Source organism: Oncorhynchus gorbuscha, linkage group LG02 (genome assembly GCF_021184085.1).
Source record: "Oncorhynchus gorbuscha isolate QuinsamMale2020 ecotype Even-year linkage group LG02, OgorEven_v1.0, whole genome shotgun sequence".
Taxonomy (NCBI): Eukaryota; Metazoa; Chordata; class Actinopteri; order Salmoniformes; family Salmonidae; genus Oncorhynchus; species Oncorhynchus gorbuscha.
The window spans coordinates 18,720,632-18,792,720 of NC_060174.1; the positions used below are offsets into that span (position 1 = coordinate 18,720,632).

A 72,089-nucleotide genomic window follows, 5' to 3' on the forward strand; every position below is an offset into this window, starting at 1 on the left:
GCAACTTCATACGATGCTGTGGGGATCAGTTTGTTGATGGGTACAAAGCCGAGAACAGGCAGAGTAGCTTTTACATCGAATCTGGCTCTCTTCACCTTGAATTCAGCGAGCGCTGTGTTCTTGTATTTTCCATCTCCATGCAGCTTAAGGAAGTGTTCTTAGTTTTGCCGGTGCTAGACTAGAATTACTCAACTTGGCATTGCAAATCATGCAGTTAGGACGCTGACTTCCATCACGTTCCATTATACATGTGAATCCATATTGTACATATTCGTCCGACCACTTTCATTTTTTGCTCGACATAGTAAGTATGAAAGGATTCAAATATTAAGAAAGAAATCACAAGACATACCATCACGACAGTCACAAGTAGACTACTGGGCACACCAAATTCCCTGCAGCACAGATAGGCTAAGCGTTGTAGCGTGATCACCTGCAGCCAATGATGGCCAAGCAGGGCGTGTCATCACGAATCATATGAGTCGGAAGTGTGTCTTGACCTCCGCCGAACCCCTGAGACTGACTCACCGAACCCCTGGGGTTCGATCGAACCCAGGTTAAGAACCACTGGTCTAGAAGGATGAGAGCAGAGGAGAGAGAGTTAGCTTTAGCAGTGCGGAGCGCCTCCGTGATACAGAGGAGAGCAGTCTCAGTTGAATGACTAGTCTTGAAACCTGACTGATTTGGATCAAGAAGGTCATTCAGAGAGAGATAGCGGGAGAGCTGGCCAAGGACGGCACGTTCAAGAGTTTTGGAGAGAAAAGAAAGAAGGGATACTGGTCTGTAGTTGTTGACATCGGAGGGATCGAGTGTAGGTTTTTTCAGAATGGGTGCAACTCTCGCTCTCTTGAAGACGGAAGGGACGTAGCCAGCGGTCAGGGATGAGTTGATGAGCGAGGTGAGGTAAGGGAGAAGGTCTCCGGAAATGGTCTGGAGAAGAGAGGAGGGGATAGGGTCAAGCGGGCAGGTTGTTGGGCGGCCAGCCGTCAGAAGACGCGAAAATTCATCTGGAGATAGAGGGGAGAAAGAGGTCAGAGCACAGGGTAGGGCAGTGTGAGCAGAACCAGCGGTGTCGTTTGACTTAGCAAACGAGGATCGGATGTCGTCGACCTTCTTTTCAAAATGGTTGACGAAGTCATCTGCAGAGAGGGAGGAGGGGGGATTCAGGAGGGAGGAGAAGGTGGCAAAGAGCTTCCTAGGGTTAGAGGCAGATGCTTGGAATTTAGAGTGGTAGAAAGTGGCTTTAGCAGCAGAGACAGAGGAGGAAAATGTAGAGAGGAGGGAGTGAAAGGATGCCAGGTCTGCAGGGAGGCGAGTTTTCCTCCATTTCCGCTCGGCTGCCCGGAGCCCTGTTCTGTGAGCTCGCAATGAGTCGTCGAGCCACGGAGCGGGAGGGGAGGACCGAGCCGGCCTGGAGGATAGGGGACATAGAGAGTCAAAGGATGCAGAGAGGGAGGAGAGGAGGGTTGAGGAGGCAGAATCAGGAGATAGGTTGGAGAAGGTTTGAGCAGAGGGAAGAGATGATAGGATGGAAGAGGAGAGATTAGCGGGGGAGAGAGAGCGAAGGTTGGGACGGCGCGATACCATCCGAGTAGGGGCAGTGTGGGAGGTGTTGGATGAGAGCGAGAGGGAAAAGGATACAAGGTAGTGGTCGGAGGCTTGGAGGGGAGTTGCAAGCGAGCGTATTGCCTGCCTTGTGAGTAGGGGGGGAAGGTGAGAGGGTGAGGTCAAAAGAGGAGAGGAGTGGAAAGAAGGAGGCAGAGAGGAATGAGTCAAAGGTAGACGTGGGGAGGTTAAAGTCGCCCAGAACTGTGAGAGGTGAGCCGTCCTCAGGAAAGGAGCTTATCAAGGCATCAAGCTCATTGATGAACTCTCCGAGGGAACTTGGAGGGCGATAAATGATAAGGATGTTAAGCTTGAAAGGGCTGGTAACTGTGACAGCATGGAATTCAAAGGAGGCGATAGACAGATGGGTAAGGGGAGAAAGAGAGAATGACCACTTGGGAGAGATGAGGATCCCGGTGCCACCACCCCGCTGACCAGAAGCTCTCGGGGTGTGCGAGAACACGTGGGCGGACGAAGAGAGCAGTAGGAGTAGCAGTGTTGTCTGTGGTGATCCATGTTTCCGTCAGTGCCAAGAAGTCGAGGGACTGGAGGGAGGCATAGGCTGAGATGAACTCTGCCTTGTTGGCCGCAGATCGGCAGTTCCAGAGGCTACCGGAGACCTGGAACTCCACGTGGGTCGTGCGCGCTGGGACCACCAGATTAGGTTGGCCGCGGCCACGCGGTGTGGAGCGTTTGTATGGTCTGTGCAGAGAGGAGAGAACAGGGATAGACAGACACATAGTTGACAGGCTACAGAAGAGGCTACGCTAATGCAAAGGAGATTGGAATGACAAGTGGACTACACGTCTCGAATGTTCACAAAGTTAAGCTTACGTAGCAAGAATCTTATTGACTAAAATGATACAGTACTGCTGAAGTAGGCTAGCTGGCAGTGGCTGCGTTGTTGACTTTGTAGGCTAGCTGGCAGTGGCTGCATTGTTGACACTACACTAATCAAGTCGTTCCGTTGAGTGTTTCTACAATGCTGCTATTCGGGGGCTAGCTGGCTAGCTAGCAGTGTTGTTTACGTTACGTTGCGTTAAAAGAACGACAATAGCTGGCTAGCTAACCTAGAAAATCGCTCTAGACTACACAATTATCTTTGATACAAAGACGGCTATGTAGCTAGCTATGTAGCTAGCTACGATCAAACAAATCAAACCGTTGTACTGTAATGAAATGAAATGAAAATGTGATACTACCTGTGAATGCGACCGGGTTGTTGAGTTCTATTCAGAAGACGTTGGCTAGCTGTTGGCTAGCTAGCAGAGTCTCCTACGTTAAGGACGACAAATAGCTGGCTAGCTAACCTCTGTAAATTAAGATAATCACTCTAAGACTACACACTCTAAACTACACAATTATCTTGGATACGAAGACAGCAAAGACAACTATGTAGCTAGCTAACACTACACTAATCAAGTCGTTCAGTTGAGTGTAATAGTTTCTACAGTGCAGCTAATCGGTGGGCGTTTGCTAGCTGGCTAGCTGCTGGGCAAATAGCAGTGAAGACTACGTTAGGATGACGAAATACGAGGTATATTTAAAACCAAATGCTTTTAGACTTTTACTCAAGTAGTCATTTCCTGGGTGACTCACTTTTACTTGAGTCATTTTCTAATAAGGTATCTTTACTTTTACTCAAGTATGACAGTTGGGTACTTTTTCCACCACTGTACTTATGTAGTTTTTGGGGGTATCTGTACTTTACGTGACTAATTATATTTTTGCCAGCTTTTACTTAACTACATTCCTGAAGACAATAATGTACTTATTGTGAGCGGACAAAGTAATTTGGTGTTACTCTAAAGCGGAAAGGTGGAATAAATGAGTCAGGAGTAGGTGTTCTTAATTGAACAAAGTTCTCTATTGAGGGATTTCTTTCAACTCAAACACTCCAACACAATCAATGATGATCTCCCACGGAAAACATAAATCTTCTTCTTTACACGAAAAAGAAACACAAGACGAGTGTCTTTAAACTAGGACATAAATCACGGATTTGTCACCGTCTTAATGGTTAGCTCGTGGATAGCTCCCCTCTCGTAGTGGCCATCCCCCAGGGGTAGCTTGTCTTATTTTCTCCTTCCGAAAGGTACGTCTTCCCCTTTAGAGGAGCAAACACTGTTTTCTTTCTTTTTCCTCCTTCACTGACGGTTCCCTCCTCTCTCTTGTAGGGGAAAGAGAATCGGTCATTAGTGCCGTCAGCTGTGCTTAATTGCTTCTGATCACCTTGACTCACATTTCTGGCTGGGCTACTATCCGTGAGCCCAGCCTGCCCTCTGGTGGTCCTTCCACATTATTTAATTCTTATATTTTCCCTGACACCCTAAAGTACTCGTTACATTTTGACAGGAAAATGGTCCAATTCACACAATTATCAAGAGAACATCCCTGGTCATCCCTACTGCCTCTGATCTGGCGGACTCACTAAACACAAATGCTTTGTTTGTAAATTATATCTGAGTTTTGGAATGTGCCCCCGTCTATCCATCAATAAAAATAGAAATAAATCAATTGTGCTGCCTGGTTTGCTTAATATAAGGAATTTGAAATTGTTTATACTTTTACTTTTGATACTTAAGTACATTTTAGCAATTCCATTTACTTTTGACAGTTAAGTATATTTAAAACCAAATACAAAGACTTTTACTCAAGTAATATTTTACTGGGTGACTTTCACTTTTACTTGAGTCATTTTCTATTAAGGTATCTTTACTTTTACTCAAGAATGACAATTGAGTGCTTTTTCCACCACTGCTTCTCTTACACTACTTTTGTAAATGTAATTTGCATTTTGAAACCACAAGTATGTAGGTGGTTCACTCAAGTCATGTTCCAGTCCAGACATCAATCAAAAAACATTTTACCATCTGTATGTGTTGTAGAGTTTGTTGGAAACAAACATGTCTTTTATGTTTTCTAAATGCCTTGATGGTCATAGTGCTCTCTAAGGCTTTCCAAGAACTCATTAAACAGGACATTTACTGTTGTTCATTAACCTTCATACTACCAACGGAGGTCATTCTGTCCCCAAAGGCATATATTGTTTTTAATCATAGGCCAAAGGTGGTGTCATGACGTTGGCCTGGGGGGGAGGGGTAGGTTTATGACAGTCATAAATACCTCTTCCCCCCTTTTTCCTCTCTCTACCCTACTGAGGTTACATTTGCAACACCCTTGGTTAACATAGAGAACACTGATGATTCTGGGAACATCAGTAGGTGGGGGGAAATTAACTATATTCTGGTAATCTGAACAATTGAACATATGCGGTGGTACTTAATGATGATGTCAGTTCGGTTGTCATCTGAGACATTCTCATCAATGTTGATGACATAAACTGTACAGTGGAAAGTCTACACATCAGAGTTATCGGATTCACATTGTGACGGCCCTGAATTTTTCTGAACCGTCTCAGTGCACCTCCTTCCAATAGGGCGCTTTCCCTTTAATTCCCAATTAAATAGCCAGCATCAGCTGCCCAAAAGTGGGGGTTGTGATGGAGTGTCATGCAGGTGAAAGAGGACCCAAAAGCGACTTGGCGAAAACAGAGTCTTTAATCCAGTAAAGTAAATACAATCAAAAAACACAACTTTCACTCGAAATGACGAGGACAAACTGGAGACTCGATCTTGAACAGCAGGTGAACAGCAGGTTGCCTCGGGAAGGCACTTGAACCAAACAGACTCAGACACCTGCTCACCACGCAGCATCTGAGGAAAACACGACACGACAGGGCGATACACAAGCACAGCACGGTGAATTCTAGACAAGGAACCGACAGGGCAGAAACGAATAACAAGGAGAGAAATAGGGACTCTAATCAGGGAAAAGGATCGGGAACAGGTGTGGGAAGACTAAATGATTGATTAGGGGAATAGGAACAGCTGGGAGCAGGAACGGAACGATAGAGAGAAGAGAGAGCGGGAGAGTGAGAGAGGGAGGGGGAGAGAGAGGGATAGAAAGAGGGAAAGAACCTAATAAGACCAGCAGAGGGAAACGAATAGAAGGAGAAGAACAGGGACAAGGCATGATAATCAAAGACAAAACATGACATGGAGACGTGACTGAGGATGTGTTCAACCCTCAGATCCCGAAGCTTCTCTATTCCGTTGTTTTGTTGCCGTTAAACGTGTGTTTTGTAGCCTAAGAAAGTTTTCCCAGGATCGGATCCACTCTTTGTGTCCGTGGACTACACCTCTCCGTTCTTCGTGGCCTTTCTCTGCTGGAGATCTATTGGCGGATTGGATTGTCTGACTGACCGACTGACTACCACCTTTTTGTATACGGTATTTCATTTGTTTTTATGTGAGGTATACTGTGATGATTTATGTAGTTAGTTGTAGTTGAGGACTTAGTAAGAGTTGATAAGCTTTAAAGTTCTGTGGTAAAATGAGTGTTATATTGATTGTATGTTTAATACTGGGTTTACGCTACACTGAATGAACGGACAAACATTGCGTGACAAAAGTCACTTGAGTTCACTGAACTCCTTTACCGGGCTGGACTCTTTTTAGGCCCGAGGTACAGGACATTTCTGGAGGAACCAGAACTCATTGTGATATTATTATATGTGTGTGTGTAATCATTGTTGTTGCTAATACAACCCACGCTGTTATGCAGGTGAGTGAGGACCCAAAAGCGGTTTAACAGAAACAGAGTCTTTTAATGTTCAAACACAGGGAAAACCTCGACAATGAACTGTCTAGTGACGTCAGGTGTAACAAGGATAGGTGCGGATGTAAAACGCTCTTTGAGGAGATCAAAAGCTCCCTGGGCGGAAACGGACCACTTAAAGCACGTCTTGACAGAAGTAAGGGCTGTGAGAGGAGCTGCCACCTGACCGAAATTACGGATGAAACGACGATAGAAATTTGCGAAGCCGAGAAAGCGCTGCAACTCGACACGTGACTTAGGGACGGGCCAATCGCTGACAGCTTGGACCTTAGCGGGATCCATCTTAATGCCTTCAGCGGAAATAACAGAACCGAGAAATGTGACGGAGGAGGCATGAAAAGCGCACTTCTCAGCCTTCACATAAAGACAATTCTCTAAAAGGCACTGGAGGACACGTCGAACGTGCTGAACATGAATCTGGAGTGACGGTGAAAAAATCAGGATATTGTCAAGGTAAACGAAAACAAAAGCGGGAAGCGGATAACGATTCTTAACCGTTATGTCATTCAGCCCTCGATAATCCACGCAGGGGCGCAGGGTCCCGTCCTTTTTCTTAACAAAAAAAACCCCCGCTCCGGCGGAAGAGGAGGAAGAGACTACGGTACCGGCGTCGAGAGCTACAGACAAATAATCCTCGAGAGCCTTACGTTCGGGAGCCGACAGAGAGTATAGTCTACCCCGGGGGGGGGAGTGGTTCCCGGAAGGAGATCAATACTACAATCATACGACTGGTGCGGAGGAAGGGAGATGGCCCTGGACCGACTGAACACCGTGCGCAGATCGTGATATTCCTCCGGCACCCCTGTCAAATCACCAGGCTCCTCCTGTGAAGAAGGGACAGAGGAAACAGGAGGGGTAGCAGACATTAAACACTTCACATGACAAGAGACGTTCCAGGAGAGGATAGAATTACTAGACCAATTAATAGAAGGATTATGACACACTAGCCAGGGATGGCCCAAAACAACAGGTGTAAAAGGTGAACGAAAAATTTAAAAAGAAATGGTTTCGCTATGATTACCAGAGACAGTGAGGGTTAAAGGTAGCGTTTCACACTGAATCCTGGGGAGAGGACTACCATCCAAGGTGAACAAGGCCGTGGGCTCCCCTAACTGTCTGAGAGGAATGTCATGTTCCCGAGCCCAGGCTTCGTCCATAAAACAGCCCTCCGCCCCAGAGTCTATCAAGGCACTGCAGGAAGCTGCCGAACTGGTCCAGCGTAGATGGACCGACAAGGTAGTACAGGATTTTGAAGGAGAGACCTGAGTAGTTGCGCTCGCCAGTAGCCCTCCGCTTACTGATGAGCACTGGCCTTTTACTGGACATGAAATGACAAAATGACCAGCGGAACCGCAATAGAGACAGAGGCGGTTGGTGATTCTCCGTTCCCTCTCCTTAGTCGAGATGCGAATACCCCCCAGCTGCATAGGCTCAGCACCTGAGCCAGTGGGGGAAGATGGTAGTGATGCGGAGAGAGGGGCAACGGATAATGCGAGCTCCCTTCCACGAGCTCGGTGACGAAGATCAACCCGTCGTTCTATGCGAATAGCGAGTTCAATCAAGGAATCCACGCTGGAAGGAACCTCCCGGGAGAGAATCTCATCCTTTACCTCCGCGCGGAGACCCTCCAGAAAACGAGCGAGCAAAGCCGGCTCGTTCCAGTCACTGGAGGCAGCAAGAGTGCGAAACTCTATAGAGTAATCAGTTATGGATCGATTACCTTGACATAGGGAAGACAGGGCCCTGGAAGCTTCTTCCCCAAAAACAGAACGATCAAAAACCCGTATCATCTCCTCCTTAAAGTTCTGATACTGGTTAGTACACTCAGCCCTCGCCTCCCAGATTGCCGTGCCCCACTCACGAGCCCGTCCAGTAAGGAGAGATATGACGTAGGCGATACGAGTTGTGCCCCTTGAGTACGTGTTGGGCTGGAGAGAAAACACAATATCACACTGGGTGAGAAACGAGCGACATTCAGTGGGCTCCCCAGAGTAACACGGCGGGTTATTAATTCTGGGCTCCGGAGACTCGGAAGCCCTGGAAGTAGCCGGTGGATCGAGGCGGAGATGGTGAATATGTTTCGAGAGGTCGGAGACTTGGGCAGCCAGGGTCTCAACGGCATGTCGAGCAACAGACAATTCCTGCTCATGTCTGCCTAGCATCGCTCCCTGGATCTCGACGGCTGAGTGGAGAGGATCCGAAGTCGCTGGGTCCATTCTTGGTCGGATTCTTCTGTTATGCAGGTGAGTGAGGACCCAAAAGCGGTTTAACAGAAACAGAGTCTTTTAATGTTCAAACACAGGGAAAACATAAATCCTCTTCAGATGTATCGGTTGACTAGTCCCCTTCTAGCAGCAGAGGAGAATAGCAGGGCTAGCGGCAACAGACTGCAGGTCCCTCCGGGTAGGCGCGGGCCGTAGAGGACAGAGGCACCTGATCAAACGCAGCATCTAATGAAGAGGCAGATAACGACAGGACAGAACAAGGGCGAAGCAAACGAGAATCCGACAAAGACAGAAGCAGAAACAGAGAGAGATAGAGACCTAATCAGAGGGAAAAGAGGGAACAGGTGTGAGAGAGTAAACGAGGTCGTTAGAGGAGAATGAGGGACAGCTGGAAGAAGGAAAGGGACCATAGAGAGAGAGAGAGATAGAGGGAGAGAAGGTAACCTAAAACGACCAGCAGGGGGAAACGAAGAGAAGAGAAAGAACAGGAACAAGACATAACATGACAATACATGACACACGCAAAATAATATAGTTGTTTTTGAAGTTCTTTCCAATGTTTTAAGGGTTTATGAAAAGTTTATTTCCATCCTGACTTTTACATAAGTCCTTTGTATTGGTGTAGACTTGACGGACCAGATGGGACTCATTCCCACCCAAACTAAAAGGAGAAACCAATGTTTTCTCTGGTAGGCACAAACTACCTGGCACCCCTATAAATAAAAACCTCAAGTCAAAACCGTTACATAAAAAATGGCACCCCAGATGGGATAGCTCAACATTGAGAACTTGTCATGCAGGTGAAAGAGGACCCAAAAGCGACTTGGCGAAAACAGAGTCTTTAATCCAGTAAAGTAAATACAAACAAAAAACACAACTTTCACTCGAAATGACGAGGACAAACTGGAGACTCGATCTTGAACAGCAGGTGAACAGCAGGTTGCCTCGGGAAGGCACTTGAACCAGACAGACTCAGACACCTGCTCACCACGCAGCATCTGAGGAAAACACGACACGACAGGGCGATACACAAACACAGCACGGTGAATTCTAGACAAGGAACCGACAGGACAGGAACGGAACACAAAGGAAGAAATAGGGACTCTAATCAGGGGAAAGGATCGGGAACAGGTGTGGGAAGACTAAATGATTGATTAGGGGAATAGGAACAGCTGGGAGCAGGAACGGAACGATAGAGAGAAGAGAGAGCGAGAGAGTGAGAGAGGGAGGGGGAGAGAGAGGGATAGAAAGAGGGAAAGAACCTAATAAGACCAGCAGAGGGAAACGAATAGAATGGGAAGCACAGGGACAAGACAAGATAATAAATGACAAAACATGACAGAACTAACCAAAGCAAATATTTTGTGTGGAATTAAAACAATGGATTCACCCCAAGATAATGTGCTCATCCATGTCATACCTGTCAATGGGAATATACAGGGCCATTCTGACCATCAAGCTGACAATACAAATCATAATGTGAATGGAGATAATGCAGTTGATTTGGGCCAGAGCCCTGGGAATCTGAATGCTCGGCCTGAGCCACAGGCCACAGGAGGTCTAACCAGTTACTCACTTATTGACATGGATCTGTGTGGAAGTACTGAGCTAGCCCTCCCTCTGACACCCAACCTTCCTCCATTGTCTGGTTTATCTCCAGAGGTTGTAGTCTTACAACTTCAAGGTGACATCCTTGATATTCATCGGACTCAACAACATCTCCAAACTCTTATCCACCATAAATTAAAATGTCTGAGGGAAGAGCAACAACAGAGTGCCATGGAATTCAGAAACTCACTGAGCACTCTAACCCACATGCTGACAGAGCTCAGTGAGAGTGGAAGACGGGAAATTACTGGTGCCATGGACAGGCAATTTGACTACCAACGAAACCAACTCACTGCCACTCTCCAATGGCGCCTGCAACATCACCACACTGAGGTCCTCAAGGACGTTAATTCTGTTTTTTCTCCCATGGTTAACACTGTAGACCAATTGCAGACATAACTCTCTAATTGTGTTAAAATGTTGGATGACGTGTCTGTGGACATGGCCTCCATTAGGCACAACTCCTTACACAGAGTTTCTCTGGTGTCCACTTCTGTTCAGACCACTGAGGGCCAAGCTGGCACCTCTGAACAGCCAAGACCAGGCCATGCTACAGCCACCCCTTGCAGGATGCAATCCACCATGCATCCTGGTGTTCATTTTAATGGTCCGATAACTCCTCCCCCTCTACTTCCTCAATCCCTCCTAGCTCGTTTGTTCATGGTGATATGAGTAGACGTCATGTGGGGGCGATGCTCATTAAATTGCAATTTCCCACCTTTGGGAAAAAAGATGACAGTCCTGATCCGCTAATGTATCTAGAAAGATGTCATGACTTTCTTGCCCTCAATCCCCTGGCTGACGAAGAACTCCTTGCCACATTGAGGAATGTGTTGCATGGAACAGCTCGAGACTGGTGGGATGTGGCACGTCTCACCACTACCTCCTGGGCTGACTTTGAGGCCAAGTTTTCCTCTGCATTTCTGTCTGAGGACTACACAGATGAATTGGCAGACAGAGTCAGAAATCGAGTACAAAGAGAGAAAGAGAGTATCCGTGACTTTGCATACGGTTACCACTCCCTGTGCAGAAGGTGGAAACCTGGCATTGAGGAGGAAGAGGTCATTAAATTGATCTTGAAGAACATCACCCCTAGCCAGTCAACTCCGAGAATGAGTCACCACTGTCGATGGACTGGTTCGCTTGGGACAGCAGTTTAAGAAGGTCAGAGAATGCCAACAGCAATATGACCAGAGAAAGAAACAGACACCCAAACAGTTACCCAAGACAGACCATCAACAACAGCCAGAGTCTCCAGCCAAGACCCCTCTCATGTTCTGTTAGAGATGTATCCAAAAGGGACATTCTTCAGCTACATGTCCAAGACCGTATCAAGTAAACCCTTCCAGAAACCACAAATCACAACAGGCCAACACACCTAACTCTCTTCGCAGGAATGACCATCCTACTCTGGGTGCTTTAACCAGAGCTGAAACCCCAAGAGTCACTGCCTACGCCCCCCCCCCCATCGACATCCCCTTCCTTTCAGTTAATACCGCACCAATCAGAAGCTACAAAGTTACATGATTGGGGTTCAAATGTGGCACTCTTCTCTGCCGTTGCTCCGGTACCACTAACCCTTGCTAATCCTTCTGAAGATCTCCTTTTACAGGCTGTGAGAAGAGCTCAGCTGGAACAGCCAGAGGAGTTAAGGCTGTTGGAACAGCTGCAGAATAATGCTGATGTATGTACTTCAAAGCTGGGACGCACCGGGCTCCTGAAGCACAAAATATTCCTTACACAGGAAATGCCGATCAAGCAAAAGCCATATCGTTTGTCCCCAGCAAAGCTAATCATCCAAAAGGGACTCATTAATGATATGTTAAAACAAGATATAATAGAACGTTCCTCCTCTCCCTGGGCTGCTCCTGTTGTCCTCATCCCAAAAAAGACTGGTGGTCTTAGATTTTGTGTGGACTATAGGAAGACCAACAATGTTTCCCAGACTGATGCCTATCCTCTTCCCACCATCCATGAGATCCTGGAGTCATTGTCAGGCACTGTTGTGTTCACTACCCTTGATCTCAATAGTGGTTATTGGCAGGTTGAGATGGACCAGGAAAGCAAGGACAAGACTGCTTTTGTCTGTGCTGAGGGCTTGTTTACCTTTAAGGTGATGCCCTTTGGATTAAAGAATGCACCTGCCACTTTCCAAAGACTCATGGAGATTGCGTTAGGTGAGCTCAAAGGGAAGATCTGTTTCGTCTACCTGGACAATATAATTATCTACTCTCAGAACAGAGAAAGACACTTTCAAGATCTTCAAGCAGTGTTGGACAAGCTAAGAGAAGCTGGTCTGACCTTGAATATGAAGAAGAGCAACTTCTGCCAAACCTCTCTGAAGTTCCTTGGCCATATTGTGTCTTTTGACGGCATTCATGTGGATCCTGAAAAGACAAAGGCTGTACAAGACTTCCCTGTGCCAACCACACTCAAGGTCCTTCAACGGTTCCTTGGTATGGCTGGATGGTACCATCGGTTTGTGTCGAACTTCTCCCAGGTGGCAGAACCCCTCAACGCGTTGAAGCGAAAAGTAGCAAAATTCCAATGGACGGCAGAGTGCCAGACCTCCTTTGAAACCCTGAAACGACACCTCGTCACACCTCCCATTTTAGGTCATCCCAACTTTGATTGCCCTTTTGTTGTTTACACTGATGCAAGTTATGTTGGACTTGGTGCTGTCCTAGTCTAACAGACTGGACTTGGCACTGAAGAAGTGCTAGCGTTCGCTAGACGGACATTGAATGGAGCAGAACGGAACTACCCCACAACCGAGCAAGAGTGCCTTGCAGTTGTCTGGGCTTTATAAAAGTGGAGGTACTACCTGGAGGGAAGACACTTCACTGTGGTCACTGACCATTCCTCCCTTGTGTGGGTGTTCAAGACCAACAAACCAAATACCAGACTCAAGATGGGCTCTACGGTTGCAAGAGTTCACCTTTGCAGTAGAATACAGGAAAGGAAAATACAACACTGTTCCAGATGCCTTGTCCAGAGCTCCTGCTTGTGATAACGGTGGCCCTCATCTTACATGTGCTACTGTCCTGTCAAGCAGTCGAGACTCTCCCAAAACGGACTTTCCCATTTCTGATGAGGCCATATGGAAAGCCCAACAGGATGATCCAGAAGTACAGGCTTTGTACCAGACTATCCTGGAAGATGGAGAAAAGATGGTCAATCCTACCACAAAGCTGACCATCATTGAAGACAAAGTCTACCGAGTTGTACAACTACCTCACAGAACACTCTACCAAATGTACATACCTGAAACTCTACGCCTTCAACTGCTTCAACATTTCCATGAAGACCCATTAGCTGGTCATTTGGGCAGGTTCAAAACCTACAAGCAGTTGCAAGTGTTACTGTACTGGCCACATCTGAGCATGGATGTGAAGTCACACATCCAAAACTGTCAGGTTTGTCAAATGTACAAACCAGAAGGTAGAAAGCCTGCTGGCAAGTTGCAGCAAACGGTGGTTACCCGACCTTGGGAAATGTTAGGAGTGGATTTGATGGGTCCATTTCCTAGAAGCTCCAATCAGAATGTGTACATGCTTGTTTTTGTTAATTATTATTCAAAGTGGGTGGAACTCTTTTCCCTGCGTCAGGCCACAGCAAGGACCGCCTCTAACATCCTTACGAAAGAGATCCTGACTCGCTGGGGAGTGCCTGATTACATCCTGTCTGATCGAGGTTTCCAATTTGTCTCTGATCTCTTTGAGGAGACCTGCCAAAGATGGAACCTGAGACAGAAGTTGACCACGGCCTATCACCCACAGACCAATCTCACTGAGAGAGTAAATCGAACCTTGAAGACAATGATTGCTTCTTTATGTAGGGACCCAGCACAAACACTGGGGCAAGCACCTTCACGAGTTTCGATTTGCCCTGAATTCTGCTGTGCAAGAGTCCACTGGAGTCACACATGCAGAGCTGAACCTAAGTCATCCTCTCTGAGGACCCTTGGATATGGTGCTACAGCCCCAGCAGCTTACTCCAGACGCTGCTTGCTATGACCAGGTAGTCCATCTCCATGACTTGAGAGCTCTTGTCTCAAAGAACATGATCCAGGCTCGACTCAAGCAGAAGAGAAATTATGATAAGAACAGACGAGACATGCAGTTCCAGCTTCGTGATCGGGTGTGGCTTCGCTCTCATCCTTACTCGAAAGCTGAACAATTCTTCTCGGCCAAGCTCGCTCCTAATTGGCAAGGACCATATAGGATTGTGGAGCAGATGGGCCCTTTGAACTACCGAGTGGTGAAAGAGGACACAGGTGAAGATATGCGCGTTGTCCATGTCTCACGCCTTAAGGCCTGTTACCCCTCGGCTGAGGAATTGGAGGCGATTGAGCGCCGCAAGGTCCTGGATATCTTTGAAGAGGAAAGTGAGGAGACTTTTCTCGGATTCCCAGACCCAGAAGTCTCACACCTTACGCCTGGGACCCCTCAGCTGAGGAGCGTGAGCTCCAAAAAGTCATGAATATTTTTGTAGAGGAAAGCGATGAGGAGACCTTTCTCGGTTTCCCCGACCAAGATGTGCCTTCCAGGGCAATGGTCGTCTTTTTCCAGGGGAGGGGGTGTGTGACGGCCCTGAATTTTTCTGAACCGTCTCAGTGCAGCTCCTTCCAATAGGGCGCTTTCCCTTTAATTCCCAATTAAATAGCCAGCATCAGCTGTGCAAAAGTGGGGGTTGTGATGGAGACGTGACTGAGGATGTGTTCATACACCTCTCCGTTCTTCGTGGCCTTTCTCCGCTCGAGATCTACCACCTTTTTGTATACGGTATTTCATTTGTTTTGATGTGAGGTATACTGTGATGATTTATGTAGGTAGTTGAGGACTTAGTAAGAGTTGATAAGCTTTAAAGTTCTGTGGTAAAATTAGTGTTATATTGATTGTATGTTTAATATTGGGTTTACGCTACACTGAATGAACGGACAAACATTGCGTGACAAAAGTCACTTGAGTTCACTGAACTCCTTTACCGGGCTGGACTCTTTTTAGGCCCGAGGTACAGGACATTTCTGGAGGACCCAGAACTCATTGTGATATTATTATATGTGTGTGTGTAATCATTGTTGTTGCTAATACAACCCACGCAAAATAATATAGTTGTTTTTGAAGTTCTTTCCAATGTTTTAAGGGTTTATGAAAAGTTTATTTCCATCCTGACTTTTACATAAGTCCTTTGTATTGGTGTAGACTTGATGGACCAGATGGGACTCATTCCCACCCAAACTAAAAGGAGAAACCAATGTTTTCTCTGGTAGGCACAACCTACCTGGCACCCCTATAAATAATAACCTCAAGTCAAAACCGTTACAACATGGAATTGTTGTTCAATTTAAATGTTTGAATATGAAATGATTTGTGATGGGATGAAATGTGATTTTAGCTTATAAAATGAGAGATTTGGATTTTCATAAGATAGGGCTGCTCAATCAGTGGCCCGCCCTGTGAAGGGACATGGGCTATAAAACTTTTCAAACACGCCCTCCTCTCCCTTCCTAGCCCTTGACGACAATAGAACTTCCTGTTCCGAGGATGTGAGGGTGACGGTCCGACGTCAGAATGGTTCAGATAATAAATACAGAACGTAGCCAACATCAGCGTGAGCTTTGGTTGCGAATGGTATGAACTTTGAACTCTTATTCACTACAGAAGTGATACCTCTTAGCCGTTGAGTTAGCAAACTATCAAAGGAGGTGGTCACCACTCCTCTGCTAATTAGTGAACCTCCACCCATAAAAGGATTGATCTCTGACCTCAGCAGCGATACCAACCCTAATTATACCATTAGCAGGAAAAAACAGACAAAATTGCGAACGCTCTCCAAAATCATCCATTAAACACAGGCTTTGTGACGGTTCTCCCCACTTTTGCACCGATGTATCTAATTATTCTCAGCATTACTTTATCAAATCTCTAGTAATTGATTATGCACACATACAATTTATCATAATTTCAAATAATTCACAGAATCCATATAAAACTTAAGAAATCTTAGGTACTCACACAGAACTTTAAGGATCACCCACACAGGATTGGTCAGATGTTCACCCAGAACTGGTCAGACGTCCACACAGAACATCAGACCATAAAAAGGTTACCCACACAGAGTCAACCTACCCCGCTCACACAGAACAATCTGACAACTATTACCTAGTGATCCCATAACAAAATACTCACACAGAGTAACCCAGGGCATAACTGGCTTGCACATTTAAAATAATTGGAATTCACCACCTCTGAGGGTCACTTAGACAATCACACAGACGCACAGAATGAGGAGAAGGCAGTTGATGGCCTTGATGTAGGATCTTAATTTGAGAATGAGAATTTTCCTGCGCCACAGGAAATTCAGATTCGTGATTTATATAAATTCACTGAAAAGCTGGACTTACACGGTTATATTAACAGTGTTGCACTTTTCACATAGCCTACTTTTGTCCAGCTAATTTATTTTATTTATATTTATCTCACCTTTATTTAACCCGGTAGGCCATAGGCTAACCACCGATCAAGCAACATTATGGACTAAACGTTAAATCCTGTTAAATTATTTTGCTACAATAATACTGGTCAAATGAATATCCCATATTGGTACCTATCTCACATCTGATCACATGTTCCATATTTGGATTCTGTGCCCCTCAGACATTGAATTAATTCCAGAGTGGACTGAAGTTGGAAAATAGGCTACCCATTCTGTATTTTCTGTATATTCTGTATTTTATTTATGTATTTTGAATGTAGGGCTTTTGTGTGGGGGGATTTTGTATGCAGGGCTCAATTGGAAAAGAGACCTGGGCCTCAATGTTGATTCCCTGTTAAAATAATGGCTCAATTAAAAAAAGTTTAAAAGTAAACCTGAAGATGACAAGCTCTTATAAGAGTATTGTTTATTTGTGTGCTTAGACACTCTAAAGATGACATCATGATTTATTATCAAAAGGTTTCTTTTCAGTCGTTATTAGGTTGTGAACAAACAGAGAAACTCACACGGATGATTAGAAAAAGCATATATATTCAACCCACTGGATGCTTCAGCTGCAAACACAACATACAAGTCACTCAAACATGTGTGTATGCATTCTGACTAGGCCGAGTCACCTCCTTGTATGTCTAAAATAAGCAATCTGTCTATGTTGCTAGGCCAGAATCCAGTCTGTTCCTCTTACTGGTATTGTCATGGTCCTGCCAAAGTTCCTTCTCTCTTCAACTGTTAACCGTAACTCGAGTTGAGTTCCACATGCTTCCTGGTACTACTTATTTGGAAACTGGCCTGCCTTATCAGGAACTGAGACTAAACTGTTGCTCTTTCCGTAGGAACTTAATATTCAGCAATAACATGTTTGCCCATTCTCTCAATCAGTAACTTTCCATGCACAACGTTCCTATTCACCTTTCATTAACTCCTAACATATACAGTTGAAGTCGGAAGTTTACATACACTTAGGTTGGAGTCATTAAAACCCATTTTTCATCCACTCCACACATTTATTGTTAACAAACTGTAGTTTTGGCAAATCCAGAAAATGATGTCATTACTGTAGAAGCTTCTGACAGGCTAATTGACATCATTTGAGTCAATTGGGGGTGTACCTGAAGATGTATTTCAAGGCATACCTTCAAACTCAGTGCCTCTTTACTTGACATCATGGGAAAATCAAAAGAAATCAGCAAAGACCTCAGAAAAACATTTGTAGACCCCCACAAGTCTGGTTCATTCTTGGGAGCAATTTCCAAACGCCTGAAGGTATCACGTTCATCTGTATAAACAATAGTAGAAGTATAAAGTATAAACACCATGGGACCATGCAGCCGTCATACCGCTCAGGAAGGAGATGCGTTCGGTCTCCTAGAGATGAACGTAATTTGGTGCGAAAAGTGCAAATCAATCCCAGAACAACAGCAAAGGACCGTGTGAAGATGCTGGAGGCAACAAGTACAAAAGTATCTATATCCACAGTGAAATGAGTCCTATATCGACATAACCTGAAAGGAAGCTCACCAAGGAATAAGCCACTGCTCCAAACCGCCATAAAAAAGCCAGACTACGGTTTGCAACTGCATATAGGGACAAAGATCTGACTTTTTGGAGAAATGTCCTCTGGTCTGATGAAACAAAAATAGAACTGTTTGGTCATAATGACCATTGTTATGTTTGGAGGAAAAAGGGGGAGGCTTGCAAGCCGAACAACACAATCCCAACCGTGAAGCATGGGGGTGGCAGCATCATGTTGTGGGGGTGCTTTGCTGCAGGAGGGACTGATGCACTTCACAAAGTAGATGGCATCATGAGGAGGGACAATTATGTGGATACATTGAAGCAACATCTCAAGACATCAGTCAAGAAGTTAAAGCTTGGTCGCAAATGGGTCTTCCAAATGGACAATGACCCCAAGCATACTTCCAAAGTTGTGGCAAAATGGCTTAAGGACAACAAAGTCAAGGTATTGGAGTGGCCATCAAAAGGCCCTGACTTCAATCCTATAGAAAATTTGTGGACAGAACTGAAGAAGCATGTGCGAGCAAGGAGGCCTACAAACCTGACTCAGTTACACCAGCTATCTGAAACGTTTGACCCAAGTTAAACAATTTAAAGGCAATGCTACCAAATACTAATTGAGTGAGAAAGTGGTGATCCTAACTGACCTAAGACAGGGAATTTTTATTATTAAATGTCAGGAATTGTGAAAAACTGAGTTTAAATGTATTTGGCTAAGGTGTATGTAAACTTCCGACTTCAACTGTACATTTATTATACATGTAATGTAATCAATAAGTTCTAATATGCTAACAGGAATATGTATATTTCAAGATAGAATGCAACATTCTCTAATAGGGTTGGCTTCAGTTATATTCATCCTTTTGAACCTTCTCTCTCATCTTGGATGCTGGTCTCAATCTGATCTCCAAGGGTGGAGAACGTTGGCCGTTCCTCAGCGCTGTATCCCCAGCACGCCGTCATCATACTATAAATCTGTTAAATAAAACAATGGAAGGTTACAAAAACAGGCTAAATAATAACTTTCATACCTGAGACATCCCTATGTCTAGTGTCTATGCCTGTAAAAACTCAGGATAGGACCAGTATTCATTCATTTATCTTAAAGTGTGACTTTGTGCACTCCTCAACACGCATTTAAAATCATTGTCTTGTTGTGAGTATGGACTAGCTAAAGCAGCATTTCCCAAACTTGGTCCTTGGGACCCCAAGGGCTACACATTTTGGTTTTTGGCAAATTAGGCTTAAGTGCCTTGTTCAAGGGCACATTGATGGGTTTTTCACCTTGTCGGCGTAGGCATTTGAACCAGTGATCTTTCAGTTACTGGTCCAACAATCTAACCGCTAGGCTACCTGCCACCCTACGCGTGGCATATGGCTGTGGAAGGTGTCTTACTCTGGGAGGGCAGAGTGGTGGAGCAGGCAACCTCCAGTTGTCCTTCAGGATATCAACCAGATGCATTGAAATGGAGAGACCCTGCATGTCATTGCCAATCTCCTGCATATATAGCTTTAAATGTGCAGTGGATGGGAGAGAAAACATGTCAGAATCAAATTAAGCATTTATGGGCAGGTAATGTACAATCATAATAATTTAGTTAAAATCATTGACACAAAAAAATGAAAATATTTTTTTATGAGCTTAAAGTAATGTAATGTCAGGGTTGGTAGATTTGAGATAGCTCAAGCTGAAACACAGATATTTAACGAGACCAGTAGAACAAGGTATTAAGGCTTGGTTAAGCCACTTACCCTCTTTGGGTTGCAGTTGTGCTCACAATAGGAGAAGAGCTCATGAAGGACGACTCCAAAACTCCAGACATCTGACTTGTGGGAAAATTTGGACTCTGTGATGGACTCTGGGGCATACCTGGGTATGAACAGAAGCCTTATTAGAAGACAACTTGCCTTAGAGCTAATTTCCATAGAAAATGAAGATGATCTCAGCAGCACTTCAAGTCTTTTGACCTGGATTCATTAGAGAATCAGGTGCGTTAGTGCATGAACAGAAATGTGCACTAAATGTGCACATTATCGCGCTAACCCTAACAGTACTGTAGTACTTTTACTTTGTGCCAGCAACATTGATGGATGTTCATCCAGCCTAGCACAGGACAGCTCAGTTTGGATCAATTATGTGAAAAGGTAACAAGTGTCTCCAGGAAGAACACTGAAGTAGATCATGTCATTTCCACACATGAGTGGAAAGTCAATTCCAAATGCAATGGCAGTTACCAGAAAATGGGGCTTTCACCAGGATGTGTCACACGGTAGTACTCCTTGTCAAAGGGAATGATCTTTGTCAGGCCAAAATCAGCTATTTTGACCAGTGTATCACTTGCTACCAGAATGTTCCTAGCAGCCAGATCCCGGTGCACGTAGCGCATGCTCTGCAAGTACTCCAATCCCTAAGTGTGCAAAACAACACAATTCAGGTTTTTTCCCTTTACAATGTAGAGATAAACAGTCTTGTATGGAATAGTCAGGACTTCTGCTATTTGAATTGGGCTCATACTTTACAGATTTGAGAGGCAAAAAGCAACATCCTCCTGTTGTTGACGAGCTGCCGGTTCTTCTCCAGGTATCCAATCAGACTGCCATAGGGCAAATATTCCATCACCAAGCTCATGCTGAGTCGACCTACCCAAAATGTGGATAAACATTCAGAGAGTTAACACAAACATTCCTGCCTTGAAACAGCTATTATGTACATGTAGGCTGAAGGTTCTTACTTCTAATACACTACCTAATTTTTACATGTTTTTTCAAGAATAGGAAGAGAAAGAAGTTCCCTCTGGAGAATTTTTTTTATTTATATTTTATTCAGTGTCTTGAGTATAAATAACAAAGAGGGCACATTTAAGAAGCTAATAAAGATATGGAGGTTGACAAAGACAGTTTTAAGATGGTCTAAAGTTATCAAGTAATGGCATTTATGGCATTTCAGCTATGATTTTATGTTCCATTGACTGTTGCATGGTCTATTGACATTGACGGAAAGGATACCAAAAACCCCAACAAACTTCAAATATGAGTTTGTCTTGCGACACTTCATAGAACAGGTACATTTCCCATGCTATCAACTGTGGTGCAGCTGCAGATAACCTTTATTTCATAGGTGGCATTATAGCCTACAAAAAGTGTTATTGGTGTCTTGGTGTACGAATTTATTTGCATGTTCTTACCCATGCTGTAGCAGACGCCCCTGTATTTGACAATGTAGTCACAATGCAGGGAGCGAATGGTGTTGATTTCCTTTTGAAAGTCTTCCAGGTTTGACTGCTTGTTGGGCTGTAGCTTCTTCACAGCAATCAGCTCGCCCGTGTTGTCCCCCAGAGGATCATATCGGCACAGCTCAACACTGCCAAAGTTCCCCTAAATACAATGAGGACAGAACGTTTTATATGAAAACATGTACTGTAATATACAGTACAACAGGTTGGGGGTGTTCGTAATTTTAACCTAGTCAATTCTAGGATTGAGTTCTGAATTAGATTAAATTGATGTATTGAAAACGGTCATATTTGAAAGGAATGTTCACCACTCCAATTCCTGAATTAAAGTTACTGTACTGTATGTTGAAATAGATTTGACCCTTGGTACAGGATGCCTAAAATGTTTTGTTCAGAATAGTGTGGATTGCAGAAGGATAAGGAGAACAATGTCCTCTTGTGGTACATGATAAAAAGTGAAGTGACCATTTCTAGGGCTTAGTTTTTTTCTCATTATTTTCTTTTGTTCCACAAATAACATCTGAAAGCAGAGAGTCAGTCGACTTGCGTTCAGCCATGCATTTTTTTTAGAATCAACATAAAGGCACAATGTGTAATTTCAACTACCTGACCCTGCCACTTTGTTTGGTGAGCCAGGGGATAGGGCTGGGGAAATGCAACTACTCTCAATGTCATAGACGGAGCTACTGTATGGATGCAAGGACTGACAGTAGCCTGTAAGAAATTAATCATAGCTTTTTAAAGCTATACAATGTTTGTTTACAAAGACTCAATTAACAACAAAAGGAGATGAGAGGTGGAAGCATAGCATGTGTGAAAGCAACTCATGCAGGTGACAAGTTACCTTCCCCAGAGGGGAGATATAGCGCAGGTGTCTCTCCTCATACACTGATTGGTCCTGCTGGTGGGAGGGGCCTAATGCTCTGTCCCTGTCAGGGAGAGGTTCCGCAGCATGGAGTATCACATAATCTATGGCACAGGAAGAAAGGCGCTCAGAGGCTATGTCACTACTGATGCCTTTCATAAATCACATAGGGACAGATTTAAAAGTGTTTGCCTCAGAGCAAAGATTCAAGGAATAAAGGAATAAAAGGTTATCAATAAGTAGGTCAGCTTAAGGTAACTGTCCAGTGTTTCCAGATTTCTATGAAATATGACCTATAATTACTTACAAATGAGTGAAATAGTTTCCCTTCCAAGAAATGCTAATTAAGTACATTAAAAGCAGATGTTCTGTGTTGGAATGAGTTCTTCGGGCTATACACATATGATAACCCTTTTTGGGTTCTATGTAAAATCCTTTCCACGGAGGGTTCTACATGGAACCCAAAAAGGTTCTACCTGACACCAAAAAGGGTCCTACCTGGTAAGACTGCCCCCGACAAAAATGTTTTGGGGTCAACCGAGAGTTTTTTAGAATGTGTATTTTTGCATATATAGACATACCCTATATTTGAATAAAATCAACTATATGTAGGCTACTGAGCTTGTCTGATGCTTTAAGCACGGTGATTAAAAATGAAAACACACTAATTACAAAAGAGGGAGCCAGAGATCAATATAGCTTAACCAGAAGAAATAAACCTCTTCCCGACCTTTCTCCCGCTGCTGCTGGCTTTTGCAGATTCTGCCTTTAAGCTCCTGAAGTTGCCGGTAATAGGCTGCACCAGCGATCGGCAACCTTTTCCATTTGGAGTGCCAAGTTATCGTACCATTTCTACTGAGTTGTGTGCCAGTTATGATTTCATATGGACATTTTCGTGGAACAGTTTCAATTAATTTATAATAAAGTCTTTATATCTGAAAATCAATGTCGTGGTTAATCAAAATGTAATCTAAATTAAAATGATACAAATCTAAAATGAACTTCTTTTGCCATTGCTACGTTGAGGAACTATTGTTAGTTTCAATGGATGTAAAAACAGACTTCCTTTACTTGCTGTTTGAGGCAAAGAAAAAATTACTTAGAGAAGCACCACAGTGATGGTGAGTTAAGACAATCATAAAATGTATCAGATCCCCAAATGGGCCATTTATAGGCCTACATTTGCATGCATGCCAGTTAGCCTAGGCCTACTTCTATGAGTAATCAGATGTGTTTCCTTACTCAAGATTGACAAGAGAACTACAAACAAAAGACAATTAATAAATTGACAACTCGTAAATGGAATGAAATAAACCAAAACTTTGTTCTCAAAAGTATAGCCTAGGGTGTGCGCTCTGCAAACAACTTGTCCACTTCTACAATGACTGGAGTAATAATAATATATTAAATGCATTAACAGAAATTACCCTAACCAAACAAACCTTGCAGATTTGAAATCTTGGGAATTAACGGTAGGCTAAATGTAGCCTACTACCGGTGATACTGGTGTGCCATCCCCATGGCCTCAGCAATGGATTAGTCCACTTAGACGGGTGTAAATCAGACAGGTGTCTTTCCTACCATACATTTTTTTTTTTATATATTGACTAAAAAAAATCTTGGTCGACCAACAGCCTATCGACCAAGCAATCAACCAGTCGACTAAATAGGGTCAGCCCTACTACCTGGAACCAAAAAGGGTTCTCTTATGTGAACAGCTGAAGAACCCTTTTGGAACCCTTTTTTCTAAGAGTGTAGAACAAACAGGTCAATAAAAGACAAAGACCCTAAACTAAAGAACAGGTTCTGTTTAGCTGTGTCTTATGAAACAAATTCCCACCTGAAAATAGCAGGTAGAAACTATAATTATGGACCACACCAGGTGTTTTAAGTAAGATGGTTTGGATTCATTAGCGAGAAGTACCTGACGTTATCAGACTGTTCAGTTGGCGAATTATGTTTCGACAGGAGGGCCTGAATGCAGGCTGGTAGTTCATACACTGACTGATAAGATCCGCCAGCTCGGTCCACTCTGAGGAGGGTAACTGCTTGTAGGTCTCGTAAAACTGCAGCTTCTGCTTGAAAGAAGCAGAGGTTAATTCAACATACTGGGTTTCTACAAAAACGCTGTGGTGAATTTGTGTGGAATTTGACCACATATTTTCTGAAAACCGCTTAAAAAGTAATCAACATTGGATTAATGTAAGTGTAATACTCAGGATGTAGACAAAGACTAATCCAAGGAGAATTAACAGTTGGTAATTTCATGTGGGTTATACAGAGAAAATAAACTGCACCTGATTTTCCTGAAACTATAATTGTAAAGGTTTCATGAATATATAACTTTGGCCCTTATCCATAGGGTAAGTCAATATCAGATACTGTACATTGTTGTGTTAGTGGTAGTAAAAGGTAGGAGTTTACCCTCTCGAGGTCCAGGCCCTGTAGTGGTGCCTGTCCTCCATTGAATAGCTCCCACAGGGTGGCACCGAAGCTCCACTTATCACACTCCAGCTCTAGCCTCTCTGGAGCCTCCAGCACCTCCGGAGCTACCCATGGAATCCTGTCAAGCATCACTGTACACACACACCCAGACACACACACACACACACACACACACACACACACACACACACACACACACACACACACACACACACACACACACACACACACACACACACACACACACACACACACACACACACACACACACACACACACAGCCCATACAGTATATACAGAACACAAACAGTTAAAAGCATGAGGTTCTTAAATAAAACATAACTTTTCGAAGCCATCCCCAGTGTGCATGTATACTCTCTGCATGACATTATGATAACAGTTTACCATCTCTGCCCAACATTGCCAAGTTGATGCCCGGGTCACTCAGCTTAATGAAAGGAGAACTTCCTTGGGATGCGTCCCCCTCTCTGGCCAAGAGCAGATTTTTGGCACAAATATTCCCATGAGTAATGTTTTTCTCTTCCTATTTGATGAAGGAAGAGACAGAATGTAACAGTTTATTTGAATAGTTCTTAACAAAAGTGTATGCACAAACAATGAGCAAGTAGTAGCAGTTTAACTAGTGTATAGACTAGTATTGACAATGAAGGCATGTCTAAGGATAGTTAATCAAACATCTAATGATAATCTATTTGAAAAAAGTGCTTCCAAAGAAAACATACAAAATACTTCCGCAGAAGTTATGTATTATCAACTGAAGAGAAAGAGAAATCACGCCAAAGATCAGGTTCATCTCACCAGGAAATTGAGCGCACTAGCCAGCTGTTTGGCTACGTCAAGTTTCCAGCTGACCGACACTGACCCTTCCCTCTTCAGGAACAGGTCAAGGGCCCCACACTTGATAAACTCCTGCACCATGACGTCTGCAAGGTTAAGAGATGACCAGCGCAGCATGATTAGATGTGTTACAATAGCAGCAGCTCCTTGAGAGAGAGTTGAGTCAGAACTGCTCTAAGCCCCCACAGAGAATGAAGTGGAACTGCGTTAGCAGACTCTGTAGCACTTTAGATTACAGTGCCCTTAATACCGTGTCACTACTCATATAATTACAATGTAACAAGTATTTTAATTACTCATTGTTACAATGAGTTACAGTGAATTTACGGCAGTAACCCTAACTCTAACCGTAGCCTTAACACTGACCTCAGCCCTAACACAATAACCTGTAGTTAATTTAAGTTGTGCCTGGATTTTTTAAATATTTTTTTAAAGGTTTGGGGATTTTGTAGAAATCTGTGAGAAATGGGATGCTAAGTTGAGAGGTTGATGCTTACTCACTCTTGGATCTGTGAACACTTATCCCATAGACAAGGAGAAGGTGCTTGTGGGAAATCTGGCTCATCAAGCTGGCAGCTTCAAAGAATGACTAGAAATGACAAGCAAACAAATACTTAGAATGTGTGACCACTGTACCTACTCTCCTTCTATTTGGACAGGATTTTCTTCAGTAAGGTGTAACAAGGGGTTGATACAGGCGTTGGTATCCTATCTTAGCTACAGTTTAATGTGGTAAAAAGCTACAGCCACCTGCTCTAAAACATCCCGTAGGATTCAAGAGACAATGAAACACACCCGATAATGCGTTTTTAGAATATTCCAAAAAGAGCTGATATAACATGACACAAGTTAACAAAATCCCTCCAAAAAGTTTTCTAAAGGGGTCTATGTCTTTAGATGCTTAGTTTGTTATACCATAGACCACCCCTTCCCAAATGGAAAAACCCTCCAACTGAAACTGGCTACTTGATTATAAATAATAATAATAATAATAATAATAATAATAATAATAATATATATATATATATATATATATATATTACCTTTCTTTAACTAGGCAAGTCAGTTAAGAACAAATTCTTATTTACAATGACGGCCTACACCAGCCAATCCCGGAGGACGCTGGGCAAATTGTACGCCGCACCATTGGGACTCCCAATTCCCGCAGGTTGTGATACAGCCTGGAATCGAACCAGGGTGTCTGTAGTGACACGTCAAGCACTGAGATACAGTGCCATAGACTACTGCACCACTAAATCATGTTTTTCTTTGACGTTGTGATTGTTGTTAAAGAGTAATTATATTGTGCCAAGCGTATTGCTCTTACAGTTGATTGGATCATTTGACTCAATACATGTCAATTAAAGTAAAGTAGGATATTAAAATGGTCCTCTTATTATTGATTAAAACTAAAAGGACTCATAACATTCAGAAAAAAAACTCAGCACCTGGGTTTAAACAAGAACACCTTCTGGTAGATATGGACTAATGCCATGAATGGGGAAATTACAATTCTGATGCAGCCACAGTATCACATTCTATTTGACTTCTGAAATGCACATGATCTGTTTTGCGTACTTCCCAGCAGTTTTTGTGGTTTGAATCCAGCTCCTTAAGCAGAACATCTGTCACATGTCTCTCCCCATCACGGATGTCTATCTTGCTGCCTTTGAAGATTCGCGTGAAGGATCCCTGTCCCAAGCTTTCAGACTGACAGAAATTATACACACAGTAAAGTGAGTAAACCATTCATTCACTCAAACTGTCATTCATGGCCTTGCCCGTCTTCCCTTATACAGGATTTGTCATAAGACAGAATTCATTTAAACTTGAATGGCATTAAACCCACATAACAGAGAACTGATAGGATGTTTGAGTAAAGCTCCAGGCTTCTACTGAACTCACCCATCGCAGATCCTCGTACTTGATCATGTGGAACTGGATGTGACTGGGTTTGGTCCTTTGCAGCATCGGAGACCCCTGTGTCTCTACTGAGCTGCTACCGCGGATGATGACCATATTTGAGAGTTCTACAGCAAGTAAGGTGTAGTTTTTGTGATGAATGATGTAGCATTATGCAGATGTATCATTGCTAATTGTTATGATTGAGATATGTATAATCAAATAAATATTATGTCTTCTGATTTCAATATGAAATATATTTTAGTCTCATTTGATTGTGAAGTAACCAATGGTCAATGATCAGAATCCTACGATTTAGCTTTAAGTTTGAGCCAAATAAATATTCTGGCTTGTTGTCCTGTACCTTTCGGTCGAGGTGGACAACATCTTTCCAGTTTGACAGGAACCTCAGCCAGGAGCAGCTTGCTTTGTTGGAAGAAGTCAGTGAGTTCCCTCAAGCTGAGGAAGGACTTGTGGACCCCCGAAAGACTGAATTGTTCATTCTTCATAATTAGACAGTCTTTGTAATCCAGCCCAAGAGGAGTCTAAGAGAATATTGAAAAGTACACCCCGTAACACATTATTTGGGGCGACAGGTAGCCTAGTGGTTAGAGCATTGGACTAGTAACCGAAAGGTTGCAAGATCAAATCCCCGAGCTGACGTTCTGCCCCTGAACAAGGCAGTTAACCCACTGTTCCTAGGCAGTCATTGAAAATAAGAATTTGTTCATAACTGACTTGTTTAGTTAAATAGAGGTAAAATATTCAGAAAATGCTGCTGTTGTCAATCTGCAGCCTCCTAATCCTGCCTGCTAGCTATAGCTACAAAATAAGCACTATTTTGGATAACAGAACAACTAGCTAGGTAGCTAGCAAAGACTAGCTAGCTATATGCCTAAACTACAGAAATCATGATGACGATAACTAGGCCAAATTGTCATACATTCTTCTTCGCTACCACAGATTCTCACAAGGTCAGACTCCAAAATGGGAAAATGCTTACACGAAAGAAGTCAGAGTCACAGTTGTCGATTTCCATTGCTACTTGTAATGTTAAAAAGGAAAGAAAAAGACAATCCCATTTTTCTAAATTAGATTGCTATCTAGGCTACTCACCAGCCTACAGATCTGAATCATCACTAGAATAGTTATTTATATATTATTGAGTAGGCCTGTATCTTTGTTTAATCTAATTAATCTAATTATTAATCTAACAATACAAATCCTTATTGTTTTGTAAGATATGTAAGGTCTTTTATATGTTGCAATAAAGTTGACTAATGTAGTAGCATTTCATTTTTAATAGATTTTCACTTGGTAATGAGTAATACGTAATTATATAGAAATTGCTTATAGGTAACTATAAAGTTACACTTCACTTTAAATAGCTAAATCCTGTGTAACAACTAGCAAAAACCTTGTACTTATGCAGATATGTACTCTGTGTATCACTGTGTTTATTTTCTCACTTGGACGGCACTTTCAGAAGCTGATGATTAGATTGTCAGAATGGTTAACGTAATTTGTAGGTACACTTTGTCACGCCTTGGTCATTGTATTTTGTGTTTTTGTTATATGTTTGGGTAGGCCAGGGTGTGACATGGGTTTATATGTTGTTTTTCGTATTGGGGTTTGTAGTATTTGGGATCGCGGCTGTTTAGGGGTGTTGTATAGGCTTGGCTGCCTGAGGCGATTCTCAATCAGAGTCAGGTGATTCTCATTGTCTCTGATTGGGAACCGTATTTAGGCAGCCTTAGTTTCGCTTTGTATTTCGTGGGTGATTGTTCCTGTCTTTGTGTAGTGTTCACCAGATAGGCTGTAATAGGTTTCCCGTTCCGTTTGTTGTTTTTGTATTGAGTTATTTCATGTATCACGTTTTCATTCATTAAAGATCATGAGTAACAAACACGCTGCATTTCGGTCCGACTCTCTTCCTTCAACAGACGAACGCCGTTACAGAATCACCCACCACTCACGGACCGAGCAGTGTGTAAACTGGCAGCGACAGCGACAGCTTCAGCAGCGAAAGGAGGACGTTATGGACGGTAGAGGCATGGAGTATACGACGTGGGAAGAAATCGACAGGTGGGCGGCCGACCCAGAGAGAGTGCAGGCGCCCGCCTGGGATTCGCTGCAGCAATGCGAAGAGGGCTATAGGCGAATGGAGTCAATAAAAAAGAGAAGGCGGCGCAGAGCGAAAACCGAAAGTCACCCCAATAAATTTATTGGGGGGGGGCTCAGGGAGAGTATGGCTGAGTCAGGAGATAGACCTGAGCCAACTCTCCTTGTTTATCGTGAGGAGCCAAGGAGGAAACCAGAGCAAGTGTTAGAGGTGAGCGAAGCAGAGACTGTGAAGGAGTTAATGGGGAAAGTGGAGTGGAGAGTAATGAGGGAGTTGCTAGCTTGGTGCTATAGATACGATATTTGTCCGATGGATCGTGTCGGGGATTTGATAGCACCTGAGTTAGCGCTCTATACTCAACCTGAGGTGCGTGTTAGTCGGCTGGTGAAGTTGGTGCCAGCCTCACGCACCAGGCCTCCTGTGCACATCCCTAGCCTTGCACGTCCTGTGCCCACACTGCTCTCAAGATCTCCTGTACGCTTTCACGGTCTAGCTCATCCTGTGCCACCTCCACACTCCAGTCCTCCGGTGGCAGCTCCCCGCACTAGGCTTCCTGTGCGTGTCCTCAATCCAGTACCACCAGTTCCAGCACCACGCACCAGGCCTTCAGTGCGCCTCGCTTGTTCAGCGCAGCCAGCGCTTTTCTCCTCTCCTGCGCTGCCGGAGTCTCCCATCTGTCCAGCGCCGCCAGTGCCGCCAGTCTGCCCAGCGCCGCCAGTGCTCCCAGTCTGCCCAGCGCCGCCAGTGCTCCCAGTCTGCCCAGCGTCGCCAGTGCTCCCAGTCTGCCCAGCGCCGCCAGTGCTCCCAGTCTGCCCAGCGCCGCCAGTCTGCCCAGCGCCGCCAGTCTGCCAGGATCCGCCAGAAGTGCCAGTCAGCCAGGATCTGCCAGTCTGCAGAGAGCTGTCAGCCTGCATGGAGCAGTCAGAGCTGTCAGTCTGCATGAAGCAGCCAGAGATGTCAGTCTGTAAGAAGCAGCCAGAGCTGTCAGTCTGCATAGAGCAGCTAGAACCACCAGTCAGCCATGATCTTCTAGATCCGCCAGTCAACCAGTCTCTTCCAGATCTGCCAGACAACCAGTCTCTTCCAGATCTGCCAGTCAACCAGTCTCTTACAGATCTGCCAGTCAACCAGTCTCTTCCAGATCTGCCAGTCAACCAGAATCTTCCAGATCTGCCAGTCAACCAGAATCTCCCAGTTCCGCTAGCCAGCCAGGATTTACCGGAGCCTACTAACTGCCTGAGCTTCATCTCAGTACTGGGCTTCATCTCAGTACTGGGCTTCCTCTCAGTACTCGGCTTCCCCTCAGTCCCGGGCTGCCCCTCTGTCCCGAGCTGCCCCTCTGTCCCGAGCTGCCCCTCTGTCCCGAGCTGCTCCTCTGTCCCGAGCTGCCCCTCAGTCACGAGCTGCCCCTCAGTCCAGTGGGGATCTGGGTGAGGACTATTAGGCCATGGTCGGCGGAGAGGGTGGATTATCCCAGGACGCGAAGGGGAGGAACAAGGACATTAATGGAGTGGGGTCCACGTCCCGAGCCGGAGCCGCCACCATGGACAGCCCACCCGGACCCTCCCTATGGTTTGAGGTGCTTCCGGGAGTCCGCACCTTAGGGGGGGGGGGTTCTGTCATGCCTTGGTCATTGTATTTTGTGTTTTTGTTATATGTTTGGGTAGGCCAGGGTGTGACATGGGTTTATATGTTGTTTTTCGTATTGGGGTTTGTAGTATTTGGGATCGCGGCTGTTTAGGGGTGTTGTATAGGCTTGGCTGCCTGAGGCGATTCTCAATCAGAGTCAGGTGATTCTCGTTGTCTCTGATTGGGAACCGAATTTAGGCAGCCTTAGTTTCGCTTTGTATTTCGTGGGTGATTGTTCCTGTCTTTGTGTAGTGTTCACCAGATAGGCTGTAATAGGTTTCTCGTTCCGTTTGTTGTTTTTGTATTGAGTTATTTCATGTATCACGTTTTCATTCATTACAGATCATGAGTAACAAACACGCTGCATTTCGGTCTGACTCTCTTCCTTCAACAGACGAACGCCGTTACACACTTCAAGTAAGTACACGTCAAGATACACAGGATTTATCTATTTAAAATTAAGTGTAACACCTATTAATTGCATTGTACTCATGTAGATATTACACATATTACACACAGCTTACACACAGCTATACAATTAGGGTCAGGTTGTCAGGATGGCTAACGTACTATATGAGTACACATATATAAGTACACATTGGCTCTCGAGTGGTGCAGTGCAAGAGGCGTCACTACAGTCCCTGGTTTGAATCCAGGCTGTATCTCATCCAGCTGTGATTGGGAGTGTCATAAGGCGGCGCACAATTGTAGTTAAGAATTTGTTCTTATTAAAATAAAAAGCCGGACGTGATGACGTCACAACTTTAAACAAAATACATAGAATGTTGAAATAAAATGAAATGGTTGAAGTATTTATATTACTCATTTAGTCAAAATAAAATAAAATTGTATTAGTCATGGGGACGCCTTGATGCACTTATTGATGAAGCCAATGACTGATGTGGTGTACTCCTCAATGTCATCGGAGGAATCCCGGAACATATTCCAGTCTGTGCTAGAAAAACAGTCCTGTAGCTTAGCATCTGCTTCATCTGACCACTTTTTTATTGATCGAGTCACTGGTGCTTCCTGCTTTTAATTTGGCTTGTAAGCAGGAATCAGGAGGATAGAATTATTGTCAGATTTGCCAAATGGAGGGTGAGGGAGAGCTTGGTACGTGTCTCTGTGTGTGGAGTAAAGGTGGTCCAGTTTTTTTCCCTCTGGTTGCACATTTAACATTCTGATAGAAATTTGGTAATTTAAGTTTCCCTGCATTAAAGTTGCCGGCCACTAGGAGTGCCGCCTCTGGGTGGGCGTTTTCCTGTTTGCTTATGGCGGAATACAGCTCATTGATTGCGGTCTGAGTGCCAGCATCAGTTCGTGGTGGTATGTAAAACAGCTGTGAAAAATATAGATGAAAATTCTCTAGGTAGATAGTGTGGTCTACAGCTTATCATGAGATACTCTACCTCAGGTGAGCAAAACCTCAAGACTTCCTTAGATATCGTGCACCAGCTGTTATTGTAAATAACAAAAATACATAGTCCGCAGCCTCTCGTGTTACCAGACACCGCAGATCTATCCTGCCGATACAGCGTATAACCAGCCAACTGTATGTTGATGTCGTCGTTCAGCCACAACTCTGTCATGCATAAGATATTACAGTTTTGAATGTCCCGTTGTGGGTTTAATCTTCCACGTAGGTCACCCATTTTATTTTCCAAAGTTTGCACATTTTCTAGCAGAATGGAAAGCAGTGGGGGTTTATTCGATTGCCTACGAATTCTCAGAAGGCAGCCCGCACTCCAGACCCTTTTTTCTGCCTTCTCTTCACGCAAATGACCGGGATCTGGGCCTGTTCCTGGGAAAGCAGTATATCATTCACATCGTGCTCGTTGGACTAGTTAAAGGAAAAAAAGGATTCTGCCAGTTTGTGGTGAGTAATCACAGTTCTGATGTCCAGAAGTTATTTTTGGTCATAAGACATGGTCGCAGCTGTCACGACTCCGACCGAAGGACGCTTCCCTTCCCGTTCGGGTGGCACTCGGCGGTCGTCGTCGCCGGCCTACTAGCTGCCACTGATTATGTCCTCCCCCTCCTTATGTGTTTATTGAGTGCACCTGTTTTGAGTTAGGTAATATAGTAGTGAGGCTTTATTAGTCAGCCGGCCCGCCTGGTTCCTTGTGCGGGATTAATTATTGTGACCGTCTGTTTGGTGTACTTGTGTGCACGTCTATGGGTTTCGTGTTTTCCCATTTTTGTGGTTTTTCCTGGACAGTTTAAGTCCCCTTGTTTGGGGCGTTTGTTTGTTCATTACACCCTGTGTTTTCGTGGGGTTGGCTTATGTTCGCCGTTTCTTTGTGCATTAAAATGGCACCCCCCTGAACTCTCTGCTTCCTTGCGCCTTGCGACTTCTCACCCACTACCCTCAGATCGTTACAGCAGCAACATTATGTACAAAATAAGTTAAAAAATAAGTTACAAACAACGCAAAAAACACAATTGGATAGGAACATGTAAAACGTCAGCCTTCTTCTCCAGTGTCATCTGTATTCACAAATTGCGCATTAATAAATTGACAACAGCCTGTATGCCATGCCCACCTATCTGTTTCTGTCTCAGGTAGCCCACAAAAGCCAGTGGATAGAATGCAAGAATTTTATAATATTTGCCATAATCCTAATTCTCATGTGCCTAGGCCTACTCATCGCCAGAGTCTGTGCCATGGTGAAACTTGAACTCATGTACTAAATCTGAAACAATATGATGGTGGCATTTAAAATTGCTGTCATTCTTGCAAAGAAACATACTTTCTTATAGTTGAATAAATTGATTTTGCAAGCAGTAGCATTTTCGTGATGCCATCACTTGCCCCGCATCTTCTAAATTATAAATATTTTGATTATTTTTTTTTTCATCATCAATTTTCACAATAAAGGAAGTTCGACAAAAGAAAATTAATCCCGGTCAAACATGTAAAATGTTAGTTGATCTTTAGAAAATGTATCTTACATCTGCCGTTTTCATTGAGTCGCAATGATTTTTTTTGCCACATTGCTTATTTGTCAATGGAAACCTGCCTACTGTATTTGCTAGCACTTGCCCGCCAAAAGTGTACCATCTGTGTTAACTTGGTTGAGTTTACAGATATACTGTAGGTCAACCTCACTGACTGGGTAACTACCAATACTGGTAGTATCCCAGATTATAATTCATGTGTATGTTACCTATTATGACAACTTGAAACTCCTTGCCATCCAAGTGAGAGGATAAATCCACAAGTACACCACAGAGTACATGTAATATCTGCAAAAGTGCAATGTAATTACTAGGCGTTACACAGGATTTAGCTAGTTAAAATTAAGTTTATCTTGAGGGAAACTTACTTGTAAATTACATTAAAATATTTTAACCTTTAGTTAACTAGGCAAGTCAGTTAAGAACAAATTCTTATTTACAATGACAGCCTCCCAGGGAACAGTGGGTTAACTACCTTGTTCATGAGTAGAATGACTGATTTTTACCTTGTATAAATGGGGATTCAATTCAGCCACCTTTCGGTTACTACTCGCCCAAGGCTACCTGCCGCCAGCTGTTTTAATCGGAACAAGATAGTTCAATGGAAATGCTCTGTGGCAGCCAATTGTTGCATCTACTTTCTATGCAAACTTTGTAAATGTCACCAAAAAGGTAAGGTAATGGAAACATAGCGACTGAGTGGAGATTTTGAAGAATGCACATTCACGGTGTAACGTCGTTCTTCGTTTGTGGTAAGAGAGTCGGACCGAAATGCAGCGTGGTTGTTACTCATGATCTTTAATGAAGGAAAACGGAACGATACATGAAATAACTATTACAAAATACAAAACAACAAACGGAACGTGAAATCTAATTACAGCCTATCTGGTGAAACTACACAGAGACAGGAACAATCACCCACGAAATACAAAGCGAAACCAGGCTACCTAAATACGGTTCCCAATCAGAGACAACGAGAATCACCTGACTCTGATTGAGAACCGCCTCAGGCAGCCAAGCCTAACAACACCCCTAATCAGCCGCGATCCCAAATACTACAAACCCCAATACGAAAATACAATAACATAAACCCATGTCACACCCTGGCCTGACCAAATATATAACGAAAACACAAAATACAATGACCAAGGCGTGACACACGGGTAGGTAATTAGTGCCTACTGAGCCTCCAACCAGTGTAATCTCGACAGCCAGAGCATCTGTCCACAAGAGATTACAACCCTGTGACAGTTATTACTGAAACAGATGCAGCTGAGAACAAACTAAACACGAAATGGTGAATTTAGTGGAAACTTTCCCATTTGTAACAAGCATTTGTTGTTACACCTCTGTAATTACAGACTGCAATTACCACCAGTTACATGGTGGTATTATAGTGTAACAGAGTTTACAATTAACTACAAAACTTGTTACAGTGTAATTATACAATACTAAGGACCCCTTAAAATTAAGTGTTACCACAAAAAGTTTTAAACTCTAACCAGGGTATTTGCAAACAGCACAGGAATGAAATCATCCACATGTATAGATATCATCTTTACTAATGATGCAGAAATCTGCTCTAAAGCAGTGTCCACATCCATTGGATGAAGTGATCATAATATAGTAGCCATATCTAGGAAAACCAAAGTTCCAAAGGCTGTGCCTAATATAGTGCATAAGAGGTCATAAAATACATTTTGTAGTGATTCCTATATTGAAGAGAATATTTGCTGATCTGTGGTGTGTAATGATGAGCACCCAGACGCTGCACTTGACACTGTCATATATTGTCATATATTGTCATGTCTTGTCCCTGTGCTTTCTCTTCTATTCGTTTCCCCCTGCTGGTCTTATTAGGTTTCTTTCCCTCTCTCTATCCCTCTCTCTCTCTATCGTTCCGTTCCTGCTCCCAGCTGTTCCTCATTCTCCTAACGACCTCGTTTACTCTTTCACACCTGTCCCCTATTTTGCCCTCTGATTAAGTCTCTATTTCTCTCTCTGTTTCTGCTTCTGTCCTTGTCGGATCCTTGTTTGCTGTGCTGTGTTCTTGTTCCGTCCTGTCGTGTTTTGCCTTCATCAGATGCTGCGTGTGAGCAGGTGTCTCTGTCAGCTACGGCCTGCGCCTACCCGAAGGGACCTGCAGTCTGTGGCCGCTTATCCTGTTATTCCCCTCTACAAACTAGAGGATTTCTGTTATCCCCGTTTGGATATTTCCTGTTAAGGATTCAGGATTTGTTATTTTCTGTTTGGACTTGAATAAACTCTGTTTCTGTTAAGTCGCTTTTGGGTCCTCACTCACCTGCATAACAGACGCATTTATGTAATGTGTTATTCCAGTTATTAATAAGCATGCACCCAAAATGACTGCAAAAACTGTAAAATCCCCAAAGAATGACAAGGAATTAAAAAATGTTATGGTTGAGAGGGACGAAGCAAAAAGAATGTCAAATAAATCCTGTCTACACAGCTGGTACTGTAAATTGAGAAATCATGTGACAAAACTAAACAAAAAAGAGGAAGAAACTGTGAAACTATGAAACAAAGATAAATGACACAGAGAATGATAGTAAAAAGCTTTGGAGAACCTTAAAACCCCATAAGGTTGGTGTCCACGCCTCCGAGGAAATCAAATAAGCGTAATAAAGCAATCCCCATCAAAATCCATCAGTTTAAGCTAGAGATGTTTTTAGTTTGCATTGGATGCGTCTCAATCCACCATATCTGCCTATTTCGCACTTCTGAATCTGCGCTGAAAGGTGACAGAGCAAGAGCAGTGTTTGTCAGACCATGAGACATCCCGAAAATCATTCTTCTCGCAACATTGTCTGCAGTGTCCGAACACTGACCTGATGGTGTTCTTAATTTTGCTCTATGACCTCCACAGGTGACAGGAGACTCGTCTGAAGTCGGTACAGACCCTTTGCTATGAGACTCGAAATTGAGCTCAGGTGCATCCTGTTTCCATTGATCATTCTTGAGATGTTTCTACAACTTGGTTGGAGTCCACCTGGGGAAAATTCAATTGATTGGACATGATTTGGAAAGGCATAGTGCATGTCAGAGCAAAAACCAAGCCATTAGGTCAAATGAATTGTCCGTAGAGCTCTGAGACAGGATTGTGCAGAGGCACCGATCTGGGGAAGTATACCAAAAAAATTCTGCAGCATTGAAGGTCCCAAAGAACACAGTGGCCTCCATCATTCTTAAATGGAATAAGTTTGGAACCACCAAGACTCTTTCAAACCAAACCGAGCAACCAGGGGAGAAGGGTCTTGGTCAGGCAGATGACCAAGAACCTGATGGTCACTCTGACAGAGCTCCTGAGTTCCTCTGTGGAGATGTGAGAAACTCCCGGAAAGACAACCATCTCTCCAGCACTCCATCAATCAGACCTTTATGGTAGAATGGCCAGACGGAAGCCAATCCTCAGTAATAGGCACATGACAGCCCTCTTGGAGTTTGCCAAAAGGCACCTAAAGGACTCACAGACAATGAGAAACAAGCTCTCTGGTCTGATAAAACCAAGATTTAACTCTTTGGCCAGAATGCCAAGCGTTACGGCAGGAGGAAACCTGACATCATCCATACAGTGAAGCATGGTGGTGGCAGCATCATGTGCATCCTGTTTTAGCAGCAAGGACCCCGAGACTAGTCAGGCGCGAGGGAAAGAGGAACGCAGCAAAGTACAGAGAGATCCTTGATGAAAACCTGCTCAAGAGCGCTCAGGACCTCAGACTGGGCCGAAGGCTCACCTTCCAACAGGACATCGACCCTAAACACACAGACAAGACAACACAGGAATGACAAGTCTCTGAATGTCCTTGAGTGGATCAGCCAGAGCCGGACTTGAACCCGATTGAACATCTCTGGAGAGACCTGAAAATAGCTGTGCAGCGACACTCCCCATCCAACCTGACAGAGCTTGAGAGGATCTGCAGAGAAGAATTAGAGAAACTCCCCAAATACTGTTGGGCCAAACTTGTAGCCTCATACCCAAGAAGACTCAAGGCTGTAATCACTGCCAAAGGTGCTTCAACAAAGTACTGAGTAAAGGGTCTGAATATTTATGTAAATGTGATATTTCTGTTTTTTATTTGTAAAAAATGTGCCAAAATTTCTAAACCTGTTTTTGATTTGTCATTAATGGGGATTGTGTGTAGATTGATGAAAAACAATTTAATCCATTTTAGAATAAGCCTGTAATGTAACAAAATGTGGAAAAAGTCAAGGGGTCTGAATACTTTCCGAATGCACGGTATGGAGACAGTTTGCTGCCAAAAATATTATTTAAATACATGTAAAGGAAAGTAATTATAATTATAATAAAATGTTACCTGGTCTTCCATTTTATATATTTTGTGTGACTATCTGTTGTTCCATGTAGTGAATGTGTTATTCAAAGCATTTGTATGGGTTAATAGCAGTAATGCCCAAAATAATTGTTCATCAAATAATTTGGTTCTATTTTTATTTATTTATCATACAATTATAAATCAAATAGCTAAATTACCCTAGATTTGAGTTTTATTATGATGAAACTATTTCCATAAATTAGATTGTGTTCTGAAGCATGTGTGTAACTGTATGGAGTGAAGGTCTTAAGTTAAACCATTCTACTGCAATGTTTTTACATGTGTAAGGGTTATGAAAAAAGGATCAGATACTAGTCGGATTGTACAACACAGAATGAAGGGTTTGAAAGTGTGCAGTCTTATGTGTTGATTTTGCTTACTTTTAATATACAGTACCAGTCAAAAGTTTGCACACAACTACTGATTCAAGAGTTTTTCTTAATTTTTACTATTTTATAGAATAATAGCAAAGACCTCAAAACTTTGAAACAACACATATGGAATCAAATGGAATCGTATGTGTTAAAAAAGTGTTAAACAAATCTAAATAGATTTTAGATTTGAGATTATTCAAAGTAGCCACCCTTTCCCTTGATGACAGCTTTGCACACTCTTTGTATTCTCTCAATCAGCTTCATGAGGTAGTCACCAGGAATGCATTTCAATTAACAGGTGTGCCTTGTTAAACGTTTATTTGTGTAATTTCTTTCCTTCTTTAATGCGTTTTAGCCAATAAGTTGTGTTGTGACAAGGTACGGGTGGTATACAGAAGATTGCCCTATTAGGTAAAAGACCAAGTCCATTTTTTAGCAAGAACAGCTCAAATAAGCATAGAGAAACGACAGTCCGTCATTATTTTAAGGTCAGTCAATACGGAAAATGTCAAGAACTTTGAAAGTTTCTTCAAGTGCAGTCGCAAAAACCATCAATCACTATGATGAAACTGGCGCTCATGAGGACCGCCACAGGAATGGAAGATGCAGAGTTACTTCCGCTGCAGAGGATAAGTTCATTAGAGTTACCAGCACCTCAGATTGCAGCCCACATAAATGCTTCACAGAGTTCAAGTAATAGCCCCCAGGCTGTGTAAGGGCTATTTGACCAAGAAGGAGAGTGATGGAGTGCTGCATCAGATAACCTGGCCTCCACAATCACCTGACCTCAACCCTATTGAGATGGTTTGGGATGAGTTGGACCGCAGAGTGAAGGCAAAGAAGCCAACAAGTGCTCAGCATATGTGGGAACTCCTTCAAGACTGTTGGAAAAGCATTCCAGATGCAGCTGGTTGAGGGAATACCAAGAGGGTATACAGCTGCCATCAAGGCAAAGGGTGGCTACTTTGAAGAATCTCAAATATAACATTTTTTATTTGTTTAACACTTTTTTGGTTACTCCATATGTGCTATTTCATAGTTTTGATGTCTTTACTATTATTATACAATGTAGAAAATAGGAAAAATAAAGAAGGAACCCTTGAATGAGTAGGTGTGTCCAAACTTTTGACTGGTACTGTACGTATTTTGATAGAACCTCCTTTGACAGTTTAAGCCATAATCTAATGATTATCTTCAAATTTAACAATCGTTATCACAGAAGGGATAAAAGGAGGGAGTGTAATTGTACACAGTATGCATCTACTCTCACTCTTTCTTTGTTAATGCAGGTGACTGTCACACCCTGGCCTTAGTTATCTTTGTTTTCTTTATTATTTTGTTTAGGCCAGGGTGTGATATGGGTGATTTGTGTTTTGTCTTGTCTTTTTTTGTAGATTTATGGGGTTGTGTTCAGTTTAGGTGTCTAGGTAAGTCTTTGGTTACCTAGATTGGTTCTCAATCAGAGGCAGGTGTTTATTGTTGTCTCTGATTGGGAACCATATTTAGGCAGCTATATTCTTTGGGTATTTTGTGGGTGATTGTTTCCGTTCTTTGTGTTTTATGCACCAGTTAGGACTGTTACGGTTTTCACGTTTATTGTTTTGTAGTTTGTTCATGTTTGAGTTTTCTTATTAAAGAACCATGAACTATAACCACGCTGCGTTTTGGTCCGCCTTACCTTCCCAGGAAGAAAGTCGTGACAGTGACTATGATCTCCTCCTCAGACCAATTGGCAAAACACCCAGAAGATGTTCTGGAAGTTAGGATAGGAGAAATTGCTCAGTGTCTTGGGAAACTGCGCTATAACAGCCAGTCACCTGCAGGAACCAACCCTATGAGCCATGCCTATGTAGCTTTTTTGTGTAGCAGTATATAGTAAGAAAACAGAAGGGACCGCCCTGACGGAGCTTTTGGCAAACTTGTACTTTGTATATGTGTTGCTTGTAACCTCTCCAATTAACTGATAATAAAGAATGATTAATTTAATATTGACTTCAGGTGTTTCCTTGGTATTGAATTTCCACCACAAACTGATAAGATGTTTGTGGGAGCTGTTTTGATAGACTTCAGTGCAGCTTTTGACATTATCGATAATAATCTGCTGCTGGAAAAACTGTGTTATGTCTTTACATCTGCTGCTATATCGTGGACCGAGAGTTACCTGTCTAACAGAATACAGAGGGTAACTCACCATTATACACGTCAGCAACCACAGCTAGTGAAATCACTGCAACACTTAACAAAGAGCTGCAGTAAGTTTTAGAATGGGAGGCAAGTAATAAGGTAGTACTAAATATTTCAAAACCTAAAAGGATTATATTTGGGTCAAATCATTAACTACTACCTTATTACTAAACCTAACTAAGTCTTGTAATGAATAATGTGGAAATTGAGCAAGTTGAGAAGAACTGCTTGGAGTAACCCTGGATTGTAAACAGTCATGGTAAAAAATATATTGATGCAACAGTAGCTAAGATGGAGAGAGGTCTGTACTTAATAAAGCGTTACTCTGCTTTCTTGACAAAATAAGTCCTACAGGCCCTAGTTTTGTCACACCTGGACTACTGCCCAGTCATATGGTCAAGTGCCACAAAGAGGGACATATGCAAATTACATTTGGCCCAAAACAGAGCAGCACGGCTGGCCCTTAAATGTATATTGTATATGGAGAGTAAACATCAATGATATGCATGTCAATCTATACTGTCTCAAAGTAAAGGAGAGATTGAATGCATCACTACTTGTCTTTGTGAGAGACATTGACATGTTGAAAGCACCGAGTTGTCTGTTCAAATGACAAGCATACAGCTCAGACCCCCATGTAAACCCCACAAGACATGCCACCAGAGGTCTCTTCACAGTCCCCAAGTCCAGAACAAGCTCTGGGAAACGCACAGTACTACATAGAGGCATTACTACATGGAACTCTATTCCACATCAAGTAACTGTTGCAAGCAGTAAAATCAGATTATAAAACAGATACAACTAAACCTTATGGAACAACGCTAACTGTGAAGAGACACACACGCACATACGTGCACACAGACGCTGGCACACACACTCTACACACAGGTACATGGTAATATGGTGGTATTATACATTTTCTATTGTAGATATGCAGTGGTGTAATAATGTTATTACATTTACATTTACATTTAAGTCATTTAGCAGACGCTCTTATCCAGAGCGACTTACAAATATAAGATGTACAGTTATTTATTATTATTTTTGATTGTAAGGGGGATTCCTAATAAATACAATACAGGTGGACCATCCGGACTATCTCAATAAAGTATGACTAAAAGTAAATCCAGATTAAAGCAATTTGAGGATTGATTATGTTTCATAATTGTCAACTTTTTACCTGAACGCAGACAGTGAGAAAGAACTTGTCATAGTCTTTGGGGCTGCGTCTTAGCAGAAACCTGCCATCTTTGGCGCCTACTTTTTTCAGCTTGTGCACTGCAAACTCAGACCTGAGAAAACAACATATAAAGGCACACAGATGTTTACATCTAATGTATCTCTATGGGTTTGTTATATGTCTGAAAAGACCTACGTGATTGGCCCATGGCAGTTGCTTTCAATGTCTTCAAGAAGGCTGGGAGGTGCAACGTCTTGACAGAAATAGTGACTGGAGTCTGTAGTCAGCCTGAAGTAGCCATCCACAAGTGAAACAAATGAAAGCGCCTCAGTCACTGTTTGAAACTCGGCCTCCTGTGGAGAAAAAATGGTGACATGCACACTTTTTCATTAGCCATACATACACCCCCCGAAATGGATGTTGCTCAGGTGCAATGAGTCAGCATCAATTGTTTTTGATTAGGCATTAATTAAGGATGTATTGAGCATTGATTCAGTGTTATCAACCAACCAGGCATCTGTCATCCTGCCGGGTGATCGTGACCACCCTGCTGTCCTGGGGAACCTGCTCGTGGCACGCCCTCTTGATGTTGATGTCGATGATCTCTGGGAAGTCACAAAATGTCTGCCACTCCTGTGAAAGAATGTACAGTTATGAAAATACTACTGTTCCCTGAAGGAGGGAACGATGTATAACATACTATGGGGAGTTAACCCTGAAGCAAACTGAAATCACGCCCAATGTGCCAATGAATGCCGAGCCCCACCTTCCTGGCTATAATACCGGGGCTCACATCCATTTCCTCAATACAGTACCGCTCTTCAGCGAGCCCAAACCCCATTGACGGCTCGGGCCAAAATATGTTATACCTTGTTCCCTCCTTCAGGGAACAGCAGTTATAGTCATAACTGTACGTTCCCTTGTTCCCTTTCAGTCAGTCACTTGATATAACATACTATGGGGACATACAATCAAGCGCCAAGCCGGCTCAGAGGGTACCAAACTAGGAGGCCCATGGCAGACACTTTTCCCTCAGACTTAACCGAGAAGCCTGAACTGTCAGAGAGAAGCCTGAACTGCAGTCCAAGTTCCTATACCCCACAGTTCCAATACCAATATTTACCTTGAGAGCCTGAAATGTCAGAACTCGTAAAAGGAACTGCAAGTCCAAAACAACAAAACACATATCGTAACTTGGTAAAGTGCACACTGCTGCATAAACATCGACCGGAGACGATGAACCCCGGCAGACTAAGGCTCAAACCCACAGGGAACCGTGGTAACCCGGACAAAATCCTGCATAACTTCGACCACGGCAGCCAAGTCCTTAAACCCTATCGGTTCCAAAAAGGCTCACACAAGACCTGAGTCTGGAATGCCAAAACTCACAAAAGGAACCGTAAGTCCAAAACAACAGGGAACCTGCTGTGACTTGATAATGCGCATTCGCGCTCTGCCTCATCGATGACACAAGTTAGCCCAAGGCTTAATCCCACAGGGGAACTGTTTCAGACACCTCTGAAGACACTAGCCACTTCCATGGCAATCGGAAGAGCTTAGGTGATTTACCTCTGAACACTCAAATGCTGGTTTCTCAACCGACTGTTGGATAAGGGGTAAAATGGGGTGTTAACAACACTCGGTGGAGAAAACAGATCCTGACTGCCAATGTGTCCAGCCTGAGACATTAAGTTATCCTGATTCTCAAAACGTACCATTGTTACGAATGTGGAGTCACATTCGGAAGGTTGTGGCCTTCGGGTGTAGAGTATTGCAGACTCGAAATATTGTTATAAATAGCCAGGACCAAAACAAAAAATCACGATTTCACTAATATCATCATTCAGGGGGGTCTAGCAGCTTGATCATCATGGTACTTTTTGAGCATATATTTTTTTAAACCTTTTTTTAACTAGGCAAAGTAAGTGAAGACCAAATTCTTATTTTCAATGACAGCCTATGAACAGTGGGTTAACTGCCTTGGTCAGGGGCAGAACGACAGATTTTTACCTTGTCAGCTCAGGGATTTGATCTTGCAAACTTTTCAGTTACTAGTCCAACGCTCTAACCACTAGGCTATCCCGCTGCCCATATTAGGTATAATTGAAACTTGTATATCATTATTGTAAGTGATTAAATAAGTATAGCTAGTTATAATTGTAATGTTTTAGCAGATTCTAAGAAAAGACAATCAGTCATTACCTGGCTAAAAGAGAAGGAATATAATATCTATTGTTTACAGGAAACTCACTCTCCAATTACAGATGATGTTGTATGGAAAAAGGAATGGGAGGAGAAATATATTTCTGTCATGGGCAAAGAAACTCAAAAGGGGTGATGATATTAATCAATAACAATTTCGATCTGAATGTGCAAACTGTCCAAACAGATTAGAAAGTAAGGTGGATCATTTTGAATATTCTATTGGCCGATACTGTACATGGTGGTGGCTTAATCAAACTAGTCATCTTGATTACTTTCTTGTATCCCTCACACTGACACAAAAGTTTTTTTTTAAGTTTTAAAAATGTTTTGATAGGGGGCAGAATGCAGTGGACCATCAAATATAACTCTTACAGAATTTCTACGTGGGCGAGGACATTAGACATGTAATCAAAGCCTACTGGATGACAACCTGTTTTTAACCAAGACAAAGAATTTTTAAGACAAAGAATTACTTTTTCCTGCATAACATAGGTCCAGCAGATTCCCATATTGTATGGGACACTTTTAAATGTGCCATTGGAGGTCATGCAATTCGATACTCATCTTTAAAACAAAACATTTAGGTCAAAATAGTTCATATTATATTCAAAGGAAATAGTATAAATAACAGTACAGATGGATAGCAATAAAAACGGTACCATAGAGGCACAGAATAAGTTATGGATGAACTTATTTGGGAACAATCCAGTAGAATGTATTACAAAAGTAAAGCGAATTGGATGGAAAATCTTCAACATAGAAATGCTACCAATGCGGCCTCCTGAGTGACGCAGCGGTCTAAGCCACTGCATCGCAGTGCTAGAGGCGTCACTACCGACCCAGGTTTGATTCCGGGCGGTGTCACAGCTGGCACACAATTGGCCTAGTGCGTCCAGGTTAGGGAGGGTTTGGCCGGTCGAGATGTCCTTGTCCAATTGCGCTCTAGCGACTCCTTGTGGTGGGTCGGGCGCATGTACGCTGACTTCAGTCACCAGTTGTACCGTGTTTCCGCCGACACATTGGGCCAGGCTGGTTTCCAGGTTAAGCAAGCAGTGTGTCAGGAAGCAGTGCGGCTTGGCAGGGTCATGTTTCGGAGGACGCATGGCTCTCGACCTTCGCCTCTCCTGAGTTCGTACAGGAGTTGCAATGATGGGACAAGACTGTAATTGCCAATTGGATATCACGAAATTGGGGAGAAAAAAGGGATACTGTCCAAGCTCATGTTCTATAATAGTTATGACTGAAAACATATAATGTATAAGTACTATCTTTCTAGATGTAATGTGTATCAACATTTCAAATTACTTTATTCTTGCTATGTAAGTAATGTAAAAACAAAAACAGTGCCATGTATGTAAAATGTGTGTAGATTGTACATGTAACAAAATGGTGAATAGTAATGATTGAGTGGTGAAAATGTTAGTCTGTGTAATGTAGGAACATGTTCTGTCCACCATAGGGAAATTATCGTAATATAACATAATTCAATATGTCAACGTACTCCACTCTTCCGTAAAGCCCAGCTCTGTGGAGTGTACGGCTTAAAGTGGTCCTATGGACAGATACTCCAACCTCCGCTGAGGAGTTTTGCAGCTCCTTCAGGGTTATCTTTGGTCTATTTGTTGTATCTCTGATTAATGCCTTCCTTGCCTGGTCCGTGAGTTTTGGTGGGAGGCCCTCTCTTGGCAGGTTTGTTGTGGTTCCATATTCTTTCCATTTTTTAATAATGGATTTAATGGTGCTCTTAATAACCCAACCCTAAGCTGTTCTTCTCCACGACTTTGTCCCTGTCCTGTTTGGAGAGCTCCTTGCTCTTCATGGTGCTGTTTGCTTGGTGGTGCCCCTTGCTTAGTGGTGTTGCAGACTCTGGGGCCTTTCAGAACAGGTGTATATATACTGAGATCATGTGACAGATCATGGGACACTTAGATTGCACACAGGTGGACTTTATTTAATTAATTATATGACTTCTGAAGGTAATTGGTTGCACCAGATCATATTTAGGGGCTTCATAGCAAAGGGGTTGAATACATATACACGCACCATTTTTTATTTTTTTGAAATAAGTTATTTTTTTCATTTCACCAATTTGGACTATTTTGTGTATGTCCATTACATGAAATCCCAATAAAAATCAATTTAAATTACAGGTTGTAATGCAACAAAATAGGAAAAACGCCAAGGGGGTGAATACTTTTGCAAGCCACTGTAGCAAACTCACACATTTTTACAACAATTACATCTATTTCTTCCTACTTTAATCATGGAGAGAGTTTAAAAGTGTTCATAAGAACAACTGAAACAGGCGCTCTAGAGTAGTGTCCATAGGGTCTGTGCATCAGGCTGAACGGTTGACGTCCCAATTATAAACACTATCTACAACCATTTCCATGGCTTGGTGCGATGAGGAGCTACAGAAATATATATTTTAAATGACCGCCAGTAGAAAACACCCCCCAATAAAAAAACATAAAAAATAAAAAATACCCCCCCCTCAATGAATTACTGTGCCTTAAAGTAGTATGGCAGAGTTTTCAAATCAGGTTCATCTGATTGGTCATTTTCAACTGTCACAATCTCACTTTTGGCTTTCTTTAAATCACCATGCATTTTATTGACTGATGAGTTTGTGCCTATGTTTCATGAAACTGCACTTCTTGTCCCGTCAAAACAGTAACTCTGGGAGACAAGTATATCGTCGCTCCAGCAGAGACGGAAGAGGAAGCGAGACATCTCACAGGTTAATGTTTTCTGGTTCATAGACAAGTAGACCAGACGTAGCTGCTATCGCATTGGCGTCTCTGGGAGAGCCACACACCTTAAGTAGACCAGAACAGTGAATATTTTTTCAATGGTAAAGACATCTTTATTTAACTTTGGCTCTAGGTTCACAGACTTCGCTCAAAGCTTGTGTACATTGATAATATATCATAATTTATAAAGTTGGCTATAAATTAAGGCCCCTGTTTATTTTCAATGTCATTCTATTAGAAACTTTTATTAGAAGCGTTTTTTTGTTGGCCTCCTGAGTGGTGCAGTGGTCTAAGGCACTGCATCGCAGTTGCTATAGTAGCTGTGTCACTAGAGATCCTGGTATGAGTCCAGGCTCTGTCGCACCCGGGAGCGACCGGGAGACCCATAGGGCGGCGCATAATTGTCCCAGCATCGTCCGGGTTAGGGGAGGGTTTGGCCGGCAGGGATGTCCATGTCCCATTGCGCTCTAGCGACTCCTGTGGCGGGCCAGGCGTATGCACGCTGACACGGTCACCAGGTGTACGGCGTTTCCTCCAACAAATTGATGTGGCTGGCTTCCGGGTTAAGCAGGCATTGTGTGTCAAGAAGCAGTGCGGCTTGGTTGGGTCGTGTTTCGGAGGACGCATGGCTCTCAACCTTGCCTCACCCGAGTATGCACGGGAGTTGCAGTGATGAGACAAGACTGTAACTATCAATTGGAAATCATGAAATTAAGGAGAAAAAGTGGGAAAGTTTTTATGTTTTTTTTTAAACATCATTGTTGGTTAAGGGCTTGTAAATAAGCATTTCATGGTAAGGTCTACACATGTTGTATTCAACGCAGGTGACAAATAAAAATATATTTTATTTAGCATGTGTAAAGATCCATGACCTTCCAGAGCCAACTAAACAAGACTGGTCAAGCTCTGTTTTTATTCGGACTTCTCAATACTGAACTTCTACTTCTTATCATTAAAGACATTCTGACTTACATGTACACACTCGGAACAGGCCATTTACGGTTTTGCCCCCATTGACCGAGCCACTTGGGAGCACTGTTGCCTTTGTAAATTATTGGGGAAGAGGGCCCCGAGCCAAACCACCTTGTTAGCAAAACTGGCTCATAAAAATACATCAGCCTGTCCCTCTCAGGAATCCAGAGAACTGGCTCTGTTTATTCGGATGCACTGTGCTAGGATTACCCATCTTGTTAGCCTCTTGAGCTAAGTAACGCGCCACTCATCAGCAAAATCTTTAAACAGGGGTTAGAAACGCTTCACAGCTGCAGGGACAGGAAGTAAATACCTTCCCCCAAACCTGGAGGAACCCCTATCAACTCTGACCACCGATCTTTCTCACAAAGTCAGCCTGACTCCCAGTGGAAGTTGAACCCAGCCGGAGACAATGGTCTTGCAAACTGGTCTGAGCCAAGGGTTCCTGAGCGTGTTTCCACCCCAGGCAAAAGGACAGCACTCGTGAGAATCTTACATTTTTCATTGTGAAACCACATGCCCTAGGGCACGGTCAGAGGTTCAAACCCAGCTGGTTAGCCTTTTCAAACATAATCTTACCACTCAAGTAAGGAAGCATTAGCTACACAAGCAGAGCAGAAAGTAGTTAGCTTTCACCAAAGACAAAAACCGATACCAAGACCCAAAAACTCACAACATCTAGGGGGACGAGTACTTTCTCCTCATAACAGACACTTAAATCGGATCTGAATCTCCTAGCCATCATGTGCTTGAAACTGAAGAGCGAAGAATTGAGGAAATGGAGCGAGCCCCCGTATTATAGCCAAGAAGGCGAGGCTTCCAAGGGCGGGCTTGGCATCCATTGGCAGGTTGGGCGTGATTTTAGTTTGCTTCAGGTGAATAGGATTGGTTATTGACTCATGTGATAGAAAAATTACATATTTACCTGATTTGTTCGATATTTAGCAATTATTTACTTCACAAACAGTGAGATATTTCTGTCCTGCTAATACTGAGTTTGTCTGTCCACTCTTGCTTCCTGCAGCTAGGCTGGGTGTCATAGACATGGTTTTTACTAAAGATAGCTTGAAGCTGACAATTGATTGATGTCTCGGTGATAAAGCCGCCAAATTCCATTCTTTCATTTGTGGGGCATGTGAGACATATGTCTCTGGTCTAACTGGGCCTACATTATATCGAGGAGATTGTGGTTGTAACTGGGATAGAGAGGAGTAGAACAAAGGCCTCAATGGTTCTTAGACCTCCTGGCATCTGGGAAATTAGGCCAGAGTCAGGGGTTTAGATAACGCCAGGTGCAGATAAAGACAGGATGAGACCAAAGTGGCTCATGGTGCCCGCCAATCTATAAGGGAAGGGTGGAGCCAGCCATGGTTGAAGCATTTTTAGGTTTGGTATATAAAGACATGGTATTCTCTGTATGATTAAAGCACTCGGTCCGACAGTCAAGACTGCTGGGCTGGCCTCCCGGGTGGCACAGTGGTTAAGGGCGCTGTACTGCAGTGCCAGCTGTGCCATCAGAGACTCTGGGTTTGCACCCAGGCTCTGTCGCAACCGGCCGCGACCGGGAGGTCATGTGGTGACGCACAATTGGCCTAGCGTCGTCCGGGTTAGGGAGGGCTTGGCCGGTAGGGATGTCCTTGTCTCATCGTGCACCAGCGACTCCTGTGGCGGGCCGGGTGCAGTGCGCGCTAACCAAGGTTGCCAGGTGCACGGTGTTTCCTCAGACACATTGGTGCAGCTGGCTTCCGGGTTGGATGCGTGCTGTGTTAAGAAGCAGTGCGGATTGGTTGGGTTGTGTATCGGAGGACGCATGACTTTCAACCTTCGTCTCTCCCGAGCCCGTACAGGAGTTGAAGCGATGAGACAAGATAGTAGCTACTAAAAACAATTGGATACCACGAAATTGGGAAGAAAAAGGGGTAAAATTCAACAAAAACAAAAACAACACACAAAAAAGACTGCTGGGCAGACGGCTTCATTACTGCAATAATTAATAGATATTAAATAAAGATGATTGTTAGAAGAAATGACCAAGTCTCTCTCAGTACTGAATTTCCACGACACTCCCCATAGCATGTTATATCGAATGACCAACTGAAAGGGAACATTATTTATGTTTCGTGGTCAGTCAATGTAGATACAGGATGATAGTCATGATCATGACCCACAGTAGGGACTTTGCACTTTCTCTCACCAGGACATCGGCAGGGCAGTGACTTCCACTGAATTGTATGCCGCTCTCCCCGGCGACCCGCATAAGGTTGAATGTTGGTTCCTTCTGCTGCAGCTGGGAGCCAGGGTGGTTCACCTGAAAGGTCTCAGTGCCGTGGGAAGGCTCCACCCCTGCCAGCTCCATCAGGTACTTCAGCTTTAGACTGCGTTCCCCCACCGAGCAGCGGCCAAGCTTCTTCAGGAACCGTTTCAGAGTGTTGCGGATTCTGTAGCGCGCAAGCCGGCTCAGTTGCTGGATTTCCTGCCGATGTGTCTCGGGAAGGCATGACTTGTAACTGAAAAAAAAATGGTAATTGACATATTGGGCACAGCCAAATAAGAAACCAAGAGACTCGTTGGCATAAAGAAATGTACTCATTTTCATACCCTCTTTTCAGTATTCATACCTGACATTCTTGCACACCTCCCTTACGCTCTGGTTGTGTTCCTTAGCCAGTCGCCATAGGTCGAGCACTGCCAGGCCAAGACACTCCTCCTGGACGCTCAAGGGAGGTGAGACCCCCGCCTGGCCAGCCACAAAGTCACTACGGGACTAAAGGGTCACAAAAAATTAAGAATATACACAGAACGCAGGAAATAGTAGAACACTTACAGTGCCTTCGGAAAGTATTCAGACCCCTTGACTTTTTACATTTTTTTTTAGGTTACAGCCTTATTCTAAAATGAATTCAACTGTTTGCTTTTTTCATCAATCAACACATTGACAAAGCAAAACAGGTTTTTGAATATTTTGCTAATTTAGAGTCATTGTCCTGTTGTAAGGTGAACCTTTGCCCCAGTCTGCGGTTCTGACCGATCTTGAGCAGGTTTTCATTAAGGAGCTCTCTGTACTTTGCTCCGTTCATCTTTGCTTCGATTCTGACTACTCTCCCAGTCTCTGCCGCTGAAAAACATCCCCACAGCATGATGCTGCCTTACAATAATTCACAGTAGGGATGGTGCTAGATTTCCTCCAGACGTGACGCTTAGCATTCTGACCAAAGAGTTTGTGATTGGTGGAGTGCTGCAGAGATGGTTGTCCTTTTGGTTCTTGGTCAACTCCCTGACCAAGTCCCTTCTGCCCCGATTGCTCAGTTTGGCCTGGCGACCAGCTTTAGGAAGAGTCTTGGTGGTTCCAAACTTCTGTCCATTTAAGAATGATGGAGGCCACTGTGTTCTTGGGGACCTTCAGTGCTGCAGAATATTTTTGGTACCCTTCCCCAGATCTGTGCCTCGATACAATCCTGTCTCGGAGCTCTAAGGACAATTCCTTTGACCTCGTGGCTTGGATTTTGCTCTGATATGCACTGTCAACTGTGGGACCTTATATATACAGATGTGTGCCTTTTCTAAATCATGTCCAAATAATTGAATCTACCACAGGTGGACTCCAATCAAGTTGTAGAAACATCTCAAGAATGATCAATGGAAACACGATGCACCTGAGCTCAATTTTGAGTCTCATAGCAAAGGGTCTGAATACTTATGCAAATAAGCTATTTCTGTTTTTATACGTTTGCAAAAAAGTCTAAAAACCTGTTTTTGCTTTGTCAGTATGGGGTATTGTGTGTAGATTATATTTTTATCCATTTTAGAATAAGGCTGTAACATATCAAAATGTGTAAAATACAAAATGTCTGAATACTTTCCGAAGGCCTCCTACGTATACATGCATGTGTTCTGCCCTTGTGGACATTCTAAAGCTAATCATTCAAAACAAATGGCCTTATGTAGTTTTGGAAAATCAGAATTGTGCGAAAATGTAATTTCACATTATTTATTGCCATATCAAAATAGTCTATATCTAAATATGAGTTTTGGCTTACTGCAAAGTTTGGAAGTGTTTTCTATGTACCTGTGCAAAGAGATAATCAATGACACAGTAGTCGAGCACTGCACTGATTCTGCCTCTTCTCAGACAGTAGCGGTATGATGTTTTTGACCCCTCTCCAAACCAGTTGGCAAAGAAAAACCTTTGTATCAACAGGGGCAATAAAAAAGTACAATTTTATTCATACATGAGTCATCCAGTTCACATTCACAGCTATTAAAATCCCTTTGTATGATAAAACAGTATGGTGGTGCTATGCTGGTGCACTACACATGGCTAAGACCAAATAAAGTGCAACATAACAGTTAATATTGGGCATAAAATGTATTTCTAGTCAAATGTTTATTTTTTACACAAAAATCCATCAAGTTTTTTCTCACCTGACTCTGTAGTGAATGCTAATGCTTTCATCAGTGCTGAAAACATGTGTTGGGGGGTAAAAGTTGGACAGATCATCAAACGCCAAAGCAAATAGGCTGTGGTACACTGGTAGGATTCCTAAGGAGAGAGAAAAGTTATTGTAAGAAATGTTTTTTTTGCAGGTTTGAACATTCTCAAGAAATATAAAGCGTAGAGACAGCAAGGTCCTGAATGAAGATATACAAGGCTCCAATAAATATTTTGTAATTCCACAACAAATGGGTATGCACACTATAAAGGTGGCGTAGTCAAGGAAATTTCCAAAATTCCTCCCTTAAAGGGGCAATCTGGGATTTAAATAACAACAAAGTGATCAACATACCACTTTTTTAGTAATCAGCTTAATGATGTTTATTTCACACCATATTACAATTATTCCTCAGACTGTTACAATATATGCTCTTCAACAGGGTTAAATAAAACAATTACAACCATATTCACATAAAAACACATATCTTACCACATTTTTTTGCTGCCAGGACACAGACCCTTTCAGCAGAGATTTGTCCAGAGGATATGTTGAACGTTGTTCCCGCCTTTGTGGCAGGGAGGAAGTAGAGATGGACTTGTAAACCAGAGCCAGAACCAGACATTTGGCTGCCCCCCCTCTCCCTGTCCATTAGAGGTGCTGTCTCCTCCTCAGTGAGATCCATTGGCAGAACCACTCCTGAAACACAAATTACCTGAGAAACTGCAAGTAAATTTAGGGAAGAGGAAGGATAGTGACGTCCTAGATTTTACAAGAAGTGGATGACGTCAACAAGCTCGCTACTGAAGCCACAAGGGAAAATGAAATGTGATTAAAAGCTAGGGGTTTCCTAAACAGAGGAACTAAACCATGGGAATCTACACAAGACATTTTGTGAATCTATTTCAACAAAACCAGGTTGAGGCTTTTTGATCAGAAAACTGAAAATATATGTTGAAAAATATATACATTAGTAAAAAACATACCGCATGGAGAGCAACACTCTCATTTAAACAAACTTAACATTCCAACACAGTTGTGAGTCTTAACATCCAAAAATTAGCATTTGAACTGGACTCAAGCACTTAATCACATAACCTCAATTACTTAATCAATGTTGTCTTGACACTACCTAGTGTCAGCTTGACAAAAATAAGCAGTAAAAGACATCAATTGAAGTTCAGTCTTCACCACTACATCCACACAGTATCCTATGTACGTACTCCATTACCTCAAAATATGATTGACAGCAAGGTGTCTTCTTTCTGATCAGGCATCCATGTCTTCGATGTCTCTTGTTGATGAGGCTTTTGCTTCTATGTTTCATGGTGGTGGGAGGAGGAAAGTAATACAGTTTCCTGTTTGAGACAGAGCAACATATTTCCTGACCAGAAAATGGATCTTGATTAGTATCTTCAACCTGTTTTAACCTCACCCTGTTCTAGTTTGCAGAAGAGACTTAACAATAAATGACATCTGTCAATACCATTTCCTCTGTGGGGAAAAGGAACTTAAGACTTGAAAGTGTGACAGTAATGTTATGAGAAATTATTTTAGCCTTTTTCACATGTAGCAGATATAGACAGAAAATGTGTAAACAGACTTGAACATGAGTTGGAATGTTATTCAACTGACTTGTTCAAGACAAAAAGAAAGCTCTTTGAAGCTGTACTGTGGTTTCCTCTTTCACTGACAAGCAGTGGGTTCTTGTAGTTTCCTGTCACGAACCAAACAAAAAAAGATACCCAAGTTATATGAATGTGAAAACCCTGTGTTGTTCAATGGGAACACTTAGCTTCCCATTAGGCATTGACTGTATTTGCCATACGAGGTTATGTTTCTCATAATGTAATTTAGATTTTACCATAGCCTCTCAAACCTCTCTATTGGTATATGATATTATTCAATATTGCCCTTGATCATTTTAATCAGGTGTGTTGATGCTGTACTACAGTTGGTCATCTTCCATTGTTTAGACTATAAGGCCATACCATTATGAGTCTTCCGTTAAGAGTTCATATCATATTTGCTGAGTGTACCATAAACTGCAAAGGCAGTCTGACTTGAAGATGTTCATCCGAACGTTGTGAGTAGAGTGTGGGTTTGTTATTACTCTTTATCTAGTGCAGGAGCACTTCAAGACTTCTGGTCTGCCAGTTTCCAGACCTTGTTAGTTCCAACTGTTTACAGAGTTTCAAGCACATGAGCTAGTTGACATGCATGGCTCATGGGGTGGAAAAGTGGGAGGTTCTAGGTCTGAGATTGAGCAGGCAGCAGGAAGCAAAGGCAGAACACAAAACACAGTTTAACATTTATTTTCTTAAGGCACATAGCTTCCAGCACATTCTCAAAACAGTTCAATTCAATCCAAACTCTGTTCCATAAATATCACTTCTTACTTTTACTATAAAACCATGCTACTTAAGAAACATACAAACCAAACAAACAGGAAGCCACACAGCCCAGCAGCCAGCTGTCTATCTTCATTTATAGTCAATTACAGCACAAACTCATTTGCCATGTGCTCTTCTATGGTATATTGGCGTTCGCACTATTTAGCGTGCATGCTGCCACCTACTGTGAAGAATGGAAACAGGATTCCATACAAACTAGTCAAATAAATAAACTACACTAAATCAAACTACTTTTCTGTTCAAAATAGAAACGGATCTTATCCCTACATAGGCTCAAGGGGAGCCTAGGAGGACACGCCTTCATCTGGCGCCAGTACCCCCTGCAAGTCCTCTGTTGTAAACTCCTGAAGTCCCAAATAACTTTTCTGCCGAGGCCACAATAATGTCCCGTTTCTTTGACACTCGAGCCATACAGTTTATAAATGTGTCAATGAACGCCACAGAATCCAACTTTTTAACACACAGGGTCTATTTTGACTGGCAGAAAACATTTACAACTGGCTATGGTACATCCAATACCATATCTTCACTAGTCACTTTTTCTCAATGCTTTTATAATCACAGCCGCATAGGAGATTTGATTGACCACTAACTTTAGCCACCTTAATCGCCTTCACCCTTACAGTGCACTCCAGGACCTCGGGATCATGATCCCCACCACAATTTCAACATTGTCATCCTTCACACCTTTCTTCAGTATACTCTGTCCATCTGCACACACTTTCAAATCTAATTTTATTGGTCACATACACATGGTTAGCAGATGTTAGTGAGTATAGAGAAATGCTTGTGCTTCTAGTTCCGACAGTGCAGTAATATCTAACAAGTAATCTAATAATTCCCCAACAACGACCTAATACACACAAATTTAAAGGGGTGAATGAGTATGTACATATAAGTACACGCATGAGTGATGGCTGAGCGGCATAGACAAGGTGCAGTAGATGGTATAAAATACAGTATATACATGTGATGAGTAATGAAAGACATGGAACCATTATTTAAGTGACATAGTTTAAAGTGACTCTGAGTTAGTGATTGCTGTTCGGTCCCAGCTTTGATGCACCTGTACTGTCATCACCTTCTGGATGATAGCAGTGTGAACAGGCATCGCTCTTGAAACATGCCCAAATCCTTACATTTTCTTACACTGCAATGGTTGGGGAATGAAAGCTCTTACAGCAAATCTTAATTAAGTAACCAAGCTTCACCTGTGTAAGTAAATCTCTATTAAAACACAGAACCGGTCTCCCGAGTGGCGTAGTGGTCTAAGGCACTGCATTGGAGTGTTAGCTAACTGTGCCGCTAGAGATTCTGGGTTTGATTCCAGGCTCGGTCTCAGCCGGCCGCGACCAGGAGACCCATGGGGCGGCACACAATTGGCCCAGAGTCGTCCGGGATAGAGGAGGGTTAGGCCGGCAGGGATGTCCTTGTCCCATCGCGCACTAGTGAGACCTGTGGAGGGCCGCGCGCAGTGCATACTGACCCGGTTGCTAGGTGTACAGTGTTTCTTCTGACACATTGGTGCGGCTAGCTTCCAGGTTAAGTGGGCATTGTGTCAAGAAGCAGTTGGGTTGTGTTTCGGAAGACGCACGGCTCTCGATCTTCGCCTTTCCTGAGTCTGTATGGGAATTGCAGTGATGAGACAAGACTAACTATCAATTGGATACCATGAAAAAGGGGTAACATTTTATTTTATTAACACTTTTTTTAAAAACACAGAACCGACACTTTTCTCCATTCACCTAGCGGGTAAGGTGTTGGGCACCAATTACCCCTAGAATTCTCTTCAGGTATTTAATGTTAACATATGTTGTCACCACTGAAATTGCTCCTTTAACAGACACTCTGCTCCAAAGTACAATAAGTCTGTTGTATGGATTGTTTTGAGGCCCACTGCAATATTTCTCTATTCTTCATAAACACAATTAATCAGTATAAGACCACCTCGATATGAACAATCCACCATGCCTCTGGACTGCATCACCTCCTGTGGACAGCCACCAAGAAACACAAAAACAGGGGGTTTAAATACATTCAGCACAAATCACATAACCAGTCAATTATCCAATAGAAATAATTGTTTCTGATTACATGCAAATGAGTCACACCTGTGACACACATGTACGATATTGTTAAGTAATCACCAGAGTTGTGGACTCCAGTCACAAATTTGATGACTTGAGACTTGACTTTATAGAATAAATAACTTGAGGCTTGACATGGAGCCTCAGGGCTCGACTTTGATTGATGACTTGAACTTATCTGGACAGGTTTTGTAAGTTATTTTGTGGCACGGAGTCTACGTGGATTACTCTACACACATAGCCAGAGACAATAAGTAGCATCGTTCTTGCAAAAAAACCTGCAACAGATTGGCTAGTGAAATGCATACACAGCACTCTGATTGGACCAACAAACTGTCAATCGACACAGATCGGGTGAGTTAGCAAACGTCATATTGCAGGAAGAGAGGATTGCCATAAAAATATGTACCTCAAATTTTTGGGTGATTACGAATGTTAACTGTTTACTTTGCAATCTCACCAGCAATGTGGCAACAATTACTAGCATAGGCCTACTGGTCTTTTGGTATGTAACAAATGCTTGAAAATTATGATTTACTTATGAAGTGTGCATTTGGAATGTTTTGTTTAAAATAAATTACTGTGGTGACGACGCACCATAGGCACAGATCTTCACTTGCGCTCACCAAACTCCTGCCAGAGGAGTGTGCTTTTTTTCTCTTGTTGAAATATTTGCTTTCGCACGTTTAAATGCATAGGCCCTATGTGGTAAATCTATATTCCATCTAATACAACAATTGCTAGCATGTCATCATTCCAACCCTGTACCGTTTATTACAACACCTAGACATTTCTGTTTCATGTTTGATAGGTCTACGATACATCTTAATTTAGCCAGCCATTTCAAATAATTGTAATTCACCACTTCTGAGGATCACTTAGAAGGTCAGACACTTTTCAGAATGAGGTCCTTCTTCCAATAGGGTTTCACCAGGTACAGTGCTTCACAAAGTACCCACAGTCACTCTGATCCCTTGCCCCTACAGACAGCACCAATCCCCACTGTAATCAATTCAGTGTCAGGACGGCTCTAGGTCGCCCGCAACCGACCAGTGGCAGAGTATCTTTGAGTTCACAAACTCTCAGATTACTCTCCTCTGACTCGGCCCTGCTCACACAGGAATACACACTCAGAGCCTACGTAATAGAGGCTTTTCTTAAAAACTTTACTTTGTGTGTTTTGCTCATGTCTTTATTTGTTTTAAACTAAGTTCGAGATGTGGTATCCACTCGACTCGCTGCCTCTCAGACCTTAGGTTGGTCCATCTCCTCTGTTCCCAAAGTGTTGTCTCCCTGAGATCCCAAGTTTGAAGGATCCCTCGTGCATGATTTACCCAGGTTGTCAGGAGCGGTCATCAAGTGAAGATTCACATCCCATCCCCCTCGCCAAAAGTGGTGGTTAATTTCTTTACTATCAAATGAGGAGAGACAAACTTATCACACAAGTCAGTTATACTTAAACTAAAACTTGAATCACTTATTAATAAGGGAGCAGGTCAATACAACTCACACATATAAAGTGAATCGATTGAGTGCTCTACGATAACGAAGGCTGGTCATGGCTGGTCGATGATTCATGCTCAGATGATTCGTTGAGAGCCCAGAGCCCAGAGACAAAGGTACAAAGGTCTTTTATAGCCCAGATATACACCCCTTTCAACCTACATGACAAACAGATATATAGAATGGGTCACAAGGTTAAGATCTGTATGAAAGATGCCTATAATACATAGCAGACAGTATCTGCTGTGTCAACAGTTCTCATTGTGGAGAGACCAGTGTCTGGCCCCGTATAGAATGAAACATTAACTCATTGCTCTGGAATGCTCTTTTTTGTTTTATCACCCAAAAGACATCGTAAATCTCCTGTCAGTGTTATCTCCCAGAAGCCCATCCTCAGTAGAACACACACAATAGTTAACAGAATACTCTATTCTGTTGCATAAAACAACCATTTGATGCAATTAAAGTAGTATAACATAATCTTGCAATTTTCCACTCCAGTGGGAGCAATGTTTATTGTGCACCTGGATGTTCACAAGACTCAAGGTAGAAGTTATATTTATGTAATTCAATGTATCGTTTCCTTTGTTCATGTTTCCCGGGTTATGTCGGAGTTCCGCGTGTCTTTGTCCTTTGTCTCTCTTTTTCTGGTTGTTGGTAATAGGAGCATGCGTGCCTCAGTGTGCATAAAAATAGGCTACATGGCCGAGCGCCACGCTTTGGAGTCATGAAGTTAAATAAGATTAAATGAGTGTTCCATGTATTCATGGTGTCGAAATATCATTAAGTCTGATTAAGACAATTGTAACAATGGATGTGGAAATCGCCCTTGACCTTGTAGAACCAGTTTATTGGTTGTAATTGCCAATTGGGTAAGTATGGTCCTGTGGTCTTATGTAGGCCTACCTGTTTGAGCTCCTGTTAGACAGATTCTATTTTTGGTTTCTCAAGGGGAGCGTGTACAGTCTTGCCCTCTATCTGTGTCCATTCAGATAGGATAGGTTAAGCCTGATACAGAGGCTATTTCCTTTGGGCTATTGCCCGTGTATATTTGGTAAATCTACTTGTATTGTTTATTTATTTATTTTTCTCCCCAATTTCGTGGTATCCAATTGGTAGTAGTTACAGTCTTGTCTCATCGCTGCAACTCCCGTACGGACTTGGGAGAGGCGATGGTCGAGAGCCATGCGTCCTCCGAAACACAACCCAACCAAGCCACACTGCTTCTTGACACAATGCCCATCCAACCCGGAAGCCAGCCGCACCAGTGTGTCAGAGGAAACACCGTACACCTGGCGACCGTGTCAGCGGCCGGCTGCGACAGAGCCGACAGTGCCTTAGACCACTGCACCACTCGGGAGGCCCCTACTTGTATATTTTGTATGATATGGTGCTTTTGTATTTATTAAGGATCCCCATTTGCAGCAGCTACTCTTTCTGGGGTCCAGCAACATTAAGGCAGTTATTTACAATAAAAAATATTACATGACATATTTCATAACACTTTTTACAAAGTAGTGTGTGTGCCTAGTACTCTACCACATTTACAATACAAAATCCATGTGTATGTAGTTTATATGCGTGTGTCTGTGCCTGTGTCTGCCTGAATCAGTTACCTGATGTGAAATAGAGTTCCATGTAGCCATGGCTCTATGTAGCACTGTGTGCCTCCCATAGTCTACTCTAGACTTTGGGATTGTGAAAAGACCGCTGGTGGCATGTCTTGTGGGGTATGCATGGGTGTCCGAGCTGTGTGCTAGTAGTTCAACTCAGCTTGTCAATACTTCTTACAAAAACAAGTGATGAAGTCAATCTCTCCTCTGCTTTGAGCCATGAGTTTGAGATGCATATTTATTAATATTAGCTCTCCATGTACATTTAAGGGCCAGCCGTGCTGCCCTGTTCGGAGCCAACTGTAATTTTCCTAAGTCCCTCTTTGTGGCACCTGACCACATGACTGGACAGTGACTGGACAGTAGTACAGGTGTAACAAAACCAGGACCAGTAGGACCTGCCTTGTTGATAGTGTTGTTAAGACAGAGCAGGTCTCCCGAGTGGCGCAACAGTTTAATGCACTGCAGTGCTTGAGGCGTCACTACAAACCCGGGTTCCATCCCATGCTGTGTTTCAGCCGGATGCACCCGAGAGACTCATGAGGCGGTACACAATTGGCCCAGCAACGTCCGGGTAAGGGGAGGGTTTTGGTGGCCCGGATGTCATCACCTAACTCTGATTCCGGCGCCGACAGAGATAGCCGCCTCGTTTCGCATTCCTAGGAAACTATGCAGTATATTTTTTTTTTTTTTTACAGGTTATTTCTTACATTGGTACCCCAGATAATCTTAGGTTTCATTACATACAGTCATGAAGAACTACTGAATATAAGAGCAACGTCAACTCACCATCATTATGACCAGGAATATGACTTTCCCGAAGCGGATCCTGTGTTTTGCCTTCCACCCAGGACAATGGATCGGATCCCAGCCGGCGAACCTAAACAACGTCGCTGTAAAAGGGGCAAACGAAGCGGTCTTCTTTTCAAGTTCCGGAGACCGGCACATTGCGCACCACTCCCTACCATACTACTCGCCAATGTCCAGTCTCTTGACAACAAGGTTGATGAAATCTGAGCAAGTGTTGCCTTCCAGAGAGACATCCGAGAGTGTAAAGTTCTTTGCTTCACGGAAACATGGCTCACTCGAGAGACTCTATCGGAGTCTGTGCAGCCAGCTGGTTTCTTCACGCATCGCACCGACAGAAACCAGCATCTTTCTGGAAAGAAGAGGGGCGGGGGGGTATGCCTTATGATAAACTAGACGTGGTGTGGTCATAACAACATACAGGAACTCAAGTCCTTCTGTTCACCTAACTTAGAATTCCTCACAATCAAATGTCGACCGCATTATCTACCAAGGGAATTCTCTTCGATTATAATCACGGCCAGATATATTCCCCTCAAGCAGACACATCGATGGCCCTGAATGAACTTTATTTGGCTCTTTGTAAACTGGAAACCACATATCCTGTAGCTGGGGATTTTAACAAAGTTAATCTGAAAACAAGACTCCCTAAATTCTATCAGCATATCGATTGCACAACGAGGGCTGGTAAAACTCTGGATCATTGTTATTCTAACTTCCGCGACGCATATAAGGCCCTCACCCACCCTACTTTCGGAAAAGCTGACCAAAACTCCATTTTGTTGCTTCCAACCTACAGACAGAAACTAAAACAAGAAGCTCCCGTGCTCAGGTCTGTTCAACGCTGGTCCGACCAATCTGATTCCACGCTTCAAGACTGCTTCGATCACGTGGATTGGGATATGTTCGGCATTGCGTCCAACAACAACATTGACGAATACGCTGATTCAGTGAGCGAGTTCATTCGAAAGTGCATCGGCGATGTCATACCCACAGCAACTATTAAAACATTTCCAAACCAGAAACTGTGGATTGATGGCAGCATTCGCGCGAAACTGAAAGCATGGACCAAGGTGGCCGGAAACATGAACAAATACAGTGTAGCTATTCCCTCCAAGGCAATCGAACAAGCGACGCGTCAGTATAGAGACAAAGTAGAGTTGCAATTCAACGGCTCAGACACGAGGTATGTGGCAGGGTCTACAGTCAATCACAGATTACAAAAAGAAAACCAGCCCCGTTGTGGACCAGGATATCTTGCTCCCAGACAGACTAAATAACTTCTTTGCTCGCTTTGAGGACAATACAGTGCCACTGACACGGCCCACTACCAAAACCTGCGGACTCTCCTTCACTGCAGCCCACGTGAGTAAAACATTTAAACGCGTTAACCCTCGCAAGGCTGCAGGCCCAGAAGGCAATCCCAGCTGCGTCCTCAGAGCATGCGCAGACCAGCTGGCTGGTGTGTTTACGGACATATTCAATCAATCCTTATCCCAGTCTGCTGTTCCCACATGCTTCAAGAGGGCCACCATTGTTCCTGTTCCCAAGAAAGCTAAGGTAACTGAGCTAAACGACTACCCGGTGTCCGGGGCACAGCTGGGAGCAGAGGGGGGTCGATAGCAGGCGGCAACAGTGAGAGACTTATTTCTGGAGAGGTTCATTTTTAAATTAGAAGTTCAAACTGTTTGGGTATAAACCTGCAAAGTTCTGTCATACTTTCCAGGTCATCTCTGCAATAGATTGCAACTCCTTCCCCTTTGGCAGTTCTATCTTGTTGGTGGCCTTCCTAAGCCAGGATTCAGACATGGCAAGGACATCAGGGTTTGGCGGAGTGTGCTAAAGCAGTGAGTAAAACAAACTTAGGGAGTAGGCTTCTGATGTTGACATGCATGAAACCAAGGCTTTTTCGATCACAGAAGTCAACAAATGAGGGTGCCTGGGGATACGCAGGGCCTGGGTTTACCTCCACATCACCCAAGGAACAGAGGAGGAGTAGTAGGATGAGGGTACGGCTAAAGGCTATCAAAACTGGTCGCCGAGACCGTTGTGGACAAAGAATAAAAGGAGCAGATTTCTGGGCTTGGTAGAATAGATTCAGGGCATAATGTGCAGACTGTTATGGTGCGGTGCGGGTACAGCAGAGTTAAGCACAGGCACTGAGTGATGATAAGAGAGGTTGTGTCTCTGGATAAGCTGGTTATAATGGGTGAGGTCACCGCGTGTGTGGGAGGTGGGACAAAGGAGGTATCAGAGGTATAATGCGTGGAACTAGGGGCTCCGCAGTAAACTAAAACAACGATAACTAACCTAAACAACAGTGTACAATAATAAATAAACAGAATGGAGTACCGTGATTAATGAACAGTCCAGCAGGTATCAGCTATGTAGCCATGTGATCATAGGGTCCAGGGGACCGCAATATATGGGACAGGGAATCCGCGGAGTAGTTGTTACTAAGCTAGCACACGGGCGACACAGCGTTTAAAGTTAGTAGCCTGGGGCTAGTAGAAGCGTCTGCTCCGAGGTCCAATGGAGGCCGGTTGAAGGCACAGCGGATGGAGTATTCGTCGGCAGACTTGTTGTGGTGTTGCGGCGGGGCACCGCGTCAACTTAGGATCCAAGCCAGATGGCGAAAGCGGTATTGTAGTTGTAGTAATTGAGTTTTCTATCCGGGAGATGCGCTTGGCTCACGGCTAACTGGTGCTAGCTTCGGGGCAGATTTGCCAGTTTTTGCTGTGAGAAGTTACCTCACTCTTCCACAAGGCACCTGCAAGTTGCCGGACATTGCTGAGGGGAATGGCCCTAGCCCTCACCCTCTAATTCAAAAGGTCCCAGACGTGTTCAATGGGATTGAGATCTGGGCTCTTCGCTGGCTATGGCAGAACACTGACATTCCTGTCTTGCAGGAAATCACGCACAGAAGGAGCAGTATGGCTGGTGGCATTGTCATGCTGGAGGGTCATGTCAGGATGAGCCTGCAGGAAGGGTACCACATGAGGGAGGAGGATGTCTTCCATGTAACGCACAGTGTTGAGATTGCCTGCAATGACAACAAGCTCAGTCCGATGATGCTGTGACACACCGCCCCAGACCATGACGGACCCTCTACCTCAACATCGATCCAGTTCCAGAGTACAAGCCTCGGTGTAACACTCATTCCGTCGACGATAAACGTGAATCCGACCATCACCTCTAGTGTGACAAAACCCTGACTCGTCAGTGAAGAGCACTTTTTGCCAGTCCTGTCTGGTTCAGCGATGGTTTGTGCCCATAGGCGACGTTCTTGCCGGTGATGTCTGGTGAGGACCTGCTTTACAACAGGCCTACAAGCCCTCAGTCCAGCCTCTCTCAGCCTATTCCGGACAGTCTAGGCACTGATGTAGGGATTGTGCATTCCTGGTGTAACTCGGGCAGTTGTTGTTGCCATCCTGTACCTGTCCCGCTCGTGTACTGTTCGGAACGACCTATCCTGTGCAGGTGTTGTTACACGTGGTCTGGGAGAAGTTGCTCTCGGAGGATGTGTTGGTACCATTCTTTATTCATGGCTGTGTTCTTAGGCAAAATTGTGAGTGAGCCCACACCCTTGGCTGAGAAGCAACCCCACACATGAATGGTCTCAGGATGCTTTACTGTTGGCATGACACAGGACTGATGGTAGTGCTCACCTTGTCTTCTCCGGACAAGCTTTTTTCCGGACGCCCCAAACAATCGGAAAGGGGATTCGTCAGAGAAAATGACTTTACCCCAGTCCTCAGCAGTCCAATCCCTGTACCTTTTGCAGAATATCAGTCTTTCTCTGTTTTTCCTGGAGAGAAGTGGCTTCTTTAATGCCCTTCTTGACACCAGGCCATCCTCTAAAAGTCTTTGACTCACTGTGTGTGCAGATGCACTCACACTTGCCTGCAGACATTCCTGAGCAAGCTCTGTACTGGTGGTGCCCCGATCCTGCAGCTAAATCAACTTTAAGAGATGGTCCTGGCGCTTGCTGGACTTTATTGGGCACCCTGAAGCCTACTTCACAACAATTGAACCACTCTCCTTGAAGTTCTTGATGATCCGATAAATGGTTGATTTAGGTGCAATCTTACTGGCAGCAATATCCTTGCCTGGAGAAGCCCTTTTTTTGTGCAAAGCAATGATCTCCGCACGTGTTTCCTCGCAGGTAACAATGATCGACAGAGGAAGAACAATGATTCCAAGCACCACCCTCCTTCTGAAGCTTCCAGTTTGTTATTCGAACTCAATCAGCATGACAGAGTGATCTCCAGCCTTGTCCTCATCAACTCTCACACCTGTGCCTGTTTTAACGAGAGAATCACTGACATGATGTCAGCTGGTCCTTTTGTGGCAAGGCTGAAATGCAGTGGAAATGTTGTTTTGGGATTCAGTCATTTGCATGACAAAGAGGGACTTTGCAATTAATTGCAATTCCTCTGATCATTCTTCATAACATTCTGGAGTATATGCAAATTGCCATCATACAAACTGAGGCAGCAGACTTTGTGAAAAGTAATATTTGTGTCATTCTCTCAACTTTTGGCCACAACTGTAGGATATCAGGTAATTTAAATTATTTTTGCCATAGATAAATAGTGTGAACTTATGTTTTCCTTTCATCTTTCTAGTGTTAGTTAGTTACTGGCTACAGTAGCTAGATTTTCAGCCAGCATGAAACAAAAGGGGGGGACAAGGGTTGTTCAAAACTCTGACGCAGTTGTCATTTCAGGGCCCACACTTAACCTGTTTTAAAATGCATTTTAATGTTTAATAATTGTATTATTTGCTTTGGCAGCAGCAAATGGGGATCCATAATAAATACAAATGTCAAGACATCCCTCAGTGCTGCAGTGAACCGTATCACAAGAGACATGCCAAACGAGAGATGTCTAAAACAATGTAATAAAAATGGCCCTCATTGATGCAATTTCAATGTTGCTTTGTGTATCACCAAATTTGCTAAAGATGATTTTACTGCAACACTTCTCACTACATCCAAGTTTCTTAACATAGCTGTTTCAAAGAACTGTCAGTCAAGGCGAGCTCATGGATATAAGCTTCTCGCCCATTCAGACTGTCTCTTCAAACAACATTTTTCCCACATCTTAGAGCATTTCTGTTCCCAAAAAAATAGTATAGGTGATATTTTAATCACTCAAAATGCTGTTTTTACATGTGAATCCAAATCTTTTCAGGACCCTTTAAGGGCTTACAAAAGTTTTCAAAGTACACTTTTTTTGTACACATTGTCGATACAACTCTGCAACCAGCTGTTTTCTCCAATATTGGATGACGTACCAGATATTTGGCAGCTGGTGAAGGGACCAATTGTGTAAGCTTGTAGGGAAGAAGCAAACAAGTCAATTAGGTATGTGTATGTTTTTGGAGCCTTGACGGTAGCTGTTAGTCAGCCAGAGCTAGTGAAGTGATACTATATCAGGAGTCATACAATTCTCAGTTGTCAAGTGCAGCTGTATTCAGGTTTATAGTCTTCAAAGAGGCATTGCGACAACTAGTATTGTGATATAAGCTGAGTCGTGGTGTGTTGTATGAGTTTTCCAAGACATTTACACTGCCAGATCTCCAGTACTTTTGGTGTTCAGACCCTTTATGGCTAAACTAATATCGTGAAATGCATTCAATGGGAACTCAAGACTCTCAAGTAAAGGTGATTTGTAGCATGAAACAGAATGAACCTGTACTATTTGTAAAATAGGGTAACTTAAAGCTAAAGAGGAGAGTCACAAATACCACAACCTCTTTGTGAAATATATTGATATATTTATGGATGTCAATTAGTATATTATGCCCATGGATTTCAGCCTGTGTTGACTCATATGGGCATCAATAAAACTGAACTTGAATGTTTTTATAAAATCCTGAAATATTAGCACGTTTTAAATGTAGGTGAAAGTGAACTGCATATGCTCAATTAAACACAATCAAGATTTAAACCAGTGTTAATTCTGATGTATTTACAGTGTTTTTAACCCATCTCTTTCCCATTAGTTAATTTCAGCAGCATGACAATAAGGAACATTTCAACTTATTAAAATCCCTCTTATTCTAATCCTCCTGACCTCTTTTACTCTTGCTCCTCCCCCAATACCTTGTTCAACACACAAAGCACCTTCCACTCACTGTAACAGACCAAGTTTGCAGAGCCACTTTTAATGACAGGTGCTGCTATTCTTCGTCATCACTTGGCATTCTAAAAATGTCCTAATGTCTTAGGCTATTGTCAATTGAAACTCTGCAGAAGAAGAAGGTTAGAAGGTAAAGGCTTTTCAGAGACTGGGAATTTGAGTTTTAGAGAGGACACAGGTAAGGTTATTTGAACTTTTTCAAGTTTGTCAAATTGTTTTGTGGTTTTAATCTGATCATGGATACAGGATATAATGGAATGAGTTTCCCGCTTAACCTGTATAATGGTCTCATAACCAAATGTTGGGTTATTGAGACAATATTTAAGAACCCACTAAAAGTGCCAGTGTGCACAACTATGGTATTAGAGGTAGGGGAGACAAAGTGGTGGGGTCCTCCCCCAGACATTTATTTTCCCACCTAAAGCCAATTTCCTGCATTTCTAGACAATTTTGACATGATCCGTGGCACTATTATTTGGTTATTTTTTTGAAAATCAAAAATAAGCAAAAAGGGCCACTGTCATCAAGCTAGCTAAGATATCATTATTAAACATGTTAAAGGATTGATAAAAGAACAAACTAGAGCAAAGGTTATCAATATTGTATTGCACCGTGAACCAAATAGCCTCACAAATGGAAGTACAATGACTTTTGATGGTCTTTATGAAGACTTCCTCTATATCAAACAAATTTAGTCAGACAATTGTTAAAGTTTTCATGAATATATAGTTAGTCTTCACTTTTTCCGACTCTGTTTTGTCATTTACCCAGAAAGTAATCCATGGGGCCAAGAGAGACAGTCATCTATGGTTCAAATTTGTTTCAAAAACGGCCAACTTAAGCTAACTTCCGGCAATAATAACTAAAAAAACTATGGGAGTGATAGGGACCAGCTCACCATGTAAAAGTAACTTAGAACCAAGTTTTTGAGTTGATTTGGTCATGCAATTTTAAACATGTTGAGGTTGCCCCTATTGTTTTTTTGTGGTTAATTTAGCAGTGGCTTTTGAAACAACAAAACTGTGGATGACAGTCTCTCCTGGCCCCATTGACTTCTTTCAGGGCACATGGACAAATTGAAGTTTAAAAAATGTAAAGATCCTTTAACATTTTATTTGGTCCCTTCAAATTGAAACACTTTAGCCCCGGAACATTTAGTTTCATACCCTCAGCAGATAATCAAATGATGTGCCAGAACAGGAGCTATACAGATCTTTATCTGAAGGAGTACTTCACTGGTTCATGTTATTGAGGCTGCATTTTTGTGATGACATTGGCCTACTTTTGACTACTTTGATACACAAACTGTAAGTGAATGTCACAATAGTCCACCCATTTTAGGGGACCAAAACTATGTACAAAAAGTGCTTTAATTTCTAAACGGTTCATACAAAATGGATGAAAATACCCTCAAATTAAATCTGACAATCTGCACTTAACCTCAGTCATTGTATCATTTCAAATCCAAAGTGTTGGAGTACAGAGCCATAACAACAACAAATTCACCGTCACAATACTTTTGGAGCTCTGTAAGTTCCTGGGAGTCTTCGCTTTCAGGAATGGGGTCATAATGGGTAATAACCAAAACTGACAAATTCCCACACTGTCACGCTGGCTATAGAAGCCGCTGGTTGCGATGTCAAACTTGCCTGGCTACCCATCCACATCGCTCTGGCAAAACACCACGCCCACTAACATGTCTTCTCTGCAATGAGAAGATTTGCTTCCACCTCAACAACTTCTTGAATCGGAACACATTCAAACCGTTCTGATTGGCCCGAGAAACCGAATCATGAACCATGCAATTTTGACTTAAGCACAAACAACTTCTAGGATTTCGGTGGTCTGTGAAGTTGTTTACACAGTAACTTATTTAGGCTTGCCACAACAAAGAGGTAGAATAATTATTGACTCAAGACATTTCAGCTTTTTTTTTTAAATGAATAAAACTAATAAAAACAATATGGGGTATTACAGTTGAAGTCGGATGTTTACAGTTTAGGTTGGAGTCATTAACTTGTTTTTCAACCACTCCACAAATTTCTTGATAACAAACTATAGTTTTGGAGAGTCGGTTAGGACATCTACTTTGTGTATGACGCAAGTCATTTTTACAACAATTGTTTACAGAAAGATTATTTCACTCATAATTCACTGTATCACATTGCCAGTGGGTCAGAAGGGAAAATGATATCAGGTCTTTAGAAGCTTCTGAGGCTAATTGACATCATTTGAGTCAATTGGAGGTGTACCTGTGAATGTATTTAAAGGCCTACCGTCAAACTCGGTTCCTCTTTACTTGACATCATGGGAAATCGAAAGACCTCCACATGTCTGGTTCATCCTTGGGAGCAACTTCCAAACACCTGAAGGCACCACGTTCATCTGTACAAATAATAGTTCGCAAGTATAAACACGCAGCCGTCATAACGCTCAGGAAGGAGGAGCGTTCTGTCTCCTAGAGATTAACATACTTTGGTGCAAATCAATCCCAGAACAACAGCAAAGGACCTTGTGAAGATGCTGGAGGAAACGGGTACAAAAGTATCTATATCCACAGTAAAACGAGTCCTATATCAACATAACCTGAACAGCCACTCAGCAAGGAAGAAGCCATGCTCCAAAACTGCCACAAAAAAAGCCAGACTACGGTTTGCAACTGCACATGGGGACAAAGATTGTACTTTTTGGAGAAAAGTCCTCTGGTCTGATGAAACAAAAATATAACTGTTTGGCCATAATGACCATTGTTATGTTTGGAGGAAAAAGGGGGAGGCTTGCAAGCCGAACAACACCATTCCAAATGTGAAGCACGGGGGTGGCAACATCATGATGTGGGGGTGCTTTGCTGCAGGAGGGACTGGTGCATGTCACAAAATATATGGCATCAAAAGGAAGGACAATTATGTGGATACATTGAAGCAACATCTCAACACATCAGTCCGGAAGCTTGGTCGCAAATGGGTCTTCCAAATGAACAATGACCCCAAGCATACTTCCAAAGTTGTGGAAAAATGGCTTAAGGACAACAAAGTCAAGGTATTGGAGTGGCCCTCACAAAGCCCTGACCTCAATCTTATAGAAAATGTGTGGACAGAACTGAAAAAGCATGTGTGAGCATGGAGGCCTACAAACCTGACTTAGTTACACCAGCTCTGTCAGGAGGAATGGGCCTAAATTCACCCAACTTCAAAGACTAATTGAGTATATGTAAACTTCTGACCCACTAGAAATGTGATGAAAGAAATAAATAAAAATAAAAATAAATTCTCTGTACTATTATTCTGACATTTCACATTCTTAAAATAAAGTGCCGATCCTAACTGACCTAAAACGGGATTTTTACTATGATTAAATGTCAGGAAAACTGAGTTTAAATGATTTTGGCTAAGGTGTATGTAAACTTCCGACTTCAAATGTCTGTATCCATTTAAAAAAAAAGGTACTATGTGTATCCATTTGGAAAAAGGAAAGGGTTGTGAATGCTTTCTGAAGGCACTATATATGACTGGGACTCATTTTATCTGTAAATGTAAAGTTTCTTTCATTCAATACATTTTTTCTAGCAACCTTTTATCAGATGCACCAATTGCAGTTGAAAGGTCAAAACAGCAGTTTAAAGGTGCTGTATCATATCCTCTACGTTGTAATTTATACTCATTATGCATACATCCTATTCAGTCCCAAAAAACACCTGGAGCATCTGATTCTACCATCCAACACGACAAGGAGGACAAAGCAATGGATGGAGAACATATCCCTGAACGACCCCGACCAGGCTTTGTCCTGGCAGACTACGTCGTCTTTGCTGCCATGCTGCTCGTTTCCATGGGAATAGGGCTGTTCCAGGCCCTGAAGAAGAAACCGGGTGATGCTAAGGTGGATGACTTCTTCACCGGTGGCCGTAGTATGCCAGTCATACCCGTGGGAATGTCACTGTGTGCCAGCTTCATGTCAGCTGTCCAGGTCCTGGGAGTGCCAGCTGAAGCCTCCCTCTATGGTTTTAAGTTCCTATACATGTGCCTTGGGCAAACCATCAACTCCTGTCTGACTGCATACCTGTTCCTGCCAGTGTTCTACCGCCTTGGTATCACCAGCACCAATGAGGTTTTGTTACCCTTTACATTGACAGCATCCATAGAGATGCCATGCACATACAACACATAGCTACTAGATCTACGCAATTAAGAAATTGGGTTATGGCCTAGCAACTGTTGAACTTTAAATGTTTGTGTGTGTGGGGAAGGCAGGGGGAGGGATAGGAAGAACAGTATGTGTGGAAGGATACTGTTTTGTTACAATTACTCTTTGCTTTGCTGTCACAGTACCTCAAGATGAGATTTGGCAGAGAGATGCAGCTGCTTGGAAGTGTCCAGTTTATAGTCTCAACAGTAAGTAAGGCAAACTGATAGAGCATGCGCAAAGTCGTCCTCATGACTATGTATAATGTTGAGATCAGAATGTATGCATACATACATACATACATACATACATACATACATACATACATACATACATACATACATACATACATACATACATACATACATACATACATACATACATACATACATACATACATACATACATACATACATACATACATACATACATACATACATACATACATACATACATACATACATACATACATACATACATACATACATACATACATACATACATATTAGATATGTGTGCATATAACCTATACCGTCAATTAGACATTGATTTATACTTGATCATTTCTTTCCAGCTGCTCTACACAGGAATTGTGATCTATGCTCCAGCCTTAATCCTGAGCCAAGGTATGATCTCTGGAGAAGCACAATAATGTGTATGCATCCTCCTTTATGTAATTCTTTATAAATGCATGTATGACTATAGTGACCATGAGCTGTTGTGAAGGCTTAGTAAGTGTTA

At 42.9% G+C, this 72,089-nt stretch overlaps 2 protein-coding genes across 6 annotated transcripts in view; one reads left to right on the forward strand and one right to left on the reverse strand.

The window, feature by feature from the left end:
- Window positions 1–18,756: 18,756 nt before the first annotated feature.
- Window positions 18,757–54,158, reverse strand: jak3 (Janus kinase 3 (a protein tyrosine kinase, leukocyte)). Of its 3 annotated transcripts, none has more exons than XM_046303502.1 (24): window positions 53,828–54,158; window positions 53,089–53,311; window positions 52,589–52,706; window positions 52,233–52,350; window positions 50,785–50,930; window positions 50,361–50,673; window positions 42,747–42,869; window positions 42,432–42,589; window positions 42,237–42,348; window positions 27,799–27,979; window positions 27,438–27,562; window positions 27,111–27,242; window positions 26,034–26,121; window positions 25,494–25,618; window positions 25,080–25,218; window positions 24,654–24,805; window positions 24,154–24,304; window positions 22,209–22,333; window positions 21,317–21,506; window positions 20,647–20,771; window positions 20,367–20,539; window positions 19,884–20,001; window positions 19,528–19,641; window positions 18,757–19,106 (listed from the first exon to the last, which is right to left on the reverse strand). In XM_046303502.1, the coding sequence occupies exons 1-24, from the start codon at window positions 53,921–53,923 to the stop codon at window positions 18,987–18,989; spliced, it is 3,465 nt and encodes a 1,154-aa protein (XP_046159458.1). In that variant the 5' UTR covers window positions 53,924–54,158; the 3' UTR covers window positions 18,757–18,986. The 3 variants fall into 3 exon arrangements, with proteins under 3 accessions (XP_046159458.1, XP_046159460.1, XP_046159461.1); XM_046303504.1 differs by having other exon boundaries at window positions 53,089–53,295; window positions 53,828–53,981; XM_046303505.1 differs by lacking the exons at window positions 27,111–27,242; window positions 27,438–27,562; window positions 27,799–27,979.
- A 3,038-nt stretch (window positions 54,159–57,196) lies between these two features.
- slc5a5 (solute carrier family 5 member 5) overlaps window positions 57,197–72,089 on the forward strand; it is a 20,795-nt gene continuing 5,902 nt past the window's right edge. For 2 of the 3 annotated variants that reach the window (XM_046293132.1, XM_046293141.1), the window contains exons 1-4: window positions 57,197–57,451; window positions 70,848–71,273; window positions 71,492–71,557; window positions 71,923–71,974. In XM_046293132.1, the coding sequence (XP_046149088.1) occupies window positions 57,398–57,451; window positions 70,848–71,273; window positions 71,492–71,557; window positions 71,923–71,974 (598 nt within the window). In that variant the 5' untranslated portion in view covers window positions 57,197–57,397. Of the gene's footprint in view, window positions 57,452–67,185; window positions 67,345–70,847; window positions 71,274–71,491; window positions 71,558–71,922; window positions 71,975–72,089 lie in introns of those variants that run through there. The other variant, XM_046293148.1, reaches the window with a different exon arrangement.

What these genes read in the sequence shown, in the direction of transcription:
- jak3 (XM_046303502.1), bottom strand. Translation starts at nt 53,923, where the DNA reads ATGAAACATAGAAGCAAAAGCCTCATCAACAAGAGACATCGAAGACAT. An exon ending in CTAGTGCGCTCAATTTCCTG is followed by an intron (nt 25,219 to 25,493) that starts GTGAGATGAACC and finishes TTCATCAAATAG; the next exon opens with GAAGAGAAAAACATTACTCA. An exon ending in ATATCTCCCCTCTGGGGAAG is followed by an intron (nt 21,507 to 22,208) that starts GTAACTTGTCAC and finishes CATTGTATTTAG; the next exon opens with GGGAACTTTGGCAGTGTTGA.